Genomic DNA, 68846 nt, shown 5'->3' on the forward strand with positions numbered 1-68846 from the left:
ACTTCTACTTCCCCTCCGTCTCCTCTTTTACTTTAAGTGTAATTTAAAAGTCTCATTAGATGATTTACAAGTATTACAACTTAAAATTTGTTATTATCGATGTTAAGTTTGTAAAGCGGACTTAAATGTTTTGTTTAGAGCGAAGCTTAGGGTGACTTGGTACAAATTAATTTAAAAAAACTTTTAAGATTCCCAGAAGATAGCATAAAGCCTGAACTGTATTGCCTTCCCCAGTACTAAACATAGATGACTGAAACACCTTTCTATGCTAGATTATAACATTAAATGCTGACAATAATGGTAAACAGAATAGTAATTGTATTAATTAGTGACAGTACTAGTAATATATAATTGAATATATTTTTATTAATGATACAGTAATGGTGAGATAACAATAAAGCAGCAAATAATAGCAATTATAACTCAATAACAATGTTATAATAATAATTAGTAGTGTAGTATTATTAAAAATCTTTCATATTTTATCTATAAAGTTAGTGAGAGTTTACTCACTTTCGACCTACTTTGCAAAATAGTGTTCTGTAGAGTCTGTCTTGGTAAATTAAGCAGTTTGAGTTATTATACTCGTACCGGCTGTATCGTGCCCCAGTGCAATATAAAAAAATTAATAGCAAAGCGCTAAATTAATTTTGCAGTCTCCTTGAGTATTGGCAAAGATTTATTCAACAAGAACATTGCAAAACCGGGGCTAACTAAAGCGATATATACTTAAGAAAGCAAATCAGTTTTTAAGACTTAGTGTTTCGCTGTTATTAAAAAGTATGTAACACCCTTTTACCCCTTTTACTAACTAATTAAAAAATTTGACTCCAGGTAGGCTAGATAGCAGTTTAAGTTACTGCATTTGATACAAAATTATTGGAAGTACCGCCTACTTTAGATTTTCGCAAAGCTTTACCTAATAATAACTACATGATATAATTGTGTTAGTTAATAATAACTATAGGGTGCTTAACCTTTGTTTAATAGCAGAACTTAATAAAAATAGAACATAATTTATTTACAAAGTTAATGTAAGACGGTCATTGTTTAGACTAAAGCGCTTAATGTTTTTACCAACTTAAACTGTGACGGTAAGGTTATTCCTATAATGGCACTACCATAAGTACTGGCTGTAAAAAGAGTCAAACTCTATATTTTTCTTAGTGGGGAAAATATACTTTTATTCTACAACAAGCTTCGTTTGTATGAGTTGTGTTCAGGTTAATTATGACAGTAATGTTTGCTGCCTGAACCTATAACTTACCGGCAATATATATTTCGTATCAGCTAAGACAAAGCATGCTATTACACCTCATGACGGGTGCGCCGTGGTTCGAAATGGCGCCTTAATCAAGATCTTTAAGTTGAGCGTCTTGGCTATCGTTTTATAAAGCAATTACAGAAGAGCTCAGTTACAAAACCACAAGATGACCCATGCTATCGACATCGGCGCAACCGTCTTTGAATTTTTTGTGATTTCTCTTTGTTGTATTATTAATAGGGGTTAAAAGTGAAGGTTAATGATTGTATATATGAAATTGCTTAGATACAGGCTTTAAACTAATTTGTTTGCTATTATCCAGTTAAAAACTCGTAAGCGCTCTGTTTTTTGACCCGATCAGGCACTAAAAATTACCTTTTATAAATTATTAATGAAAAGGTATTGGTTTGGATAAGGTGCTACATGACTCCAAGGGAAAAAGCTTTCAGCTCTATACAGTCAGTCACCAATAGTACTTATAGTGTGCACAATAAACACTGTGTATATTGCTTATATTAATAAAACTTTTTATTTAAGGAGCAGAGCTAAATTGGTTTGCTTCCAGAGCGCTGGGTTCCACAGAGCCCATAAATATCATCCTGTTCTAACCTACAAAATGGTTTTACCTTCTATTAACTACGCTGAGCAACTTTATGCTACCCTAAGACTCTTTTTAGGCAAACAAAATGACTAACGAATGCAAAACAAAAACTTAAAATCATGCTGGGGAGCAATAGTTACAAATCAGGTTATTAAAATTCTCACTTTTAAGGAAGCAGAGAAGATAATTACTTGTTCCTGCCATCAATTTGATTTAGCACATACATCCTTCCTTCCTCCCCGCTCACAAACTTTTACTTTAAAATAAAAAGGGCATTATTATAAATATTTCCGACAATTATAAATTGCTATACATATGTATATTCATGCAAATAGTGAATTAATTTAATGAAAGCCGTTTTATTGACAGAATTACGTAGTGTTTGAGAGATAAAAACATAACATGTTAAATTATTATTGTTTATAAAAAAAAAACGAGTTAAGCTAAAATAAAGTTTTAAGAACTTTTGTTAACATAGAGCGATATTTAATTATAGTATGCTAAGCTTTAAATCAAAGGAAAAAAATGTAGAGTTAAGAACAAAAATTTAAAGACTTTCAACGTGATAATCGGTAACAAACAAAAAGTAAATGAATTTCTTTATTAACTTATTTGCTCAGCAAACCACATTTCTCTAGTCAACGACCTCCTTTCCTTCGTTGTAATTAGTTAATTAAAATCTCACTTGCATATACCTGAATTCCTAATTTACTGTTATAGCTTTACATAAAACTCCTCCCAGCCGTCTTATTCATTACAGTCTCCCCTGAAGTTTTAGTAATTTCTCTTTAGACTTCAAACGAATTACACTATGAGCGCCGGAAAAATTTAATTACGAAAGATTAAAAAAAACAAAAACGTTTTCTTAAACTTGGTAGGTGGGCGGTGAAAAAGCATGACTAGCAAGAATTATATAATATTTTTTCAGATCTTGAATGATTGGTCTTCCCCCGTAGTTTCTCTTAAGACATGTACCAAGACAAAAAAAATAAATTTATGCAACTAGAAAAAATTATATTCTAATTTTTCTAATTATCATATAATGTAACTCCGACGGTTATATAATTACATTAAAAAGTTATAGTAAAAGATAAAATTCCGCTTAAATTAAATATAAAAAGCCATAACTCCTAAATGTTACAAGCTTTCCTTCTAGATAAGTATCTGCTTAATAATAATTTACTTTCTTTTATTATAAACCAAACAATTGTTACTAAATTAGCAAAAATGAAGGGCCTTTAACAGACTTTTCATAGCAAGACTTAAATGTTTTCCTACAAATTAACTCTTTAAAATTATATAAGTTTCATAATAAGATCAATTCTAGCGGTGATGACTAACACAACTATAAAAAAAAACGCTTCAACCAAAAATCTATAAATTTCAAACAGAGAATTATGGGCACAACCAGACATTTAAATTCGATAAAAGAACTCAATCTTAATCTTTAGTAAAAATTAAAATAGTTTTTAATTAAAAACTTAAAAAAGTTAATTATACTTAATACAAAATTTAAAACAACGTAAAAAAAGTTTAATTAATTCAAAAATAAAATAATATAAGTTGCAAGTTCCCCATGCAAATAAAACTTTTATTAATAAAAGTATTATTTTTATAATCATTTTAAAAAATAATAAAAAATAATCTCCGTTGTGCTGTAATTAGTAGAGATAACGAGATTGCAACTGCGGAGTTTCAATGCAAACCTAAAAATAAATAAAAAAATTATTGTATTTCAAATTAAATTGCAGTAAAGATAGTCAATCTATAACAAATAAATAGTAAACTATAAGTTGGTACAGAAAATAAAAGCAACACAAAACATTTATAATTTAGTAATAAACTAAAAGGCAATTGTAATATTAATCTATAACTTGAATTCCTTTATAAAAAATTTAGAATATCATAAATCAAAAAAACGAAATTCAGGCTAATTGTTAACATATATTATATTTTAAAGTAAAAAATAATAAAAACATTATATTTAAAAAATTATGAAATAATATATAAATTTTAAAAATATAAAAAAATAAAGTATTACTGATAAAAGCAATCCAATAATTATGAATTTATAATAAATTATAACTACAAAGTAAATATTATGAACTATAACAATTTAAATTGATCTAAATTACTTTTATAAATTGAAAAACATATTTATTCGAAATTAAATAAGAACTAAATAAATGAATATTCTTTCGTAGTATAAACTTATAACTTTTGAAGACAACAGGATTCTTTTAAATTAATCTTATGATAATAAAATGAATTACAAAATCAAAGTTTTTAAATTTCAAGCTAAAAACTAACAAGCAAACTAAAAATAGATTTTTAAAAAAGAATACAAAAATATAGGTGAAAAATTTATTTAGTGAGTAGATATTTAAGAAAAGATTAATATACATATATATAATATATATAGTATCTAAACTTTAATAAATAAAATTAAAATTCCACAATCACACCGCTATGACGTAAAGCCATAACCCTTACTTTTAAGCAAAATTTAAAAAATCTCTTTAATATAATTAATAGCATGATAAAACAAAACGTAAATATACGTCAAGATAGTCGCCGATTCTAAAGCGAGTCTCCAAAAGCTTCAGATTATCGTCGGGAGTTCGCCGGCCGACTATAATAGTGCCAATTTCTTTCATCATCATGTGCCCTCTGGCCGTGGGATACACGCAAGAAAAGTTAATTCTAGTATGCTTCCTACGAGATTCAGGTTCAATGGATTTAATTAGAGTTCCAAGTTCTTTAAGTGACGCGTCCATCCTACGTTTAAAGTTATGAAAAAGGTTATTTAAACCTTAATGCAAACGCACCAAGTATGCATGTTCAATTCTAAATCTTCCGGGACTTTTCCATGCTGATATGACTCGATTCTATTTTTTTTTTAAAAAATTATTTAATTAAAAAAATTTTCAAAGTAAAATAAAATAACACACCTGTGATGGTTATTATACTTCGGAAATACTCTAAGAAGAAAAGGACATGTCTTTTAAATAAAAATTTATTAATAAAGTGTAACAAAAAAAATATGATAAATAAACTAAAGAAAAATTTAGGTATAAAGAATGTGGTTCCCGTTAAAAAATAAAAAGTACTTCATCTCTATTAACACGTAAGCTTGGCGCCTTAGATCTGTCCATCTTCTGAACTGTATATGGTGTAAGTCACAAAAGAATGAGATTAAACGGCGTTTACAAAAAAAAAAAAAAAAAAAAAAGGAAGTTAAATTTCAGTTAAAAAATCTCTACAACTAACTTTCTTCTGTGGGCAACGCTCCTGTTTCAGTAGTGTCAAGCACTTTTATTTCGTTTATTATCTCATTTACTGTGTTACTATCATCTGCGCGTTTCACACTCTCCTTAACGTTATGTGCTTTTGAATCTTGCCTAGATGTTTTATCTTCCTTGACTTTGGAAGAACGCTTTTCATCGTGGGTAGCACCGCCGTGTTTCTCATCCTTAGAGAATTTGGGTTTTTCTTCTTTTCTGTGTTTACTTTCTCTTAACTCTTTATCAGCTTTAGAATAACGAGAATCCTCTTTGTCACCAGTATTCCTTTTAACAGGTTGTGCTTCTTCAGACCTTGAGCTTATTCTTTCTTTTTTCGGTTCTCCCATCTTATAAAAAGCAAAAACAAATGTTAAACTCGAAACCCAAAGCCTCAGTGGAACAAAAAATCTGTGCTTGGCTACTTTGAGGCATAACGTTATTAGCACGTGCGATAATAACACTTTCCGTATCCTTAACGCTGCTGTTTACTGTAAAATGGGACTTTACATTAATGGTGTTATTAAAATCAACTAATGCTTAATTATAAAAAGTTAAGAAGCGCTATCCTTTTATCATAATAAATGCAGGAGAACAAGAATTTCTCTTCTAAGTAAACCAAAGTATCAAAGATTGTTAGTTTAGGTACTTTTGGTTCTACTTTTGTTTAAAAGAGTTGCAATTTTTTTTTTAAGCCGTGATAGTTTAAAACTATATATATATTAACAGAGCAAAAATGGAATTACTCTAATCTAAAAGGAAAAGGGTAGTAAAAAATATATATGCCTACTATATTTTTTTTCGTAGGTTTAAAATGTGGTTTTCATCAGCTGATATTTCACCGAACAAATTTTTTTAACTTCTATTTTTTTGCATTATGAGAAGAAAATTAGTTCGGCTCTTATAATTTATTTTACCTTTTGCAGTAGAGTTTGTGCTTCCAGGCCATTAAGGCCAGTTAAGGTCAAGGGAAACTCTCCAAGCAGGCCCAAGGACCCTCCCCGGGTAGGCATCTAAAAAACAGTTATGTTTTGCCCTAAATGGTTGTGCTGGATACCTCTAATAGAATTTGAGGACGAGATTAAATACGCAACTATCAGAGGCCTAAAAAGTAAGTCGTGTCGTTGGGAAATGAACCACCGAGCTTCGACCACAACTCTTCACGGAGCAATGGATATTGACTTCAATAATAACTCATTGGACTACTACCGCAGAATTCATTACGCTACACTGGCGGAGTTGGTCAATTCAAGGCGCATACTAGCAGGGAAGCATAAGCTGTGTAAGGTCGTACAATCATACAGAATAACGGAGCTTGTTGCGCAAGAACGTCACTCTCTTTGCGCACAATGGCGGTTAAGTACGTTGCCGCCATCACAATAACGCCGTGGTGTCGCCTCCGCAACCAATTATTAATGAGAGTATCAATTTTTTCGCTGACCTAAGTCCTTGCAGTGTTGGTTTTCATGCCCCATTTCGCCATAAGCTTGGAGTGTCTCAAGATAACGCAGCTTATGCAGTTGCGTAGATTGCTGTGTCATCGGCATAATGTGCGATGTGCGTGGTCTGACTCCCAGCTTGTGATAGCTAGTATATATAGCGCAAACAGATGACACAGTGCCCACACGAAAGCAAAACTACAACCGCATTATAACGACTAGAGGGATTGTAGATGTCTCAGTTACGCAGGTTGTGCGTAATACCGTGTCGGAGGCGATTTCAAATTTTTTCGTCTGAGCTCTTTGACCGTTATGCCACGAATTGTTTATTCAACGAGATTTAATAGCAGATGCATCGTAAAGTAGCTGTCATTCAAAATTTAAAACCTTAATACACACAACTATTCACTCTATAAAAGCGCAAGCAGTAGGCGCAGCACACGGTCTCGGGAATTTTGCCGTTTGCCGTTTGCCGAAGTGGAATGATCGGGTGACAGATGCTGGGGGGTAGGTGGGCTGGGCCGTCTTTGATGGTGCAATGGCCATTTAAATGACTTTAAGATCAAGTTAAATGGCTTAATCACTACCTTCAATAACCTTAATAAAATTCCTTTGATGGCATTAGAGCCTAATATCAATAGGTTCAAGACAAAGAAATATTTCTAGCTAGTTAACAATAGCTTGTATGCGGGTCAAGCCTTTTAAAGTTGAGATTATTACACGTGTATTCTCGTAATATAACGACTTTCGTTAGGGGAGACCTTTTCGGTTACTTTGTGCCTCACCTTCCTCTCGCAGCGATGGGTTTGAGCTTTCTTACCTTAAATTTATTATAATTTTATACCTGTATTTTTCTAAAAGTTAGTTATCAATGCTTATTTTATATTAAATATGATTAAATTCGTTTAATTTTTATTTTTATTCGTAGAGATTATAGTTTTCATACTATAACACCTTTAATTTTACAGTTGTCCTGTATACAGTTAGTTTTACTTTACTTATTTTAAAGGTAAACCCAGAGGTATTCGAACAGGCCGTAAGTTAAAAAATATTCGTCGTAAAAATCGTTGGCATGATAAGGACTATAAAAAAAGAAATCAGTTATCGACTTTAAAAGCCAACCCATTTGATGGTGCTTCCCATGCCAAAGGCATAGTTGTAGACAAAATGTTGTATATTTTATATGTACTTATTTCTTCAGTTTACGTATTTATTTAATACTTCAGAGGAGTTGAGGCTAAGCAGCCCAATTCAGCAATCAGGAAATGCGTCCGAGTCCACCTGATCAAAAATGGAAAGAAAATCACTGCCTTTGTGCCTAACGACGGTTGCTTAGAGTATCTGGATGATAACGATAACGTGTTAGTCGCGGGTTTCGGGCGTTCTGGTCACGCTGTGGGTGATCTTCCTGGCGTACGTTTTAAGGTCGTTAAAGTGGCTGGAGTCTCCTTAAAAGCGCTATACCTGGTATACCTTTACAAATTTATTTTTTTTTTTAATAATTTTTTTTTAGGGAAAGAAAGAAAAACCTCGGAACTAAGAGCTTTCTTTATAAATCATAAATAATAAACACTTATTTCAGAGGACTTTCAATTTTAAATATAACTTTTAGACTTTGCGCAGGTGATAACGTATTATGACTTTGTTATTTATAATTTAACCTGGCTAGAATTTTATATCTTACAAAATTTTCCTTTTTGTATATTTTTTAATTTTAGTTTAGTGTTTACATAAAATAGATAAAAAGTTTTTAAGGGTAAAAATTAGTTTAATAATATTTTATTTGTGGAGAATTCTGTTTTGTATGGAATTTTTTCCTATAATATTCAGCTTAATAACTTTGGCGTCTTTATCATATAAAGGGTGTAATTTGTATAGATGAAAATAAGCAGCCCCCAGACTATGTGGTTAGTCGCTGTCACTCAAGTTCAGGTCCGAGTCCAGAGCTATGATAATCCATTAAAAGTAAATTTATATTAAGTAAAGCATCAATTACATCCATCCGATTCGCCAGCTTCAGATGTTATTTGTTGAGTAACTTCCTATTATAAAGTGAAGTTAAGTTTTAAAAAAAATAATGCATCTCGTGTAAGATTTACTTTCTTGACTAGATTGTGGGCGTCGGGCTGTTCCGGTTCTTCCCCCGACCAAGAAAGATTATCAGAAGAAGATAAATCGAAATTATCCTCGTCATCTTTGGGCTGGCCTTCAAGATTTTTCTCTTTAAACAAAGCGACTTTGCTTTTACTAAGTTCAGAAGGATTAATTAAATCTACTCGCAGGTCGTTAGAAAATTTAAACAAAAATTGGAAAAGTGGTGACCCTCCTTTCGCTTCATAGCAACACGAGAACGCTTAGCCCCTTCTGACGACTTTTTAACTTCTATTGTTCTCTTTAACGGTTTTTGGGGCGTACTTAGATAAGATCCGCTCGTCCTGTACAAAAATTAAAAAAAAGAGTATTTATAAAAAAAAACGGAAAAGTCCAGGGAAAAAGTGGTCAACAACCTAAAGCTATTAAGACAGATATTTTACTATTAAAAAGTATAATAGTAAAGTAATGGACTTTCGTATTTATTATAAAAAATCCAAAACCTGCCCCCTCCAGCGGCCTTTACGATGTTCAAGGGGGAATCACCATAAGATACTAACTTACTCTCGACATCTACCTCAAGGGCAGAAGCTAATAAAGAATTAAACAATAGAACAGTGTGTATCACCTTCTCGGTGTCTTTTATGTTTTAAAAAAAATTTGGAAAGTGATCTTTCTAAAGTAAATATTTGTTTAACAGGGTCAAATATTAAAACACAATCTTTTTCGGAATTAGAAAGGTTCCCCGAATATATACTTGTTCCGACGGCGCCTTGCTATAGGTCAAATAATATTTAAGGAGAATTTAGTTCGAACAGGTAAAGTTAAAATAAAAAGAGTTAAACCTGAGAGTTTGGAATTTCTACCGTGACACTCTTTTCTCTTATTTTTACGGTTGAAGATTTTTCAAGAATGATTGAGGCAGGCTTAAAATCAACTAAATAATTAAATATTTATACCGATGTAGCCCATATAGAAAAACTAATAAAAAGATTACAGTGGAAACTGCAGTAGCTGAAGGCTTTATCTTTAAAACTTTTACCGAGTAAAATTCTATAAGGTTTATTCCGAGTAATACTAGAATCCATACCACAGAGAAGTGGTGTATATGAACCCCGCTATTAACCCCGTCGCTGTTATAGTTACAAGGTAAAAACATTTCTTTTTCACGAATTTTCCATGCATGTGTACTCCTACATAATACCAAAAACCAGCTTGTTACGCAGAACCAACTGCAGTGACTCAGAAGTGTCCAAAGCTTTTAAATACATGAGGGCAGCTACCCTCACTGTCTTAATCTTCCGTTGATTTGAGTGTACATACTCGTGAGCGTTGAACCTTAGAAGGCGCCACACCACCATTTCTAAAGTTTGAGGGTGCTGTGCTCCAAGCGTATTTAAATGCAAAGCATTTAATTAACATAACTTTATAATTTATTATACACAATATCCTAGTTCTGGAACCTACATAATAAAAGAGTCAAATAACCGTAAATAAGAATTACAGTTTTATTTTGCGTAAAGAAACTCTGTGGTTAACAAGTGGATATACTTCGTAAAACATGTTAACGCCATTGAACTTTACTGACTATGCAGTAATAGCATTTTAAAATGGTGCAAAGGGGGAGTAGTACAGCACTAAGTAATAGTTTGGTAGTTGCACATGCTAAATACTAATAAAGTTGCTAGTAGGCAAAGCGGTGCGTTTGTTCTCCTAAAAATGTGCGCATATGATCAAAGTTGGATTTAGAAGACCTGAAAATGGTGAGTTTCTGTTAAAAAACACGTAAGTTGTTTAGAAAAATTAGAAAATAAAACACCACATAGGCATAGAATTTTTGTCAACAACAATTACTTTAAGAAAAGTATTTGTGCGCACTAAAGATACGAATGAATCTGATCCAGTCGATGTGAGAAAAACGGTGGATTACTTAAGTACTTAAATATTGGCGCTCTTTCTTAAACTATTATAAATTTGTCAATCTCTTATTTTTACACTATGCCAAGGGCCTCATCGCGGCTGCCTTGGTCGAGTAGAGGCGAGAGAGAGAATTTGCGACTAGCAGAACCATAAAGAGTGCTTTCTTCTAAGAGTTTGAGAAGGGAAAAAGAAGCTTTCTCTGTTGTATTATCAGGTGAATTTTTCCACGGAACATAAGCCGAATAAAGAGTTAGAGACGTTTTCTTATAGAGATATGTGCTATTATAAGGCACCGCCCTAGGAGAATGTTAATTAACGCCAAATTCCATTTATTGTTAACAAAAGCTCGAAAGTTATTCCGGGATCTGAGAAAGAGTAGTTTAGAAAGATAGCACTTGAGGTTCCAATAAGCCTAAATGTTAATGTCGAGGTTAGCGAAGTTATCTAACTGGATACTTTAGCATTTGAAAGATGCATCTTATTTAAAAACCCATGGTAAACTATTATAAATGCAGACAAATGGGCCATTTAGCCAGGTTTCGAGACGACATGAAAGGATTCTCAAGTTGCGATTTTTGTGAATAATTGAATCAATTAGGGCTAGATCCGAAAGAACGATTAAAGTACAGTGTAGGAAGGTCGAAGCGGGTCAGTTTTTTTAAAAGTACCTTAAAAATAAAATACAAGCTATATAAATACATCATTAGAGACCTCAGAGCCTTCTTATACCATGTTCAAGTTTATAGACTTGGCGGGGATAACTCTATGTATGCCCAGCACAGATTTAAACCGGCACCAGATAATTGGCTAGTAGGTATCATGTTTTGGTCAAGATGACTGAAAAGCGAAAAATTATAAATAGCATAAGAAAGGAATGAAATACAATGTCAAATTAAAGATTGGGTTGCTCATAATAACGTGCTCGACACAATGACGCTACTTAAAAAGCCGTAGATTTATTATGCCAAGACTTATGGCAAAACGCGAGCTTCAACAGGAACAAGGCGGGAAAAATCACCGGTCATGCGTAGTTCCAACAGAAAAGCACATTGGTGACTCCGTGTTAGTTCGAGGTTGTTTGCCAGCGTCAGAGATTTCTCAAAATTTTCTGGGATCATGCTGTGCAAGAAAATTATCTTCAAAACTTGGTAACCAGTGCGGTGCCCCGGCGAGTGCGATTAATCGGTAACAGTTTTACCTTAACGCAGGACAGGGCCCTAAACACATCACTCGGGCGAGCAAAACGTTCTTGGCAAGCAAATAAAGAGGAAGGCACCATCCAAATAATGGCGTGACCTAAAGTCCGGACTTTAATTCAATCGAAAAATAATGGGATGAACTAGATAGGAATTTCAGGAAAAATGTGACATCAACGGAAATTTGGTATCCAGCAGGAAACGTTGAAAAAATTGGTAGAAAGGATGCCGAGATTAATGCGCGCAATTATTGCATGCATGGGGGGATTTTTTAAGGCGACTAAAATTTTATTTTTTGCTATTGTACGTAGTCTTGTAAATACGATTTTGCTGTAATATGTATAACTGTTTACTAGGGAATTCGCTACAAGTAATATTTTATCTGGCTTGATTAAATTGCACCAAGAAATACATCTTTTATCAACTTTTACAGTTGTTCATTCTTCCGTGAGCGATAGTGTATATATTAAGCTTCCCCCTATAGATGGGAGCGTTTAGTTAAGAAGGTTTGGCTGATGTTTTGTAGTAATAGTCGTCTCTTTTGGTGGTAACCTTTCTTGTTTTTTTTTCACACTAGGTTAAATGGCCTAGTCTCCTCTCCGGTCCCTAGGGATGGTCATAATATTCCTTTGAGAGAGTAATCCTGGAGGGCAATAAACCCCCAACCCTTCGAGAAGGAAAATACAGTTTAAATACACATATATATATATATAGAAATGAAATTATCCAAGGTAAAAACCTACAAGGTTTCATCTTTTTAAAGTTCTACTTAAATAGAACAAACTATTTACTTTTCCCTAGCTGGAGGTTATATACGCCAAATAGTATCTTAAGCTCAAATTTTTTAAGAACCGCGCTATCGTGAGAGTAAACATAGTCTACAAAACATATGGATGTACATTTTTCTTATAAAACAGAAATAAAGGAAGACTGGTCGGTCCCTAGGAGGCCCTTGAGTCTAGTTACTCGTGGCATCTCACTTGATGGTGGTATTTAGAGGTTTTCCACCACCTTAGACCTAATGAAAGGAGTGCGGTTTGGTATACACCTACGCTTCTCCATAGTCCTTCGGAGCAGTTATGAGGCCCCCTCGGAGCGATAAGGGCACCACTACCAACAGATCAGGACTGAGCTCTCTGTAACAGCTTAACTACGGAAGCCTTCGGGATCGGGAGTTCTCGTCGTTGCTCAGCGTTTAAGAGCATTAACGGACATACTCAAGGTCGTGGGTTCGAGTTATACCGACACAACCCTCCTTTTTCGTTTTCGAAAGTTGCGTGTATAACCTTGTCCTTATAAACCCTGATAACCTGCGCTCGACTTCATATTACCGACCAAATTTTTGGAAAAATAAAAAGAGTGAAGTCAGTCGCTCTTCTCGCGCGTCCGTGCCTTTTTCGTTTTTTGTTGGCTGTAGTCTCCAGTCCGTAGGTCTAATTTGATCTGTTTCGTAAAAAATTGGTAGCATTGCAGTTATAGATTTTATTTCACAGAGCTAGAGCTAATCTTCTAAAACGTTACCTTATAGCAATTAGTTTTCCAAAAGTGGTTTTTAGTAATTATCTAGTTAATAAAACATATTTTTGATTACCAAAGGTTTTATTTTAAAAGACTCAAGGCCACCCCTAGTTCTTCGCATTGCGAAGTAGACTTTTTAACTTTAAAGCCTGAGGGAAGATAGTTATTCAGATGGATTGGGTCTGAATCTGGATCTGTATAATAAGCGCTATACTCATATACCAATTTTAAAAGGGCAATTCTGATTTTTAAAGGTTCAGTATAAAAGGCAGAGAATGTGAAGGCTGCGACTGCTAAACAGTGTAATGAGAGGGTAACGCAAGGGGCTCAGGTTGTAAAAGGTTACAGCGCCAATTGAAATCGGTTGTAGTTGCAGTCGACAAAAAGTAAAAACCTAAAAGCTTAGTCATCGTCAACTCCCCTAATAAGTATTTTGGAGAAGAAAAAGGTTAACAGTTTAACAAGCACTGGGAATTTAAGAAAGGTGTGCTACGGTCGTGGAAAGCCTTTGCTGACTTGAAGTTAAAGCGAAAATACACAAATATTACTTAGATTTTGGTACACTTAGAAAAGTCGGTAACTACGACGAGCAAAGTCATATGTTATATATAATTTTCCTATAGTAGATGCTGGGAAAATATAGAAAGTACAAGTAAATCCTATCTCTTAAAGTGAACCAATTTTTATCAGTACTTGATTGTAAAGAACTATTGTTTCCGCCCAGTGAGGTTATGTCCCGCTTCTCTACACACAGTTAATACCGCTCATACTAAAACTAACTGGGGATTTAAAAAAACCGTGTACGCTAAGGCTCAGCAAAAAGCTTTTTTGACAGTCTAATAGTGCACAACATAAATAATTTTTTTAAAAAAATTAAATGATCAACATCAGTAAATTACAAAAGCTGTATGCAAAAAAACTGACAACTCTCAACGTGATAGTCATAAGAAATAACGAGCATCTATTAACTGTTATTTTATTATTGAATAGGGTTGGCAAAGAAGTAACTTTTTTTAGGTAAAATCACATCTAAATTATAGATGTTTCCCACGACGATGTTTTTTCCATCTTTTCAGGTATAATTCTTTGGCCCGTAGGCTCTAAAAAGTATATACTTAATAAAGAACACCAAACAAAAGCAAGACCAAACATTAGCAGAGAGTTTTTTCTTAACATTTTCTCGAACTTCCCTTAAGGTGGGCTGAAAGTAATAGAAGGGGTGAACAAATATTTTAGTATTAAAAAAAGTAGACTTAAAAATAAAAAATAAACTTTTGGTGCCAGCTTTATTAAGCCCAGCTTTTGAAATATTTTGGCTACGGACGGTATAATAGCAAGAGACAAGAAAATTCTTAGAGGGGAAAATAACTATATACGGAATATTAATTTCTTTATAAAAAAACAGATATAAGAATATGTAAACTCCTACCTTGTGGGCGGTAAGTGCTATCACGAATGTGCTACTACCTTCAGGAAGCCAAGAAATTTCTTTAACGTGAATTCCTTTCTACCGTGTTAGAAATAAAATACAACCAAAGAATTTTTTAAATATCCAATATGCTTTAGTATATATAGTTTTTCTTTTTTACGCACTGATTCTAAAAGTCCCTCCACATCAACACCTGATTTTACAAGCACGTAAAAGCCGGTCAAGGAAATAATGTCGAGTATTATATAGGTTCCAATAGCTAGAAACCCATAGTGCTTCATTAAAGCTTTAATTTTAGAACTCAAACTATTAGAGGATACAGAGTTTGCGACTTCTCCGGAAAGCGTTCTTTTTTCAACTTTTGAAGCAAAAGCATTCAGTAAATACCGATTGAGAATATTGTTGTTATGTTCTTTATTTAAAAAAAATATCAAGACATCGATAATAGGTCAGGGGAGTTAAAAAGAAGTTAAGTGAATGGATTATACCATATTGTAAGTAACTAAAAAGAGAATTTTCGAAGCACTTTTTTTCTTTACCAGGATAAATATAAAGGCGGGAGTGACAAAATTCTCTGCGTAAGGATTGATAAAAAGGATTATTACATAAACATATATTTCCTTGGGAAAACTTTAAGTAGGGAAAAACATGCCGGTAGTACGAAGTTAAAGGTTTTTTTGCCAGACGAAAAGTGTTTTGAAAAACTGCAATGGGATTAGCACAAAGTATCATAATGTGACAATGGGCTGCTTTTAGCCCTAAAATTTTTAGGTAGCGCGGCTTTGCCACTTATTACTATAAAGTTGTTTAAAATTAAGGGCTTTAAGAATACTTTAAATACGCTCTTGTGGAAACGTCGCTTCAATGCATAGTAGTGCTTATTACTACAAACTAAAGTAGAAAATATGGTAAATAATTAAGAGCTAGGAATCATTATTTTTATTTAAAGATTTGTAAAACAGTGTCGCCTAATCTTTTTGTGTAACAAAGAAAAGGACAAGGTTTTACACTTTTATTTAAGGTCAGCACATAATTTTGTTGCTACAACGAGTGTATGGTTCCTAAAGCGAATAGCTTGCTTAGGAAGAAAGCAAGGGGCAAACCCATCAAATTAATATAAGTGCAAGGTAAAATATATTTTAACACTATTTCTAACTAAACTTGCCCAGCACATAACCCAGGTGAGCACACATTTTGTTGTCTAAGCTTTTCTTTTTAATAGAATTATTGAGATCACACTTATAACAAAGCTATATATTAGCTTATTTCCGGTCTTTCATAACCATTTAGGAAATTAGTTTAGGGGATGAAGAAACGTAAGCAATATTTCTTACCGTTTTAAACCCACACTTTTCCTAAATTATCTCATCGAATTTGATATCACACTTGTATAGTGTAAACTGTCATCTACGGCTATATAGTAGTTATGGATACGCATGCTTATTATTGTCTTTCTGCTCGAAAATTAAAAGACGAATCATATATAAGGGGTGTAATATATATATCCTTTATATTTTTAATCGACTGCTTACAGGGTGCTACCTGCTTAAGTTCATTCATAGCAAAGTTTATATCCTTAGTTATCCTACTAAGCCAAGCGCTACTTAAGGGGGTAGAAAATCAATCTATCAAGTCTTAAATCACACCCTTTCTTACCTTACTAAATGATTTCACTTTAACTTTCGTTTCGCTGTATTCAGTTCATCATCTATTATTAGTAATAACCAATTGGATTCTTAATCTGTCGAGATTACCGCAACTTCTAAAGAGGACGCCTTGAGTTGGGCGCGGATTAACCGTTATAAAGTTACATGAGCTCAACACTCATCCTTACCCTTATGACGAATAAGTTGTTAAGAACTCCTTTATCACCAAATTGTAGTAGCTCAGGCCAAGGGCGGGGGACCCTGTTTAGGTCCCAGGTCTCCTTGAAGTTGGCTCCCAAGCGAGCTCAGAAATTAAGGGTTTATCTCTTGCCCGACCCCTCTTTGGTCCTGGAGACTCCATGAACTTCACTGCCTGAGTTCTGCCCATTTAAGGTAGGCGTCCACTTTTTGGAGGATCGGAAAGCCAAAAGATAAAGAAAACGCAATATTTTTGACTTTGAAAATATTTTAAGGGGTCAGACGACTATACAAAAGATGCTTTAAAAGGTGATTCTACTAGAATTTGTTCATAGGAAAGTTGCAGCGACGGGAAACGAACCCTCGAAATGAGGTTGCGCGACAACGCTCTTACTGAGCTACGGTGACATCTCACATTTTCGGTCGATTAATAAAGTATACAACTCTTGTTATATCCGAAAGTTTTTAATGTCTTACTGTCTTTAGTTTTAGTGCGAGCATGCTTATAACGTTTAAAAATTTGTAAGATTGAGGTTAAAGACGCGACCATCAAAACTGGAAAAGAGAGCCACGTCGGTGGATATCGAATTCAAGGCCTTGAGTTTGCTCAACGATGCTCTTAACTGCTGATTTACGACCACAATTCTCGATCCCGAATATGATGGTTTTACGTATTTAACCTGTTACATTCCTCGTGGTTAGTATATTTGTAGTAAATGGCCAGGTTTTACTATATGAAGTTGTGCTAATATTTGCCTAATGACATTTATGATATTTAGAGACTCCGCAACATTTTTTAAATAAGTATATGTAAATGACTGGCAGTCTAAGAAGTAACAAGTTTTTTATAAAGTACTATAAATAGGTAACTGAAAAGGAGAAGTTCGTTATGAAGAGGATCTGATACTACTCCATTCTATAAAACGTCATTATAATGTAACAGGTTAAATACGTAAAACCATTATCCCGGGATCGAGAATTGTGGTCGTAGCTCAGCGGTTAAATGCAGTGACCCGCAGAGACTCTCTTTCCGGTCTGTGATGACCGTGTATATAACCGCGTCCTCATATATTCTAATATATCACTTAATTGTTAGTCCTATTTAACTTGCGTCAATATTAAAGCTCTGTTTTTTTGTTTTTTAACCTCTTTCTTCCTAACATCTTGTGGCCAGTATATTATAAATTATCTTTACTTCTGTTAAGTCTTTTCTTCTGTTATTACCTTTCTTAATATTACTTAAATCTTACTTGTTCTTATTTTTTTATTATTATTTATCTCTACCTTACGTTACTTTTCCATCTTGGTAGAATATTACGATTCAAACTATAACACACATTACTGAGTAGTAAGAGGGTTGTAAGTACCCGGAGTGTTTCTTTTGATTATACTGGTGAATATATTTTTCAATAACTGATAGAACTTTTTTGGATATAACCCTTCGTCACTTAAGCGCCCTGTTTCATTTGTTTTGGAATGTTATAGTATTCAGGTTATTTGTTAGATCTGTCATTAGAAGATTAGTTACTGAAAAAAAAAAACCTTTTATAACCCAAGTTATAGAATATTATGAAGATATAAAGTGCAAAATTAACCAAAATTATCTTAATAAAAACTCAAAAGCTTTTTAACAATGATAAATAAGGCAAGCTAGAGACTAAAAATAATAGATAAGCAGATAATATTAAAAAACAACTGTTATTAAAAATAAGCTGTAAGAATAAATAAAGAACAAGTGAGAGTTAAAGCAATACAGTCAAGAACATAACCAACCGGCGCTATATTATGAATATAATATAACCTGAAGCCCTCCCAATAGTTGGGGGGCCTGTTATATACCCATCCTGGCGAAAAATAAGACCTCGTGCCTGCAAAATTAGGTACTAAACACAGATTCTCAGGACTATATTGTAACCCTGCCATGGTTAACAGTTGACTTGTCTTTGGAGATTATAAACTACTCTTTTTTATCTGCTTCCTGCATTGAATAAATATAGGTTAGTGGTGCAAAGCTCCATTCTAGTTAATACATACATTTCATTTCCGGGTCTTGAAGATGAGGTGATCTCGTGACGTTCTATCTTACGGCTACCTCCGTTGCGTTGTTAATGTCTTGTTTAACTTTTTTTTTTGGTGTTATTAAAGTATTATAATATCTCATTGCTTACGGTTAAAAAAAAATTAAAACCCCTAAGTAGTAGCACTCGTGTCTAGGAGAATTGATACAAAGAGCTAACGAGATCAGCTAATGAGCCCATTAACATATTTTTTTATGATAATAATAATCTAATACTCATAATATCCTTTCCGACTCCTATAATCATTTTTTTCAATTTTAATGTAATGAACGTTATCTTTTGCTGCGCCTTAAGGGTGTATTATTTTAGTTATAGGTGAATATTTATCTTCAGATATCAGTTTTTTTATCTGTTTTTTTGGGTGTTGAGTTCTATGTAGACTTGAATTGCCGCTGTTTCTGTCTTACTCCTGTTATAACAAGTTTATTTACACTTTATTTCTTATTTTGAGCAGGGCAGGGTAAGTCAGCTGTTTATTGTAAAGTCATTATATGGGTAAAGTACTGTCTTTTTTTGGTTATTATTAATTACCTTCTACCAGCATGCCCAGCTAAAAATTTAGGAACTGAAGGATTTAGTGGAATCGTATATACTCTTAATCACTGGAAAACTAGCAAAAATTCTTCATTGTAAGTAGCGAACTGTAGCATGAAGCCTGAAAAGTTATAAAAACCACAAAAACTTAGTAAAATCCCTAACAAGCTCGTTAACGTGGTCTTATATATTTTTGAATTTTACTTTCCTACCGGCATTTCATCCTTCACTTGTCTTGCTATATTTTAGTGAGCTAACTTTAAATGAAGACTTTTATGGCTAGGCAAAGGTGCAAACAAAAGTGATAAATGAATGTTTTTAAAAGGGTGTAGATCCAAGATTGGGGACGGAAATGATTTTATTATATACCAGCATCACTGGCTTAGAGAACAACTTTAGCACAATGCGTAAATCCAATGCTGATGTTTTCTTCCATGACGCTCATAACCATTTAACAAAAATTTGTGGTCCTCGGATAATAAATACATTTTCTAAAAAAAATAGCAGTTTGTTTTATATAACCCCTTTTAAATAATAAATACTAAAGAAAAATGTCGGTATTTTTCCATTTAAATTAATCAATATACCGCTATTCGCATAGGTGCTAATAAATTAAGTGGTGGTTAACAGATTCCGTTAATGCGCTATGGGAGGTTAAGTATTGTTTTTGATAAAAAAAATTAAAAAATTATTATTATATACCAATGGAAACAAGAGAGAATAAAAAATTTTTTTTTAAATATGAATTGTGTTTTGAATAATATCGGAGTTAATTGAGCCTTAGAGAGTGCATTATAATTTTTTTTTAAATTTTGGTGCACCTACCTAACAAATTTGGTAAGGTAAGTAAATCTTTAGCAAGACGTAAGTTTTGTTTAATGTTGTTTTAAGTTAATTCTTTTTCCAACTTTAATTTCTTTAAATTTTATTAGGGTCTACATATTATTTCTATTTTTTGTTATTAAAGTGTTTTACGCCTTCGAGGATTAAACATAACCAGGCCCCGGCAGTTATAAATGAAGACACCTAGCAGTTATGTGATTTCAACCTTTAGAACATGTAATTCCCCTTCAAGTTGGAATACGCAATCAAAGAAACCAAGATAAAAATAGAGTCTTTTAAACCTAGAAGACAACATTTAAATTAAAAGGCTTTAAAAGTTCGACTCCTATGGTAATAGTAATATGATTAATGTTATGATAAATTAACAAAATTAATGCAGCATAAAAATTGACATAAGTAAGATTATTTTTTAGTTTCTACGTAAATAAGTAAGGCAAAAAATTATATAGTTGTTCTAATATACATATTAAAAGAAGTACCTTGAGGTTAAATAAAACTACATTAAAACTTTTACTTACCAAAGATATTATTTTGTAAGCCAGAAGAGGCATTTCATTAAAAATAGACGTATTCATGTTAATGTCAATAAAGATCGCTTTGGCGAATATTTGCACGAAGAGACCGTTTACATTTTCTAGTTCATTTAATATTAATGGTAAAAAATATGAGTTTTATTAGTCATTCATATTATCCTGCTCTTTAGCTGCAACTTCCTAATTAAATATTTGAAGGCCTTGGGTGTGCTCTGAATACTAAACAATACTTGCTAAGGTTATCGTGTAACCTTTTTGTTGGCCCTTAAAATTCTTTTTCCCAACATTGCAGTGTATAAGTGTTACTTTCATTCTATTAACAGACCTACATTTTTTAATAAAACTGATAAGTGATTGATATTAGTAAAATGGATCCAAAGAACTTTGTTACCGAAAATGTAACAATTTTAAATGCGTAACTTACTAATTCTAAATATAAACTATAAAGGAATCAAGTCCATATTATTTGGACAGCCATTGGATAGCTCAACCTGAAAGGTTTTTTCCTATATAGTTGTGTTTTCGAGCGAGCTAGGCAATATTATGTAAGATTTGTTAAGTTATTTCTCATTTAATTTGGTTAGATTTTACAGCTGCTGCTTTAAAACTTCACACTTTATAACCTAATATTTCTATGAAGGGTAATCATTAATCCGTTACTTTTGGCTTATTGTTATAATAGTTTCCTTAACGTAAGCGAAACAAGATAATTTATGGGGTGAACTTGTAAGAAGAGTAGCTGTAAATAATTTGAAACCACATCCCATTCATTTGTGCAGGGGCCGTAGGCTAGCCCTATAATAACAGGGTTACTTATATTTTTTTACTAGTGCAGACTCATAAATAAGAATTTTTCAGTTAGAGTTTGTGACTTAGACTTAACGCTTTCGGTATTTAAATTTGTAAAACAGCTATACTTGTTTGCTTGTTCACTAAGAACTGGAAAAATGACAGTTTTCTTTTTTTTAAAGGGAGACTAATAGAAAGTCATTAAAAGATCACCTTTACAAAAGAAAGTGTAGTTATAAGGCTCTGATAAAAACTTAGATAAAATTGATTTAAACTGAATATAACTAAAATTACGGGATTATGTGCTATTTTTAATGAAATTACCAACTTATCTTTTATGGATGCAGCTCTAATCTTGATCCTGTTGCAAACTGCGTAGTAGAAGCTCGAATAATTCACTGTTTGAATGAGCTATTAGTGGCGGAGCAGATAATTAAATCTTTAATACTAATAAATTTTGAACTTTAAATAAATGAACTTAATTGTTAGTTTGTTTAAAAAAAAATTATTTTTTATACTCTTACTTTTAATCAAAACTTTTTTTTTGCTGAAAAGTTGCCCTCCGCTAAAGGTAAACATTTTAGTTGACAGCGCCTCACGAATATTATTACTTGTCATAAAGTTACTAAATATACCCATAATTTTTTCCAAACGAAATAAGAAATTTAAGAAGATATGGAGCTACACATAATCAAGCCCATTAATTTTGGCCTCCGTTGCGAACCAATAAATTTTTACAGCTGTACCCCATTTCCCAAGTGTTGATTTCACAAGCTATAAAAACTTTTCAATATAAACAAGCAAAAATATATAAAATAGGTATATTATAAACAGAAATAAGCACTTTAACATTTCGTTATAAAACTTAAGCTGTTTAAGGAGCACAATATGTACTGGCTATAAAACTAACAAAAGAAAAAAAAAGGGCGTATAGCGCACTAAAATTCTCCTTTGTATCGGTGTCCTTTATGAGTTAGCCCATATAACAGTTGATAATTTATTTTTTAGGTGGCTGCGCCTATATACTTGGCATTGAACAAGGCGACGTTATTCCCCCAAACAATAATAAATTAATAAAAAAAATTTTGCCCGAGGAAAGAACAAAATTAATATGCTACGGTTAGCAACAGCTCCCTTTAGGTAAGCGAGCTGTGCTGGACCTTCTCAGCAGCTTAAAGAAGAAGAGTGGGTTGGTACAATATTTTCAGTCAATACCTAAAGTGCAATTAAAACCCTGTCTACCTCTAAGTTAATGTTATAAAATATAAAAGTTTAATTGACTTACAGCTTATTTTCGGCTTTAAAGTTTTAAATTAGAAATTGAAGTTTTTCTAATCTTATAACTTATTGTAAAATTTATTGAAACAATGTTTAAGGCAACAATACAGTTTTGGCTTTGAAATCGTTAAAAAAAACAATTTAAATGTTGGTGAAACCTTTTAATGCAATAGGGGATTGTATGAGTTTTGAAAGACCAAAACTAAAGATGTTAAAAGTTTTAATATTGTTATATAGTAAAAACAGGGTTCTCGTCTCTTTTGGAATATATACCAGAAAAATAATTACTAAACTTTTAACTTCAGAAACTAGTAGGAAATAGGGTTGAAGTAGTTACAAATGGAATAACAATATAAAACACAAAACTAGGAACTGCGAACCAGAGCATAACGAACAACGCTAGAAAGGAATTTCATGTAAAGTTTGCAGTCTTTAGTAAATTCTATATAATATGAATAACTTTAAGTAAAATAAAATTATGTAAAAATTGCTCCTTAATTTTTCGTAGGGTTTAGCGCGGGTTTACAAAGAAAGATATTTGTTACTTATTCAAGTATTCAATTCAGTAAGACAGTTTTACCGAGGTAAATGTTATAGTAAATAGCGTTTAATTTTTAATTATTCTATAAAACCGAAATCTTTAACTATAATATACTCTTCATATAAAAAAATAAAAATAGGTCCCTATGTGCCTATATCTTTCCTCCTCTCTTCATTGTTTAAACCTACACAAAAGTTAACTTAAATATACAACGGAGCTATGTAAAGAGTGTAAGTTAAAAAAATTCTGATTTTGAGGTTTTCTTTGACTATTTATTAGGCTTTCAAGATCAATAATTTAGAAGAGTAAATTAAGAAAGCTTCTTTTACAGTAAACTTACAATATTTAAACTGTTTTAAACACTATTGAATATAATAATATTTAGTAGTCTTCGAATTCATCGTCAAAACGTTTCGAAAAAGTCTCCGACCCTTTTTGTGTAGACTTTTCCGTGAAAATTTCTGAGGAAACCCAGGGCCTTTGGTTTTTAATATCTTTTTGTAACAAAGTAATAAGGTTTGAAAACTAGTTTAAAAGAAGGCATATAAAAACCCGAAACTAGAGGAATTGCGTTACGAGAAATAAAAGTTTTAAGTAGAACTGAGGAGCCGTCACTGTACACAAAACGTGAATAATATGAAGTGGGATAGGTCGAGTCGCAATATTTTCGTGCTACTTTAATATCCGTGCTTTTGTATAAATACTTAATTATTACGAACTAAATAAAAAAAAAGTTTTACCTGTGCCTAACAAATGTCAGAGAAAAAAAATTTACCGAAAAAAGTTGCTTCCTCGCAGGTACGATCATGATTGTATATTTAAAAGCGAAGGTAGTAAGGTAACTTTATAAGTGGCAGCCGTCCTAAACTTAAAAGGAATTGGAGAGAGCGCACCGGTGAAAAGCATTTCATTTCGTACAATCTAAGAAGTCAAATTTTTAGAAGTCCAAGTACTGCGTTTGTGACCACGGAGACTCTCCCCTTGCAGAATTTGGAGAGACTACTCCTGACATAGGGCTTGAGTATTAGATGTTGTTAACTCAACTGAGCACCAGGAAGAGTCATTTATAAATTAATAAATTAATATCTCAAAGTGATTACTGCCCCTTTTAGAGTTTTTCTCGGTTTTAAAGCTATTACAACTTTCACGACTCTTATATATAATAGGCTTAGTAGTTATAAAGAAATTTGATATATTATGATACTTTTATTGACGGCTTTAACGAAGCGTTTTTTTGCGGAACTGATGGCAGAATTTTTTATTATTTTCAATATTGCAAGAATAAAAAGGTGATAAAAAGTATTTTTATAAATTTAAGTTTAGCTTAAAAGGGGGACCGCTTCTGAAATTCTTCTTTATTATAGAGGGAAGTTTAAGAAGTTTATAAATAATTGTATTATTTAAAGACTATGGCGAGTCAGAAAAAAAAAAGATATCAGTAATATCATGACCCTAGACTTAGTTTTGCCATAAAAATTATTAAAAAAAAAAACATGTATTGAAAGATAGCTAAAGTATTATGAAAATTAAAAAACTGTGAAAAGTTAATTTTTTTTTTTTAAGTGTACGCAATTCTATTGATTCACACAATTTCTTCTTACAATTCCTGTGCCGGTTTATGTTTTTTGTTCGCAAACTAAACTTGACTGCTCACTAAAAGAGGCGTTATTATCGATGATTGGCTCTGAGTTGGCATTTAAATTTAAGAAAACCTATTATTTATAATACAAATAATTTAGATTTTAAGTCAAGCTCTGTTGAAGAAGCTGCTAGCAGGCTAGTTATAATTATAAAGCGTCCTTCCATATATTTGGCAATATTTTGTTAATATTGAATAAAATAAACTTATTTTTTAATGAATATACTGATAAAAATATCGTAACTTATATATTACAATTTTATCTCTTGTGTATTATTTACGAATATCTACAAAACCCTGACGTTATTGACAGATGCATTTCCTGTAGAATTACTGGGGTTAGAAAAAGTAAAATATTAAAGTTTTTTCTCAATATAGTCTCTGTTTGTCAAGAAATTTTCCATTTAATAACGTTAAAAACCCTAAAAACGATAATTAGTTGGTGCCCAATATGCAGAGTATGTGGTAAAAAAAAAATTTCCTGAATTTCAACTTTTGTCGGGTGATATATAGGCAGGTTTGGATACGCTATATGTAAAAAATCTAGGTGCTCTCAACGTTTCCTTGAGAGGGCTACAGTAAGTTAATATATGGCAGTTTGTCGGTTTAAACTAGTCGCTACAGAAAAATATATATAGTTCATATTACAGGTCGCTATTAGCTTCTAGATAAGATAATAGGATATTTGCAAAATATTGTCAATGGAAGTGGAAACAACCATTAAATTTACTCAACTCCAATAAATTTTTATGGTAATAAATATTGACACAAAACGAATACCCAAATACCTGAAAATACGAAAGTAAAAAAAGACAACACTAGGGAAGCGGGGATGAACTAAAGTTGAACATTTGAGTTCTCGGTTTTGAATTAGAACGCCTAAAGAGGCAAAAGCCAAATTTTGAAATGTTCAGCAAAAATCAAAGAAACAATAAATTACGACTCTCTTCACTGTAGACATCGTATTTATAAATCCTTTCATTTTTTAAATTGTTTAGGACTCAGTATTCAATACAAATAATCATTCTTTGAGTAAATTAATACGCAACGCGTATCCAAAACTAAAGCTATTATAAATTAGTTGACAAAGATCTTGGTATATTATGTAAACAAAGCATACTAAATAAAATTTACAACTACTGAGGTTTTTAAAAAAGATAAAGCACAGCCTAATGATATTACAATAGGGTATTGCTATTAAACTAGTTTAAGACAACTTCAAATGAGAGCCTAGGCTAGTCACCGTTATTACTAACTTGACACTACTAAAGAGTACCTTCCGTATGATTGTATTTTAAATATCATATAATGCTGCTTAATTTAAGGAGAAACGAAAGGAGTAAAATATTTCCTTCTTTCTCCTTGGGTACGTACTAAAATAATCCGTTTCTTTTTTTTCGATATAAAAGCTTAAAAAATTCTCCTTTTAGCCCTATTTTTATGGGTAGTATATTTATACCGAAAAAAAAGAAAAAGTCGTTCCTTTAACTATACGTATAAAAGTTTAAGTAAAGATTCAGTATACGTGGTTACAACTTAGTACCCGTCAAGTTTTCTTTAGTATAACCTAAATTCCTCGCGAATATCAAAAGCTTTACATACAGTCTATATAATAGTCCAATGCGCTCGTAAACCTCTTTACTCTCCTTCAAAGCTAACAAAGCCCACTTGCTTCTTGCTTAAGTTCGTGAAATAAATACTTTACTCTTTTATGATTTCAGCTACTTTCTTAAGTTTTTAAAGAATAATATTCAATCATTCTTTCTTTAGATATAATATTGTGAAATTTTTGGAACCTTAAGGTATGCATGAAGAGAAAAACATATACCAGGAAAGGAACTCTTAAAAAGAAAGGCGTTCACTTTAAATATTTACTTTCGTGTAAAATGTTTAAAAAATAAAAATGAATAGTTTACTACGTTTTTTTATAATATTTAATTTAATTACCTTGTAAGATTATTCTCCTTTAATATAATATAATTTAGTGGGATATAACTAACGTTTTCAAGTTTTATTTGAGTTCATTGGAAACTAGTGCTTTTTTTTTTTTAACCACAAAATATATTAATTTTTGTTTCTTATGACCTACTTTGCTTGTTATTTAATTTACTATTATAACTTTTATTTTCAATAATTTTTATATTTTTTATGTTTTTTAGTAGACATTATTTTTTGTGAAAATAATTCTTATTGGTGTTATAAAGGGAGTTAGTCAAATTTAATTTAATAGTTAGAGTTAAATGAAAATTAAATAAAAAAGTTATTTAAAACTTTTTTTTAGTAGTTATTGTTAATATTTGCAAGAACAATACTGACGGCGACCTTATCATTAAACTATTGATCCAGGCGATGCTTTTCTAATATCTTCCGAGTCAAAACCCGAGGACTTTATATCTACTCTTTACTTTCGGAATCTTGTGTTAAACATAAATGAATATTTACTCCAACGCAACTTTACTGCCGCTTTAGATGTTTTGCAAGTGTTACTCCATTGTTATGATAAAGTTCCCGAAATTATTTGGAAAGTAAATTTTATATGTACATTCTTTCCATAATTTTTTAATAGTTCTTTCACTTTTTTTAAATTTAAATCAGTTAATTCATTATTATTTTCAATTCGTATTAATAAGTTTTTACTTAGGCAGGACTAGAAATACTAAATCGTTTTCAGAAAGAACGGCAGCAGTGTCTATTTTTCTTTCGGCGTCTTCTTTCTTTGCGTGTAGCTAACGCTGATGTATGTAAAGCTTTACTACCTATTCACTTTAAATTTTGCTTGCTTTGAAAGTTTTAAAATTTAAAATCCTCTAAATTTTATATAAGTCGAGTTATTACATATATTTGGGAAAATTATTCTTTAGACTCTTCCCTGTGGTTAGCTCTATGAGTTTTACACTAATGACTACTGTACTATTTTATATATTATAGTTATATTAAGCTAAAAAAAATTTATACTCTTTAAAATTTGTTAATTTAAGATTATATTCCGTACGAAGTTTTCCAAAATCGGTAGTACCATTTCTTAATTGTGATTCGCCAATTCTATTACTAATATATAATTATTTTTTACTATAAGCCACTTTGTAATCTTTTTTATTTAGAAGGAGACGATTATTCTAGAGATTTTCTTTTTTCATCTCTCCGAAGGTAAACCTACTATTCTCCAAAATCTGCTTTTGCTGGAGGGCTTTTCAGGAGAAATGGAAGAAGCATACGAGACGCTGCGGCCTTTTCTTACACTGGAGCCTTATTTTCAAAATCCCAAATTTCATGGTCCTTTTTTCTTTGCATTTATAGAATTGTTAGCAATTATTGTTTATTATTAAGTTCATCAACTAAAAGTTTTTAAGGGATGCTGTTAGGTCACTGCTTGTAGTTTTTTTGCTATTTTTTTTGTAAAGTCCAGCTAAAAAAGCGATAGTTTTACTTTTTGCATTCTATTTTTAAGAATTTGCTGTTAAGGAATATTTAATCTTATTTAAAGGCTATGCGGGAATGGCCTGCACATCGCTGTGGTTTACAGCTCTAAAGAAATCTTCGCAAAGTAATTACGCCAACGAAAATTCTATTTTCTCCATACTTTACAGCCTCTTCCTCTACAGAGTTACTAACTTTGCTTGGTAGGATCCAGCCTCGAGCCCTCCCCGTCTAGCACGTGGCCCTGCTCTTTCCCAGGCTGCTCCAGTCAGTCCAGTCTGGAAAGGTCGGCAGATTTGTACTTTCGCAGCGCTCTCGAGCACTTTGAAACGTGCTTTAAGTTGCCCAACGCCTACCAGAAATCTTTTGTTTTATATTATTTTCGCGTACGTTTACTTTTTTTATATTTTTAATTGTATTTTTTCCGTTATGTATTCTATACTAACTTGCATTTATTATGTGGAATTGTTTTTACTACAGAAAAAAAATTAACATAATTCCCAGAAGAAAATAACAACTAATTAAATAGTTTTTAAATTTTTTTTAAGCCGTTTTGAATGAATAAAGTACTCAATAGAGATTTTTAACAACAGTTACTTGAACACGAGAACAACAAGAATGGCATCGAAAACCTTTTGAACAAGCTCAGACGAGATGAACCGAAGGATATCTTTTGGCTGAAGTGCCTTTTTTTTATGCGTCATTGCTCTGAATACGTCAGAGATTAGATTTCTCGTAGATGCTCCATCGCGTTTCTTTTGGGGCAAGCAGGCATGGAGAGCGCCGCTGAGGCCTGCAAGATCGACTTCTTCGCATGCAACGGATCTGCCCGAGAAGACAGTCTACTAGAAGTTGTCTTCAGTTCACGTGTTCTGGAGTTGGTAGAGGAACTGCATCTTCTCAGTCCGACAGACTCTCTTTTATACTATTTCTTGGAAACAAACGCACGTTCGCTAAATTATTATTATAATTATTACTATTATTATTATTCTAATCATTATTATTATTAATATTATTATAATTATACCACCAGCACTGAGCCCCATGCTCCAGTTTGCTGTTGTTCTGAGCTTCCTTGACTACGAAAAGCACTCCTGTGGATTTTTATGGGGCAAACTAATTCAATTACTTTTGGATGCGGATCAAAAGTAATAACAGTATAACTTGTACCACTTCTCGCTTAAATATTTTTGTGGTTAAATCTATAAATGTACGCACGATCCAGACAAGTACTCAACCAGCCGGCCTGGAAAATGCGGAAAGACTGGTAACACTGGCCATTGTTAACTTTTTTTTTTCTAACTTATAAATTTGTCATTAATATCGAGGTGGCCGGAAATGAAATTTTCGTTGCCGATAGCGAACGACTTGCAAGAGTTGGCTTGTAGGGCAGCTTGTGCTTTTTACTTTTTGGGTTATTTACTTTTTGATCAAGGATTATTAAATGCAATTACGGATGATAATTATACCGTTAGGAAGCAATGACTACACGAACAAAGCATTCGAAATTTTTAAGAATTTCAAAGAAAGCCACTTTGCATTAGAAAATTGGTGCGATAAAATTCGCTTAACAAATAAAATCGACTTTTCCGTATAATAATAATATAATTAAGTTTTTATTAAGTCAACAGGTCGGTTTTTTTAAGTTCACTTGCAAGCACGACTCCGCAAATTGCAATTACTGTCACCCCCATTCACCGTAGCAAACCCTTTCGAATTTCTCTCCTTCGTATTACTGCTGTTATTGTCGTCGCTGGAGCCACTCGAAGGCGCAACTCGAGTTTTAAGCAAATTTCTAAGCAAGACATCAAGTTAGTATAAAGTAATAAATCTAACAAAGAACACCAATTATACTTAAATAAAGTTCTTTATATTATTAATGGAATCAAATTATAATTGTTCCAAACAATTATTTTCTGAATTAAATAACGTGCTACTCACAATAAAGGATTTTCGACTTTCCAAGGTCGTTTCAAAGATCCCACAGCCTCGAAACCAAACAAGTGAACTCTACATAGCTTGTTTCCGAGCACATTTGGCAAAGACATGACTGCTTGGAAAAATAAAGGTTGAATATAGCCATATTTGTCCAACAAAAAGCAAAGCATGGCCGAAATTAGCACCGACTCTACTACTAATTTGCGTAGTTCCATGTAGTCATGATCCCTAAAGTTGACCAACTTGGAACTAATTCAATAAATAAATTTTTTACACGTAACAGTAGATTGGAAATAATACTCTCCAGAAGGCTGCTCCACTTTTACCAGCTCTTTAGGATCATCTAGATGAAGATTAAAATACAAATAGGTAGTGATGACTATAACATTATACACTTCATGTTTGAAATTTTATGTCTCAGTATCAAAATAATAATTCCACAAAGAAATAATGATAGTCCATATGAGCAACGGACATAAAAGCAGTGGCGAGGTTCGTTAAAATTTAAAAACTTTAGCTACATATATACATAACAAAAGTTTTAAAAGTAGTTAACTTCAGATAAATATGTATAAGTACCAGCAATAAGCAACCTATAGAAGTAAAAAGATTGAAAGCGGCCATATCTCCCCGATCCACCTAATATAAAATTAATACTATAATCATTGACAACCACCCAACTTTCATAACCCCGAGAGATTAAGAAAAACGAAAGCTGACCAACACTTGCTCACCAAATGGTCGTGTTTCTCCTAATACTATATTTACATACCTTTCACCTTGGCGTTTCGCCACAAACTTTAAAAATAAAGTAATCCATGCCAGCCAACTACACAAGTGTGTACTCTTGCTTGTAGAAACAGCATACACCACATATAACTCTTGAGCATGACGAAATTATAAAGTTAACGTTTACCCGTCGACAAGCTTTTAAATGTGGCATTGCTACCTTCAAGCTTCAGTCCTCTACCAGCGTAAGGTATGTGGTACGCCCTCAATAATATTCTTAAACCTAAATTTTCTATATTGTTGATATTGTAGACTTATTAATTTGAAATTTAATTATTTTAACCAGTAAAATAATTAAATGAATATATAATGAACTTCTAAAGAATATAAATGAAAATTTATAAGGTATATAAAGTTCTGTATTAATTAATTTGATAGCTCTTGAGCCGCCTGAGTAGTACTATACTACCAACTCACCAACTGTAAAAAAAAGATAAAAAGCCTTTTGCAAACCACCCTTTATCATGTACAATTAGTGTTATGCCCCTCCAAAAAGCCGGGGAGGGAAGGGATTCATTTAGATAATACCCAGTGTTGTTTAACTGCTATAAAATCCACAACAGAAAAGCAGCTGGTTTAACCCTAGCCAATACCGTTTTATTAATGATTCGATTTATTTAAACCCGAACTAGTTTGGTAATAACACTTTTTGACTCCCAAAAGAAAACTGACTTAGTTAAAACTAATTTTGGTTAGTTCTTCGAATCGATTTTTTTTATTAGTGAGAGAAAACTACTATAAAAGGTAATTTGTTTTAACTAATTTTTTCGTTCTACTTTAGTAGAACATTGTAACGTTAGTTAATAGTTACCTTGATTTTGATTGACCCTTTAATTTCGTTTTTTTAGTGTAACTACCACAAAGCTTTTAAAATAAATCAGCCCTCAAGCTTTAGTTCTTTTTTTTTTTCTAATGCATATTTTTCCCCATCTTTAATTATATTCTTTTATTATTAATCTATTTCAATTTTTTCTTTCGTTATTATATTATCCATAAAATTTTTATTAAACTGCACTGTGGAGATAAAATTACCCCAATGGCTTCTTATGTTTTTCTAATATTAATATTGAAAATAGTTCTTAAACCTTGTTTTATTGGACTAAGTTCAACAGTAAAAAACTTTAAATGCATTCTTTAAATTTCAATGCTTGATACAATAAACAACAGCTCTGCACTTTCTTCGTCCCTTTTTTCCTGTTTTATTATACATTTTTATTTATTTCAATAAATCTTATAATCTTTCTCTATTTTTCTACTATACTTGGTTTCTTATAACTCTATAAATATTTAACAACTTGATGCTTTATTTTTCGTCAACTAACATATTTAAATCCATAAAGCTTCAAATTATAGTTTTAATTTAAAAAAAGTTAAAAATGGTAGAAAAAAGGGAAAAGCGGAACCACGTGGGCTCTTATGTGAAAAAGTTTTGTGAACGTTTATGCAAGTTTGCGCTTGTTATATACTTACTTGAAGTTACTGCGGTATGCAAGATAAAAATGATGTTAAGATCCAGTTCAATGAAAAAAATTATAATTTTATGCTGAAGAGTGTCTTGAATAATTCAACTTTTCGGCCTTGTCAAAAATCAGAATTTGGTGATAAATGCTTGAATTTACTTTCTAAAGATAACTTTCCGAGCACTATTACACTACTAGGAATTTTTGGCTTTTCACTTATAGGGGTTGGTTCTTATTTAAGCCGAAGAACTTTTTTACGTTTAAATCGGTTTAGATTTGACCAACCTTATAAAAGGACTTTTAAGGGAGAATCTCAAGTTCTATCTGAAGATATGTTGTTAGTTTTCAATTCTTTTGTAAATGCCAGTATGCTATGCTTTGGCATATTTGCGCTAAGTTCTTCACTAGTATTTAGAGCCATGAACGTTAACAGCGTTAAAGAATTTACTAAAAAGGTAGAGTTCAAGTTTAAAGGTGAAGTTTCAGACCGCTTCGACGAAATTCTATTTAACCCTATTGAAGAATAACCAGAAACTTTGAAAATAATTTATATAATCCTACGTCGAAGTCTCTAATATCTAATCTTTAAGTGTCGCTGTTTTTCTTGGTTCCATTATTGAAAAAAAATTATTTACGAGGTGAAGGCCACGGATTTCTATTCTTACTTGCGACAGCTTTGTATTCAGGTAACTTTCCAGTACAACACTACTTTTTACGGGCAATAAAGCTTATAGTTTCCTTTCCAAGTTTGGGTTATTTAAGTTAAAAAAGCCAATCGGTGTTTTTTGTAAAATTTAAAGAAAGATTACAAATTTTTCTATTTGAATTAAAAAAGGTGCTTAACTCATACACTCTGTTTTTTGTAAGTTAACATTTATTGTTCACGCAACTCTTCATAATTGTACAGACAGGTAAGCGTGATATACTTATTTATACGGTTGCTCTCTCCACTTAAAAATATTGTATAAATCCTATTAACTGACGCATTTTCGATGTTTTTTATTAAAAAGGGGTTTAACAGACTGAATAATTTTTATATGCATGAAATAAAAATAAGCCTTGCTCTTAGAATTTACTTCTTAAAAAAACTTATTAAAAAATCAGAGATTTTTTTGGTCACCTTGCGTTTTAAAATGTGGAGATAATGTGTACTTTAGCAAATATACTAAAAATAATTTATAAATTAATTTCAGAACACCGTTAGTTTAAATAGTTTTAAAGTAGGGTTAAGAACCAGGGAAAACTCGATGTCGGTTAAGTTGACAACGTAAGCCGGACCCGTATAGTGGTAAGGTAAATAAAAGACCTATTAAAACAAGAATTAAAGACTTATAATATGTAGCTATTTTACAGGTTTTTTTTTTAATAACTGTAAAAGGCAAAGTTTGTCTCTTTTAGGTGTTTATTATTTTTAAAGTATGATAACAAAAACATTCATTCAACTCAATGACTTTTAACAATTGTAAATTTTTACGTAAATTTTATATGACCTACAATAATGGAAAGAGAGCTTTGCCCACATATTTAACATCTGAATTTTGGCACGTAAAACATGATTGCAAGGGTCATAGAAATTAAAGCGGTATTAGTAACCTCCAGAAGTTTTATTGCCTATATATATAGGAAGGGAGAGAAAAACTAGCGAAAAACACTTTCTGTTAAAAAAAGAAACAGATCAAAAGAAAAAAGATAAATACCCTTGTTTATTATTATTATTTATTTACCTTCTTAATTCTACGCGCAACCAGTATATAAAATCTTTTTCACTGCTGCTTTCTTAGTTACCCAATCAGACTGGTTTCTAAATCGCTATAATACTAACAGGTTTCATACGTAAACCCAACAACACCGGCTGAAGGTTGCCTACACAACTCAGCGGTTTAAAAGCAAGTCAAAGTTGTTGCTTCAATTCTAGTCGCGCAGCTCGCAATTTCTGGTCTTGGCGATGCCGTTACTTCTTTAAGTCAAGGGGTCAAAACTATTGAGGGCTAAAAAGTTGTGTAAAGTGCAATGGGTGTAAGGACTCAGATTTATTTTTTAACCCTCCGCCTCTGTCAGTACCTTCGTTTGCACAACAGTGTTCCTGTCTTTTCATCTGAGTTAGTAGTAAACCCAAGTCAGCTTGATCTGCTGTAGAAGAACTTTAATATACTTTTTAATCACTTTCTACTCCTGTCGATCGTTAGAACGAAAAGGAACATACATAACTCACCTTAAACGAGAGATTTCTCGCTCCCTTGAAAGGAGCGGCCACTATTTTGCGTAATGGGAGATCTAAGGAAAAAAGTTCTTGTTACCTAATCTTAGAAAGGGGTTAGAATGGTTAACCTCCCTTTTAAAGTATTTATGGACAATGAATTAACGTACACTTTTATGGTTCGATGAAGTTAAACATGTTATAAACCCCGAAGGCAATAGTTAACGTGTGCAACAGCTCATTTTTGTAATTTTGTACCCACCCGATGTATTTAAAAGAGTAGTAACCATGTAAGAAATGTGTAGGTCAATATAAGACGAAATTATTGTTTTTATTATAAATTTACTCATCAGGGTAAGGCAAATATAGTGCGGCAGTCAACCTTTTCTCTTTGCTTAGTATGTAATCTATATTCGTTTATATCAGTTTGTTAATATAATCACTCCAAGATATTTTGCACCGGAACACCAGGGAAGGTCCCTTACCATGTAGCCACAAAAATTTCCTTTGGAGATGAATTTACATCTGCTTTTCTTTATGTTAATTTTTGAATTCCGCCTTTTCTTTCAAGCCTAGGTCTTATTGTCTGATATATAAAGGCGTGGGCAAAGCAATGAAGGAGAGTTACAAAGAAAAACAGGCCCTCTTCTTCTGCAGAAAAGTGCTATACTTGTGTCTTAGGTGGCAAAAAAGGATAGGGGAGAGGGCAAGAAGACCTATGGCGTCCTCTATTCTTTTTAGGCGCGCTATTATGCTTGTTTATTTTCGTTATTTGGCACTAGTATTTTAAGGCCAATCCTAAAAATAGCTAAAACCGCTCACCTTGTTTTTTAAGTAGCAGCATCACAATAGAAACAAAATATTTTAACAAAAGTTGTAAACGTAATATATTAACTGAAGATGTAAGTTATCACCTTAACTCAGTGATTAGAGCGTTGTCGCGCAACCCCAAGGTCGCAAGTTCAATTGCCGCCGGTGCCAACTCCCAATTTTCTGGTTTTGTGGTTACGTGTACAACTTCCCTACAAACAAAATTCTGAGGGCTGCTCGCATAGTGTAAAGTACTAATCCCTAGAACTACATAGTAACGACACTATTACTTACAGTACTGTTACTCACCAAAGACAGTTTAGATAGAAAGAATCCAAATTACCACCAGTGGTCCAGAAGCGAAGCGATAGTCCAAGGTAAACACCACTCCTCATGCAGTGCTTTCTGTAAACGCTTTCGGCCGCACCTAATTGCTATTAGAGAAAAGTTTCCTGTATAACTTAGCGACTTTCATCAACATGATTTAATAGTGTTTAAGTTGATTACGACCGCTCTTCATCCGCCACGCCTAAAAAATAATGGGTTCCGAAGGCAATGCGTAGTATTCAAAACGAAGATTTTACTTCCGCAAGGCTAATTAGCCTATAGGTTTCAAATCAATATAACCAACGTCGTTTCAAACAAGTCTAGTTAATGAATCCGAAGGCAAAATAATAACAATGATGTTCGTTCGAGTGTTACAGGGAAGTTTTCACCTGCCAGTGCACTGAGCCTACCGGGTGTTTTTTACCGTTATTAAGAGCAGTTGTTTCCAGCTGGCGTCATGCAACTCTAGATCTCTCCTAAGTAATGTACAACCCTCAGCCCAGAGCGATCTACAGGAAGGTACCATAATCACGTTCCGTCAAGTTTCATGGTTAATTAGCCAATCATGTCAAAATGATGTTAAAGTTGATGGTTTGTATTTTACAGTAGCACCCAACTTGCCTCCTTTGGAAAGTAGAGGGTGACATGACCGCAAATTGTCATGGCTTCTTTCGCACGATGTTACAACTTAAAATGGCCACCTTTCGGACCGTAGGCCAACCGATGCCCGCTAGGAACAACACCAAAGCGAGGGGCGAATTTTCTATATAGACCCGATCGTTTTCGTGCGCTTTTACGATGCACCCCAGGGACGGTACCTGAATCCTTGCTTGCGCAAAGAGCGTACATTCTAAAACGGAAAGCTACAAGATAAAGCTAACAGTTAGAGCCAAGACAAATTGCTCGATAAAGTCTACCCGCTAAGTAGGCGCCAAGTAAGGTTCACTGAAAGTCACGCATCTTTTTACCATATTTAAGAGCATGTTTTTTCAACACGAGGGCTATCGAGTCATGTTTTAGACGTCTGCTACTCTCCTAAGTGCAAGGTTAACCCTCAGAATAGTGCTGAACCCAAGAATTTATCATAATCATGACTCTAAGAATTTATATCATTAAGTTGAAAGGTAGTGAACCCTTCGTGTTACTTCACGTGGCGTCACGTGTAAAATTGTCATTAGTTTTAGTTTTAGTTTCGTATTACAACATCAAAGACGCCTTCGAATCATAGAGGACAAATAACCCAAGACAGGTACTCTTACATCAAATTGTAACCCCCCTCCGGATGGCACTCGCTTGTCAAACATCGATATTTCTACTACGGAAGCTGCCCGAAATAAGAGCGTCAAATGACGCGTATTACATATAGACCCGCTCTTGTTCGGACACTCAATGCAAATAATCTTTGGAGGTAACTATTAATGTAGAAAGACAAAGATAAAGCTAAAGGACCTCAGTTAACTTTATACAAGATCGCTGTCCAGATCTATCGACCAATCGTTAATGCTTGTAAAGAAACACGAGAGTACTACACAAAAACCCGATAAGATTCCTGAAGAAGTAGCAGAGATTCGGGTTTAACTATGGTAAAGTGATAAAACCAAGATTACTTCCTAGTTTAAGGTTACTAGTTTCTTCTTGATCGATTCAAAGGTAGTTTAGAAGTAAGGTTCTTTCACGTTGGTTTATAAACCCTTAGCACAAAAGAATATAAGACAATACAAAGATATTACAAAATTTCCAAATATTAATCCCCCAGGCTAGGGCAGCTACTAGCTTGTTCTGCCAGAGTGGAACCTTATTTTGTTCTACTTTAGTCGAACGAACTAATTAGTCTATAGAGAGTAAAATGTATCCGCAGAATACCTTTAACTGCTTGTAACATAGTTGGTGCTGGATTAGCTACCATCCTCATTTAACCTGGCTGCGGGCTAGGAGTTTTACTCGGAGCTTTCATATTAGGGATTTCAAGGCACCGTTTATTAAAGGGGCATCTTTTCATTTTCCTCCCTTATTGCTTTTGCTTGATAAAAGTCATCGCCTTGTTTTGTCTTATGATTGCTTTATTAGTTTATTTGGACTCTAAGTTAACAAGTGTATTTTTCATTTAACTCATTGTGCAATAGACAAACCATATAAGGTAACTTGTACCGTAAATCGATGATACTGCACGCTCAAAAGGCCATAAACCTAAAAACTGAAGCTGACTCTCTATCTTTGTAAAAATATCTCTCTTTGAAATAGCAAATTATTACTAAAGTAAAAAAAAACTTTTAATGTAAAGGAACGTCCTTGTACCTAATGTAACCAGATCTGAAAAATGATTGACGTAAATAAAAAATGTTACCTTTACCGAATCTTTGATACGGGTTAATCTAAATTCAAGTAGTTTGTCTCATTGACTAACAAAATTAAAAATGGGATCCTATCAGTTTTTAAGGGTTCTGTTAGACAAGCTCTAACGGTGGTTTTGGTATAATTTAGTAATTGGATTGAATGAAGCTCGCTGTATAAATCAACGAGTAATATCATATACGAGTACCCTATCTTTTAACAAGGTCCTTCTACTAGTAACAAAACAACTATTTTAATGGGGCCGCTCTAGCATCGAGTTTTACATCTTACGAGTAATTGTCCTTGTGTATCGACCAAGAACATGGCTGTTAGAAGTAAAACTAAAGGGAACAAAAGTCAAACATTTGTAATTAACCTTATTCATTAATAACCTTATTAGCTGCTATTCCTGAATGTTTAACAAGTCTAACAAAGAGACAATGTTTGAATTAACAGTTAATGAGGATACGTACTATTTATCTTTTTTTAGAAGGGTTTTTTTCCTAATAAGGTACTCAGAAAACGATTGAGTGACTTATTCACTAAACTAAACTAACTTTGCTCGGACAAAATAAAGAATAACGTTTAACTCTAAGTGGTTTAAGGTGATGTAGTATTTTTAAGTTAATAAACCAAACGAAACGAAATCACAATATTATAAACTCCGTAAGCTAAAGTACCAGCCTTATTTTAATTAACGTTATTGTCCTAAAGCAAAAATCTTTGTTATAAATAAGATTATCATATATAAAGTTGGCTTGATATCTACAACAAACTTTAAGCGAACTGCATGAACGGAAGCGTGGTGTATTGTGTATCCCTGGCTAAGCCTAATTTAACAAGTCTGATTAATGACAGAATAAATAATCAAGCTTACTGGCTACTGGAACTAATTTAACGCAGAAAATAACATAAATGGTCCGTATCCTCATTAGTAGGCAACTATAGCAAGGCTATAATACCCTCGACACATAGGGCTATAACTTCACCCCTTTCTTCTTTGAGGAATGTACCCTATTCACGAGTCATTCACAGGAAATTAGCATAATCAAGGTTTAGAGGAAAAATCTTTACCCTTGTTGAAGAAATAGTGTGCTTAACAAATAAAACTAAATAAAAATGCCTAAAAGTTTACTTGTCATAAATATTCTTTTGCACATTAGGGTATCGTTACATACTAATTAAAGTAGCTGCAAGGTAACGAAGAAATCAAAAAATCAAATAAATAACCCCTTTGAATAATTAAAATAACTGGGTAAAATTACTAATTAAATAAAACGGAGAATTTTATCGCATGGTCAAGCTTTTCAAAACAGCGTATAAAAGAGAAGAGCTCGTTAACCCTCTCTTGCTGCTCACTTTCTTCATGCGCTTAGCCTTCTTTTTTGGTGCACGAGCTTGTATAGCAGCCAAACATCGCGCCTTGATTACAGCGACCTAAGCTATTTCAAAGGACTTGATTTAAAGTTAGAAACATTATACCTCAGCTATGCAGGTTGACTCCTTGATGGGGAGACTATGTCGATTATTTTGACAGTTGACTGTTTCTCATACCTTAAGACATGCGTGTTGTGTTTCATTCTTCCTGGGCTCAAGGATTGCTTTTTGTCCCTAGACTCAGGTCGAAAAGCATCCGAACAAGATTGGGCCCTTTCTTTAGGCGTCTGCTGCGCTTATTACTCCTTTTTGTTTCCCGGTAATTGGAACAACCTGATAGACTTTAGGGTGCCATCCAAAGATGGGCTAACGGGTTGGTGTAAATCCCATAACGTCTAGCGGTGGTTTAGTAATCCTCTAGAATCGATGGCTTTCGTGACTTTAGTTGAAAACATACAGCAAACTAAAGCGATTTCCTATAGACTGGCACTCCATTTAATGTAAGTTGTCCTACTCAATCGAAGAAACGCTGAAGCTGGCACGTAACCTTTGGAGAGCCGTAGGTTTGTCGTGGCTGGAAAGAGCTGCTCTTAAAATTGGTGAAAACGGCGCAGCGGATAGGTTCTTGAAGCAGGTGAAATATTCACTATAGCTGAAAACCTATACTGATGTCAAGCTTAATTGCCGCAAGCTTCGTAACTTCGAGTAAATGGGGCTTATCAATCATGATTAACCTATTTGACTAACTTTACCGTTTTGCTGAATGCATACTAGTGTGCCTGTGGCAGTTGTCTATTCTTATAGGCAGTCAAACAGATCATATGAAATCTTGGGGGAAATGATAAGTTGCGTGAGTACTTCGGGCTACTAGCTGTGATAAGTCCGTCTGAGAGTGTTTGCTCGAAAAGGCTTGTGCAATGAGTGATTTTAATAGCACTAGCAGTCCATGGGTCGCTATTGAGGATGATTTCATTCTCTCCTCGCTGGTGATATAGTACTTGTATTATATATGCATGTATAAACGTATGTGTGTATGTATGGTATTGGTACTATATAAATAGTGCTATTTACTAGCATGCTTAAAAAGCCCATGAGGAGCCCTATACTTTATTCGCTTTAGATTGTATCTTAGCTTCGCAGACTTAATATGCATTCTTGCTCTCGTTACATTCCTACATATGCATTTAGAGTGAGTTGTAAACTCCGATATCAAATAAAGGCATGTGCGGATTCGAATTAAATAAGATTATTTTGTAAAAATGTGTATAACCCCTATCAAGGGTCAGAAACAGCCTCCATGTTTGGTCCTCAAGGTAACGTGAGAGGAGCTGTCCCGTCTCCAATAAAGCATCTCGTTTTATATCTTTATTAATCATCAAGGTTTAATTTATACCACAAGTTAGGGTAAACACGTCAAACATTACAAAGTTTATCCGATACAAAGATTTATACAGCACTACAATAGTTATTAATATTTTTCAAACCAGTTTAAAGTTGGCCAGAAAGTCCCTACAATCGAGGCGGACAACTTTCAAGCTTCTGTCTTGGCGGGTATACTCTTTAGCGGGGAGGTGAATAAACGAGTAATAGCTTCTATAATTATTTAACTTGTAGATTTGAATCCATTGCATCCTTATTTTCCTAAGGGTTTAATGATCTTGGTTTAAAAACTAGTCTTCCAGTGTACGCCCCTGAAAGAGATGAGCTATTATAGCCGTTTTATAAAATTGTAAAAAGCAAAAACTATTGGGTCCGAACTCCACCAACGGGGGAGGTGGTAGGGAGCTTGAAGTATCCAACTTTTGTTGACCAAATATGCATTAGGATAAAACTACAAATAAATAATGTTTGGAAAGTCTCATTAATGCATATAATAAAGTTGATTAATATTATTGTATGAACATACAGAGCAATAGTGTTAAAATTAACTTTTCTTTTTGGCGAGACACCTTATAAATCCATGTCTTCTGGAGTGGTAGTGACATAACTAAAAAATTCTGCAACTTTTTCCTATTAACAATTTTTTATATAGACACTACAGCCAACTAGGAAAACTACGCAGATGAGAGTTCTACTGAATATAGAAACATTATGGCCTGAAATATTATAAAATTATTTACAGTTATATAATATTCAAAAAAAATTTAGCAATTAATCATACTTAAACATTATTTTTTTCAAAATAATAAGAAAAATATTACAATTATGCTTTAAATATAGACCTTGAACCATTAATTTCTAACCAGTGCTACTTTTAAGAGGTCATCCTCTTTAATACTAAAAGGCAAGCCCCTATTTGACTTTAAAAACAAGGTGTACTTAAAAAGTTAAAGTAAATTAGGATTACTTAGAAATATTTGTCTAAATTAAAATTTAAGTAACTATAAAAAACACTAATTGGAAGTAAATAATGATCTCTATATCAAATTTATTAGGACGTTCTATGACTGCTTTCATTTTCACAAAATAAAATAAATTTGTTAACCTATATAGAGTATTATAAAAAAGATTTAAATGCATGTGTTAAGATTAATAATATATTTCCTACTCCAAACTGTTAAACAGTAAAGGGCACCCTTAATAAAAGTTGCAACAGTTCTATTGTAAGCTATTTTAGGCGTTGGTTTTACTTTTAGAGTTTTTGCATAAATTAACGCACGGATTTTGTTGGTTAACTCTGATCGATTCCGTGCTCAAACCACGTGGTACATGTTCTTTTTGAAAGGTAATAATACCCTTCTTCTACGGTTCAATAAGTCGATTGTTCCTCCTCTCTTCCTCCGACAGATTTTAATCAGAGTAAATTTGTAAAATAGCTAAAGTGTCCTTTTTGCTATCCACCTTACGAAAGACCATGAGCCGAACTCTGTGTTAAAACCTTTTGATATTCAAAAATTTTCCTTTTACTTTATTCTTCTAGATAAATTTGCTGTATTACATGTTTCATAAGGCGTATTAACTGTTGTGCGACACAGTGTTACTAATAAAATTTAATCTAAACTTTAAGATTCTATTTTAATTCTGTGGTATTGTTAAAACCGCTTTTGCTACCATTCTTCTGCAAATGGTAGAAGTAGTGGAGCTATATGTGTATCTGTCTTTGGTCAAAAGTTTTTTTTATAATAAACTTCAACGATTTAGTTTTGCAGATCAGTAACCAATAAGTTTGCTGTGTTAAACCGGCCACACTTGGTATGAAAGACTGTTCCAGTATCAAAGAAAACCCGTGTGGTACGTTTAATATGCATTTACTTGCGTCGTTTAAGAAGGGTGGTGAATAGTATATTAAAACGCTTTGATTCATAAAATTTGTACGCACTATTCTTCAGAGATGCTTCTTTCGACAATTTTTCACTTTTTTGGCCTTTTGTTGTCAAGTTTTTCATAGTCATACTTAAGAGAATACATCAGAATTATTGATGCTGGTCGGTGCAAAAATATATTTTAAATTTAGATTTCTAGAAAACACCCATTAGCTCACTTGAGGGCTCTATCTTATCAAAGTGCACTGTTATGTTAAGTACTTCTCGATACTAGTGTCCAACTAGTTGGGCTCTAAAGTCCATTAATGACCCATAAACGGGGAATACTGTTATTTATTATTACTCAATCGATGCCTCGACGTGACCTTTGCTTTCGAATTCGCTACTTGTATGGGAAGTCATCGTAGGCATAGAACCTAGCGATATAAATAAAACTTTCATTTAGGTTCGACAGGCTCTACTTGCTCACCTTTAAAGAGATAACTTTTACAGGTAATGCCAGTACACTGCGCGCAAGCGTTAGGATATATACTTTCAAAGTCAGAGCTACAGTCGATAGGGCCGTAGGAGACTAGTTTTTCTAACGGTATTCGATTTTGATATATTATTAACTCTTTCTGGTTCGTTTGCTAATCAAGCAGTTATAGTATGTACTCCATAAATTTGTGATACACGAAGAAACTGCCTTATAAACTGTAGTGTCAAATTTGTAGTTGTCATAATATGCAGCCATTTTATCCACTTAAACTGCTTCAAAAAAGCGCATTATACTCTACTTTCCATAATTTGTTATTATTGAGATTTTGCTTAATTTAACATATTTTAAATTCACTTTATACAACATCTTAGGGAGTTAATAAAAAAGGAGTTTTTTGACAAAACAAAGATAATTTGGGCATTACAATGAATTTCATTGATGGACGCACTCAACTAGAAAGAAGAAAATGTGTATTGTAATGTCATCTTTTATACTATTTCGCTATACTCTTAATTATTTATTATTTAGTTAAGCTACCTCACTTAAGTGAGCTTTGCAAGCAATATCGATGGCTGTATTAAGCGTAAACTTAGCAAATTGTTCTTAACTTATAATCCGTCCGAAAGTGAAACCTAAACTAGGAACTAGCAAATCAGCACGCTAACCCTTGCCTTTTGCCATGAATTGGAATAATCTGTAACACTTGCAGTAAAAAAGTTAAAAATATATCCCCTGTGGGCGTTTACAGCTTTGAAAATTTACCTCTTAACGCAAGAGGTTAGAACCGTCTTTACCTCGCAGCTTTAAACTTTAGTGAAAATTAAGCGAGAAAGCTACAAAAAAGTGCAAGCTTACTTCAATATACTAAAGTATTACGGGATAGAAACCTAATGTAGTGGGTTAGCACACATCATATATTATTGCGATTGGGTAACGCTAGTACAAATTTAAAGTTTGCTTTTTTTATTAGCATACGCTTGCTTCTATGGGGACACTAAAAATTAAATTCTTTTTTTTATTAAAACAATGGTATACTTTTTACTTAGGTGGTGTTCCGTTGCTAAGGTATTAAAAATATATATGGATTTGCTAGAAAAATATAACGATGGATGACCTTATTTGAGTTGATGTATAACCTTGCGCTATTATTTATTTGTTTACTGAATGTAAGGAGGGGCAAAAATTTCAATTAACTTCTTTTTCATGATCAAATGAAGGTTCGACGTAAAAAGGAGTTCCCCATCAATGTTCCAACAACTAAAAGCATAGAACTCTTGTATGTATACGTAAATTACTCTCAAATTGGTGAGTGCTCAACCTTGAAGTATCGCCAAGAGCATTATATTTCAATTCAGTAATCCTCTCGTGTTTAACAAATTTAAAATTAAAATGGTCTTCGTTTATGTCGGAAAGCTCTGCAAACCAAGTATCAAAAGAAAATTAAAACTTAAGGTGGTTGTTATAACGTTCGTTATGTTGCTTATTATCGAAATGAAAAAAAGTTGGTAACAACTGCACAGTTAATATACTTAGCAAGTGATGAATATAAGCCGTCCGAGAGCACTTCCCCACCAAAATTAGATCTGCAATGCCGTCATCGAGCTTATTTTGGGGAGCCATACCGCCCGGGCACTTGGCACACTAGTGAGGGGGAAGTTTAAGGATACTGACGGACCAAACGGCCCTCCTCGCGCACAAGCAGACCTGACAACGACAGACGGCGATATTTACGCAGAGGTGTTCGCCTTCCACATGTGTCCATCCCTCTCTGTCTGTCTCCGAGTCGTTCAAGGGCACCGCTCTCTTGAAACTAATTCTTCCATAGTAAAACTCGGGGGTCATCACCCTCTGAAAGCCTGAAATACAAATACACTCAGCAGCCTTGCGAGGGACAAAAAGTCTGCACACCCGCATAGTCGTATCGGCTGGGCCCCATCCATCTGTATTTCTCTGCTCGTTAACTGTTAACGATGATGATGGTCAAAGGAGGACTATAGTTACCTGAAGTCCTCATTACGTCGCCTAGAAAACCGTAGCTCATCATTGTCACCACGTGTTTTACCTCGTTAATACATGCACTAAATAAGTTAAAGGTGAAAGAAGTCGACGTGAAATTCCATTACAAGTGCTCCCTGATTAAAGACTTGCGCGCAGTCGAGTGGTCGGTGGTTTCCAAGAACGATGTGAAGGGCGGACGTCACAGGCGTGGCCACTCCGCATGTAGTATAGGCTTAAAAAATCTGTGTTGGACGCAGAGGGTAAAGCTAAACAAACAAACGAATGAGGAACCAAGACAATTGGTTGAGCCCCCTGGGAGCGGGCTGAGGCAGATGTCGGAATCTACAGAAATAACCGCATCCAAAACCTGTCAAATATTTATTAAGTAGTCAGTAATTCCGACAGACTTCCCAAACTACTACGCTACTTCGCCACCACAAACTTAAACCTATAGAACTGTTCTTAGCTTTCATTTGTGCATACAATCTAATAAAAATATTAACAAACCTCGTTAAACGTTCCGTCGCCTCCGATGCACACGAGGCCTATAACCATATAAAACAATGAGCGGCGAGGATACAAGGGGGATGGAAGGGACAAGTCGCACCGTCATAATTCTTTAAATTAGACTTATAAACAATATCCTTAGCATGCCCACTGTACTCGGTCACTGGATGACTAGAGAATAGCACAAGCAAACAGTTGTAAGTGAGTATGTTTTTACCACAAACTTCAAAGAAAATGCGAGCCAATGAAAAAATGGGTGCCACATGTTTTCTCCATATGCGCAACGCCGCTTTCTTTCCGCCATAGGGGTTAACAATCACCAATAACGATCTGGGCCGCTTTTGCTTGACCGCCTCTAAGGAAACAAGAGGGTTTAGTCAGCCTGTTCCTTAAGCTTTGGGGTTGTGCTGCTGCTAGTAAGAGTTCACGCATCATATTGAAGAGCTATTTAAGAAACCACACGAAACAAGAGTATTTAGCGCATTCACTGTTGCTCGGCAATCGGATACAGATTCAGCGATGAACAGATGGAATTTCAGCACAAGTCCATAAGACCCTATATAATTTTATTAGCCATCTAGTAAGCGGTCAGTAATAATGGACCTTCGAGGGACGCGGCCTCAGAAACTAAAAACGAGAAGGAATGCTTCCTTGGAGGAACCACAGATTTTAACTTTTTGAAAGAATTTATGAGAAAAGTCAGCTTGATATACCGCTCTACTCATAATGCAATCTATATTATAATGTTTTTCTTTAAAGACAAATAAGGATCCATGTTGATAACTGGATGCCAAATAACAATAAAAGAATTACATAGTCTTAACCCACCAAAGAGATAAGTTAAATGTACCGAGTAGTTCTCATCTTCCCTTTTTATCATTTTTGCTATACAAACAATTGAAAGTACGTATTAATTATTAAAATTATAACTACAAAAAGTAGCTGGGTTTATATTATGGAATTTTATTATTGCATATATCTTTTTTTACAGCCAAAGACAATTTTTAAATTTGTCTGTGTGTACTCCCTTGCATTCTTTTTTATTATTTTGGTATAGAAGAAGATCCCCCTGCCTGCTGTTCGTAGTTTCCTTGACTTATTGTATATAAAGTAATCAAAAAACTGCTAATTCCGCCCTCCTTGGCTCCCACTAAGAACCTTAAAGGCCCGATTCTTGATTCATTATAGAGAATACCTTTTTTAAAGGTTTCGTAACGAAAATGTTATTAACTGAAAGATTTAGAGGACTTTTATTTTTGCTTCGCTCATCTAATATTTATATAAAGATTATATTGTGCTATCAAGAGTATTACGCTCAGTACCTATCAATTCCAAGCCCCCTTCTTTGCCTTTTAAAGCTTTTGTATTTTTTGGTTGTAAGTTTCCTTCACTAAGTATAAGATAAGAAAAGTATATTATATAGCTTTTATAGTTTCCAGCGCTGCCTCTTTGTTACCAACAGCAGAATTTGAACCTTACTTCCGTGAAATCATTCGATTGAGAGGCAAAATAGGGTTGAAAGTGAAGTTGAGGTAAAGCCGTAGACTCAGCAGTTCTTTCCTCTACACATAAATACTATTTTATCAGAGGACGCTAAATTAATATACTATTATTTAGGGGATATGATCGCCTTCTGTACGTTTATTATTCTCAACTAGTTAGTAAACTTAGAACTTTAACAAATAAAATTTTGCTGTTTCTAATAAATTTTTTTTATAGATCTGTTAAAAGGCTTGAATTATGAGCTGCTGGTGAAGAACTTTAAATTATAGAAACTAAACCACTCAGCTAACTTAAAAAATAGAGTGCCTAATTTTTAACTCAAAAAATTTATTAAACAAAACAGTGAAAACATTGAAATTATAACGGAATACGCAGCATCTTTAAAGCCTAACTAAACTCTTGCACTTAACGGTGTATACTATTCAGGCCCTAAGCTTCCGTGAAAAAAGATCCGGAAACTTGATTAAACTATACATATGCTCCCATCACTGAAAGATGAACAATTGCAACCTGTAATTACTAAGTGCGCAGTGCTAACTGGATTGTTGGTAAAAGACTTTTTCTTTCAAAAGCAGTTTGACGAAAAAATACCTCTAATAATCCGCATATTTTTATTAGCGAATCTTTCTTCAAAGTTATAAGGATCGTCTAAAGAGAGCGCCCTATTCATTCATGGTACAACATTGTGTTTATTTTTATAAAACTTGAAAACAAGAACCTCAGCTCCTTCCTTAAATCTTTTGACGGTGCTAGATCCACAGCTAGAAAAAATAAGTATACCACAATAAGAAAAGATTTATCAAACTTCCGCTTAGCTATAACGTTAAGAACAACTCCCATAAATAAAATTATATAAATCGTAATCTATTATTAACGTGCGAGCTGGTTATACGCCAAGTTTGGAACTCAATGATGTTATGGAGTTCTCTAATTTAATTATAGTTTGTATTTTTTGGAATGTGAGTCAAACAAGACTTCTTAGAATATATCACTTTATGAATCAAACTGTTAGTTTTTACAATATTTTGTTTAGGTTGCCCTTTGGTACTTGTGTGGGCAGTAAAAATTAATTTTAAGTATTTACCACTCTCCCTACAAAATGTTTCAATACTCGGTGCCGAATGCTCTCGCTTAATAGAAAAAGTCTTCTCAATTTTGCCTAATAAAATTAGTATATATAATAGTTGGTCAGTAAAAAAGGACAGTTTTTTAGCAATAATACGAGGCGTAAAGGCACTGGAGGACGAAGTGCGGTCGAGTATAGCGCCTGATCCTTTATAAATTTCGGGTTTAACATCACTTTCTTTCTCTTCGCAAAGTCTTGTAACGCTGACTATATTCTTCACGTTGATTTTATACTTCTTTTCTAATTTTCTAATTAAAAAAATTTATAAGTTTATACATGAGGCGCTTACTTGATTTCCAAAAATAATTTGGGTGAAAAAACTCTAATGATTTGTTGTCCAACGTTACGAGTGTTTTTAGACCATTTACGACCATTAACGTTTTTATAATATGCGGTGTTTCTGGTTCCATAAAATTTTTAGGGGCTAAATCATTTGTCTCATTCTGTATGCAGCATATTGATTAATAAATATTTAAAATTTGAAAAATAATATAAAGTATAATTTAACTAAGTTTAAGCTTGTCCTAAGGGCCTCAAACCAATTAAATTAATAATTTACTCAGTTTTAAATTGGAATTACAACCTTAACCGAGAAAAAAGGAGATTTAAAGCCTTTACTCTCTCTTTTTTGAATCGTCGAAGAAGTTGAATTCATGCCCAAATGATCTACTTTGCCGGTCATTAAGAAAGAATACTAATGCTACTGTAAACCGTAGCTACGAATTGAACCATTTAGTTTGCAACACACTTTAAGTTGGTAAGGAAATAAGCTTACAAAGTATAAACGACTTAGTATTATATAAAACCACAGAAGTTTTAGGGCCACTAATCCACAAAATTAGTAAACCCCCATCCTTACCTTTAAGAGTTTTAATAAAAACTTGCTTTACTTTATAATTGACCAAAAAATTTCCTATAATTAAGGTATTTAGGTATTAACTTATAAGTGCTCTTCATTGTCAAAGTAATTTATTAACGGCTGAAACTAATATATACTAAGGGAGAAAAAAAATAATGATAAAGATTTAGCTATATGTGTTGTTTTAAAATATGGAGACGAAATATGAAAACTTCGTGTAAAATATACCTATTTTTATGCACATTATTATCCAAAAAATGAGTACAGATATAGCAACACAGTTAAAGCTATTTTGTTTTGGCAAAAGTTTAAGGCCTAACAATATTCCTTATTATAACTAATACACTAAAATCACACCTTTTGGAGAAAAGTACAATATATAAGCTTGAAAACCCAAAATACTACAATTGAATTATTTTAAATTTTTATTTTTACCAGCCTGGAAATAGTTTTTTCGAGTTTATAGGCTTACTGTAGGTATATTTTTAAGTTTAAAAGTAATTTTCATGAAACTATTTACATTACTTATCTCCCATTACTGGACCACCAGCTTTTAAGCTAACAATCGGAAACTAGTAGGTTTCATTGCTGAAAGGGTACTATCAAGACTCTCTAGAAGTAAGCAATTGAGAGTCAACCTGCAAGAATCCACCCCAACCCTCATTTTTTTCAATAATTGCCAGTCTTAAAAAAAACTGGACTTGGAAAGGGAAGACATATTCCTTTATTGTGTTTTAGCGGGCGAGTGAATCAGCAATCCTAGAGGGTTTACTTAGTTTTGTTCTGCCATAATAGAGCCTATACATATCTTCCTTTTAATGCTTATTTATACTTTTAACAGTTATTTGCTGACTGAAAAGGAACATTACAACTTTAACTAAGGAGTTGCTCTTTCATGATAAGACTTTAAAAAGTTACTATAATAACTTGTCCTCCTAAAGTAAAGCAAGGCTTTATTCCCGAAGCGTGAACAAGCTTGGATTTTACCACCTTCAGTAAAGTAAGAAAAAGCAGTCTTATCCAACAAATGACATTTTTTCAACGCTTACTTTCTATTATTCCAAAAGCGGCAGGGTGTTCTTTTTGTTTAGAAGTGGACCTCTTGCTTTGACCCTTTAAGCCAAGTTAATTTATTAAGTTAATCAGCTGGGTTACTGTGAGAGAGATTGCTCAGATGAGAGCTGGGGGTATAAAATACTTGTATACCCCAAAGCCTATAGATAATGAAGGCAGCTTAGTACTCCTTCAAAGCTATTTGGTTAAGTACGAATAAAAGGTATCTCACTTAGAGCTTTCTTATTTAATTGGGCTTTTGGATGCAACAAAGCTTGCATTAGTTTATGATTGAGTAAACTCTGTGATTAAGGCTCTTAAGTTTGTAGTACCTTATCCCTCGAATGAGTCAGAAATTTTTATCTCTAACGGAACCCAGGTATTTACTTTCCATCGGTTATAGAGTAGATGTTAGCGTTGTATAAGAAACTTGGTAATTGAGCTAGTCCTACCTGCCCTGTGTACTTATTGACTTGCCCTCCCTTTAAGCATGAAATTAGTACTAGAAGTAAAATTACAGGCTCGGTTTAAACAGTAGACTCTAAAGGTGCAAGAGAGTAGTAATAAACCACTACGTGCTTTAAGCGGAGAAACTACGACTCTGGTACTAATGGCTCTAGCTTACTCTGAGTAGTTAATTCAGTTAAAGTACAGTAGTACTGATTTTGATATTTAAGTACGCTGACTTCATTTCCGAGCTGTTCACTTTAACTAAGCGATGCAAGGAGTGTTTGAGTGTTACAATACCTTTTTGTCCTATAATGCATACCAAGATGAAATTTCTGTTCTTCTTGTTTATGTAGGGGTCTATTTTTTATATTTTAAGAATGCTTGGCCCAAATTTTAGGGTTATACATCTTTCAGTGACGGCCTTTGCGTTTTTGTTTATGATATATATTACCAATATATCCCTGTTTATGGTGCTATTACTTTAGGAAATTCAAGCTACAGTAGTGTTATCAGTCGTCTTCAATAAATGTTAAAACGACGAAGCAGTATATTAGCTTAGAAATTACAGTAGCAATCCTAGAATTAAGCAAGAAAAACAACCCAACTTAATAAAGGACAATTAAAGCATTTACTAACACTGAGTGATCTATTATTACATAGTTTAAATTTATATGAAGTGGGACTGCTCTCACCGACCTGCCCTCGAAGAATGAAGCTCGCCGAAAATCATATATAAGAGGGTACCTAACGCTCCTCTGCCATCTTGCTCTGACAAAGCCATGTGGACTTAAACGTCATCATGTAAAGCAACCAAAGGTTCAGCGTTGTAGCAAACCTACTTCTATGCGTTTATGAACTTTACTAAACTGATGTTGCCCTGTTCTTTCCAAAAGAACAGGCTTTCGTTTTATAGGGATTTTTATCTAGTAAGTACTGACCTGGGCTGCCATTTAGGCCTAAAAAAACATAGAATTCGATTTTGCGGACTTTCTCAAGCTATAAACCCATCGAAAACTTTATAGTTGAATTACCTGACTTTTGGTTTAGGTATTATCTTACTAGGTACTCGGGCTCATTGTGAAATACTGTCTCTTGAATAAGTAATGGCGTACTAAATTCATGTTTGAAATACCTTGTTGTATGCTTACATGTAAAAAAATAAATACAATAATACTCTTTACTAATATCTACTATATTAAAAGCCTCCTGACTAGTTTTTTGGGTGATGTCAACCTTAGCGAACAACCTTAATAGTAAATTATACTTTTTTTTGCCCACAATAAGATTGTCTTCAAAAAAACTTTGTATAAGGAAGGGTTTTTGACGTCCACTCAATGCTTGAGCCTGTACCAGCATATTTGCCTTTGTCGTTATTTTTTTTTTTGTATCTTAAAGCTTGTCTGGGCTTGGGCTTCCTTGGCTTTGAACTGAGCTCACAGCGATCTTGACTAACTTCATTACTCTAAGTTAGGTTTCCCCTCAGCAGTGTAGGTAGGCCTAAGTGGTAGGGCTATGCAGCTTTCAGGGTTGTATTTGACTGTGAGCTTTTAGCTTAAACTTTAACTTCCAAGCTTTCGTTCGAGTCAACTATACCTCTTAAGCAGAACAAGGAGTGTTCCTTGTCCTTTGGCTCCTTCGTAATGCGTTCGAGAATGCTCGGTCCTATATTTCAATGCACTTCAACTTCTAAATATTGTATACCAACTATTCGTTTAAAGAATAATTATATACCTATTTATCCTTTAAACAATGCCGTCACAAAACGTATACCCCCGAAAATTATAAAAATAATGGAAAACAACTATTCATAATCAACCTTATTTAACAGTATATCAGAAAACTATATACAATCATATAATTATTTAATTTCCATTTTAGTTAGACTAATTAATTATTTTTACTTATAGTTCGATGAGAGCAATTCAAAACATGTTGCCGTTAGTTATCTACCAAATTTTTTTTTGGCGAATATAAGTGTTTTTGGGCCTTTGGAAAAGTATTTGGCAAGGAAACAGAGTTTTAACCCCGTATGTTGCCATTTCTATGTAATATATTTATTCTACTCAAAAAAAGAATATATATCTGCAACTTAAAGTTTTATACTATCCTCGACGATAAGCAAAAAGCTTAATATATAGTGTCCATTCCAACACAGATATTACTTTATGGCAATTTATAAGAAAGTTCTGTGTCACAGTAGTCATAAAGATTCTCAGTTCATAAACTTAATTCTTTACAAGATTATGAAAAATAAAAAGAGTACAAGCTACTAATTACTACTACTGTATTTTATTATCTTTAAGGGGACCAAAAAAATTGGAATGATTCGTTATTTTGAGGATGACGGCAACTTAGGTAGGATTAATAATAAAAAACATGTGGGTTGCATATATACACGAAGCGAGAGAATACCGCGAAATAGGCCTCATTGTTACAACTTTAAAAATTGAATTTCCGTTCTAAATAACTCAAAAAGACAGGTCCTTAAAAAAATTAAATAAGTCGTAAATGATAACCAATTATACCTAAATATAGCTCCTACTAGATACAGACTATTTACACCTCATGTGCTCTTAGCAGTTCTAACAAGGATGTCATATCAACCAGAATATGACCATAGTTTATGACTAGTTACCCTAAAAATAGCCCAGGGAGGGTTATAATCCCACCTAGTTCTTTTTTGCGTATCTCTCTCTCATAGTTATTAATTTCCTCTAAAATATTGCTCTATATAAAACCTTAGTAAATTAGTTTTCTTAACCAGACTAAAATATCTAGTAAAACTAGACAGAACTGGGCACTGGTCAAATGACTATTCATAGAGGATTTTAACATGTACAGGTAAACGTATAATTTATAAAAGGGCTAACTCAGTAACCCACCGAGCCTCGAGTTGGTAGATGTTTTAGGTCTAAAAGAACCTAAAATACTAAGACGTCATCCCCTCCTACTAAGGATTCTAGTATTACAATTAGAATTATCGTTTCTGCTGCTCCATGATGGATGAAAACAGTTTAACTCTCCACAAACAATGATTGAATGGGCATCGTCCAACAACTTATATATCTTTAACATTCAGATTCTTATCGGATGCTTATATGTAGATAAAATGTTTACAGACCAGCATTTCTAAGTTTACCGCGGATGCCAGTTGATTTTATACTCTGCAGCCCAAAATATCCAAAAAGGAGTGTCTAATGTTCTTTATTAAAAAGTGTCTACACCTTTACCCCCTATTACAACGGTCTTTCTAATAAGCCGTGTAATTTGGGTACAAAACCCATCACCACTCTCATGTGAGTTTCAGATATTAGCGCAAACAAGTCTAGTTAATGAATGCGAAGTCATCAAAAAAAAGCGCAAGGCAAAATAATAACAGTAATGTTTATTTAAATGTTACCGGGAAGATTTCACTTGCCAATGGACTAAACCTGCGGAAGTTTTACCATTTTTAAGAGCGACTGGTTCCAGCCGTGCGTTACGCAACTCTCGAGCTCTTCTAAGCAACGTGCAATCCATTCATTCTTTTTAATGGCTCTTATAGTTCTTTTTTTGGTCCTAAACCCCTTTTGCGTTCCGAATAAGTAATTTAAAAAGTTTTACATTATTTTTTTTCAATTATTGCCGATTGTTTAATTTTAAAATAAGTCGCTCATCGATCTATAGATGTGTGTGCTGATGGCTTCCGTTAAAGGCTAACAATTTGTTTTAAAGTAAACTCATCCAAATTAGTGAAAAATTGCGCAGTTTTAGTCTACAGTCTCCTGGGCGTAAGTTTTGTTTGGTGAAAGTATATTGTCCGGTGATTAAAGTGACCACCCCACATTTAATTGGTTTTCCCTAAGGGGCGTATTTCAGGATCCGGCAACCTGGATAACTAGCAGGGTTATATAAAAACTTCAACAAAATAATTTCTTACCAACCAATCATAAAATTAATTTACGTAAAACAACATTAAAAACAAACTTAAGAAAAACGTAGTGATTAGTTAAACTTCAAAAAAAAAAAAATTGCTTTGTTATTTTTTGTTATGTTTGGTTAAGTATATGTAGAAAGTTAATAGTAATGAAGGGGTACCCTGATGGCATCACTTTTGAGATGCTGAAGAAATCGCCATTAACAAGGATGCATTATCTGCACCTCCTAGTAAAAGCTGCGATGGTCCTTAGCGCCTTTTCAGTTCTATGGAAGACGGCGACCGTTGTGATGTTGCCAAAGACACTTAAACCTGAATCAGTAACTAGCAAGTACCGACCCATCAGTCTCTTGTCAGCGGTCAGCGAAGTGGGTGAGGTCGTTTTACTGCGCCGCCTAAAAGAGGTCGTTAACACACGGGAACGCCTTGCCGAAACTTCAGTTTGGATTTTCGGCAAAGGCACTCAACAACTCAGCAGCTCCTCCGCTTAACTGTATATGAAACACTCGTGCTTTTAACTTTAAGAAGGCAACAGGCGCTGTCTTCCTGGATGTATAACAAAGCACTTGATCATGTTTGGCATGAAGTCTGCTGCACAAACTGCGCTCGTTATCCGTGCCTCATGCTCTTTACAACGTGCTGAAGTCATATCTAAATGACCGCGTCTTCAGCGTGCGCGTGGGGAATGCATAGTCGCCGCTGCGATCTCTGACAGCAGATGTTCTTCAGGTACCCCTTTTTTCGCACCTTTTATTTGCAATTTATAGGACCGACGTGCTATTGCCGTTAAATCCACTTTCACGAATGACCCTCTACGCTGATGATACGGCCATTTACTCATCATCGAGGTCTCCCGTCTTGCTATGCAAGCATTTACAGCGCTATCTTGACGCCCTTGCTGACTAGTGCCGAATTTGGAAAGTTTGTATAAATGCGAGGAAGAGCAAAGCGTTTTTAGCCCTAAGAAATGCGTCCCTGTGTTAGCGCCCTTAACCTTTGATGGCGTGAAGATCCCGTGGTGTTCTCAAGCGAAATACTTGGGGGTCATCAGCAACATACTTTCCTGGCACACCCACGTGGGCTACCTGGTGGCGAAGGTCGAGGCAGCAACTAAGGTGCTTTACCCTTTACTATGCAACAAGGGCAAACTTTCTCTGCGAAACAAACAGCAATTGTATATGTCTTACATCCCCAAAAATGACATACGCCTCTGCTGCTTGGACCTATGCCTCGAGTGCAATAGCGTCAGCACTTCAAGTGCAACAGAACGTCTTAATGCACGTGCTGACAAACACGCTGTGGTTTGTGCAATATGAAACTCTTCACCGGGGCCTGCAGCTGGGCCCCCTTAAGACGCCATCTTCCAACATAACGCCAACGCCCTTTACGACAGGCTAGCCAGGCACACTAATCGCCCGCTGGGGAGTGAACTTATTTACAAGCCATGGGACGGGGCACGCTATCATCGCCTACCTGACGCGCGCTAGCGCTAGTTTTGTATGTTTGTCAAGAAAATGATGATACCTTTTCGATTGAAAGCTACTTTGTAATAAGTCTGCGATCACTCCTGACTGAGAGCTGGAGTATTCGAAGTTTCTTTGACACCATCGAGCACCAGGAACTGCCGCTAATAAATAAATAACCTAAAAACTCACTTTACTAGGCACCGAAACAGCAAAGTTTTCTTTTTAATAACTAGAGATATAGATTCTTTCCCCCCTCCCACTCATCAGAGCCACCTTATTTCCAGAACTTCTTTTCAAAAGGAAACAGTTTCTTATAGATTTTTTGAAAATAATTACTTTATATTAATTTTTATTATCTGTCCATTCCAATATCTTACATTGCCCTATTAAATGTATCAGTACCAAAAACTACAGCTTAAGTACCGGAATTGTCAAAAATAACACTTTTTTATATATTGACTATCTATGTACATGAAGCGAGTGCATTTTATATGTATCAACGTAATAGAATTGAAGTTGTATACTAATAAATTTAGCACAGTGTATTCCCAAAACATCCAAGGAACTGTCGCTAATAAATAAATATATAAAGGGATAACTGGTTTTTCCCTCATTCAATTTCTTATTTTTATTCTTTTTATGCTTTTTTTACCTTATGTTAACTGTGTATTTTTAGTTAAATGAACTCTAATGAGGAGTCACGAATTAAAGCGCACTTTGTTAAAAGTTTGATTTAAAGATTGCGTATACTTAACGCGCAAGAGCCAATTATATTAGTTACAAACATGTTTATAACGTACGCGTGTGAGTAACGTATGATAAAACCTTAAAACGACGTATTCACTCGAGAAGTTTTATCTGTCGGATTTAATGCGAAGTAATTATATAAAAGATTCTACTCCTCCCTCCCTTTTATTATATAATAAAAATAATGCTCTATAGTTAAATCGTGAGAACTACGCGAAGGGGAGGTTGAGATTAACAATTTAACTCGTTGCTACACCTGTAAATTGTGTATTTGCGTCTGACATGGATGTTCAAGAGTTAAACTGTTCGGAAGAAGGAGTTAAAGCACTACTTTTTCTTGAAACACAAATGGGGTGGCTATTCAGAGAAGGGGAAAAAGATTGAAAATTTACAAAACAAGAAAAATGAAGCTTTAAAAGAGTCAGTGCAAGTTAAGCTTATATTCAGGTCTAAAGATTTAAAAGAAGGAGTAGTGGCAACAACGTTGGCGCAAGGATTTACACCTAATTTTAAAAAAATACGTTGTGTAGACGTTAATTATTAGAGGTAACACAATTTATAATAAAAGCAGTGCAGTAGTAAGCGATTTGAGGATCATAGTTATAATAAACTGAATAATAGTGGTAACAGTAATACTGGTATAATTATAGTAAGAGAGTTTATGATAGACGCCAATAAATGTTGTTTAAAAGAAAGAGCATAGATTCCAGCTTGAGTGGTGGAAGGTTAAATAGAAGAGGTCAAATGCAATAGCTTGTTAGATTCTGGTCCCAGTTTTAGTTTTATTTCTAAAAACTACCTTCACAAATATGGCCTTATAAGTTAACATTTATCAAAATTATTTGGAGGGGGACCTGTATTACCTCAGGTGTCGTTACGGTTAATTTGTCACTAAATGGCGTTTTTATTTAAGATGTTATGTTAAACATTATGGATCATTCACTAGGAACAAGACTGGACGTACTACTCGGAAAAAACCATTTTAATAGTTTTTTGTTTCGGATAGTGGGTCTTAAATGATATAAACCTTAATGGAAAACAGTGTATAGAGGAACAAAGCAAGCAATAGATTTTTTCGATAAAAAGGCAGAGGGGTCTAGGGTCGCCAATTTTGATGATGTAAAGAGATTAACTGCCAAATGGGCTTAGAAGATGTAGGGCGAGAGCTAATGAGCTTGAGATCCGAAAGAATTAAAATAAAAGATGTTAAAATTTTCGCTCAAAGGATATACAATTCAAGGTGGAACCCCGAAGTTAAAAATGTTACGGAACTGGCACCGTTGAAAGTTAAAATTAAGAAAACTCTTAGCGAGTATAGTCTTAATACGAAATTAAGGAAAAACATAGGTCAGGGTTATCATGCGGGAGTGCGAGGAGCTATTAAAAGCGGGATATTTAGAGGAAACATCCTACATGGCAATGGAATCATGTGCAAGTTGTGGTGGAAAAGCCAACTGTTAAAGATGCTTATGCATAAGGAATTAGGTTATCAACAGAGAAGTTCATGAGTATGTGTGCTGCGTTACATAAGTTAAATGACAGGTGTGTAGTGGAAAGATACCGGCACCGACTAAGGAGAATATTAATATTTCGGTTAAAGGTAACCAGTTGGAAAAATATATTATATGAGCCACAAAGCTTCCTGGTAAAAAAAAACTCAATTAAACCAGAAATTGTACTTTTATACAAATAATCCTAACGAGAAAATAACAAAGTGGTGTGCACGTAAAAATTTTCATGTAAAAAGTTGTTACTCATTTCCTCGAGCGCCACTTGTTACCGCCTCCGGTGGCTAGGCTTTCACCTATTGGCATGTTGGAAAAATCTAACATTATTTATGAGTTAAAAAAGGGAAAGTTTTTAAATAAAATATTTTAAATAGCAGATTCTTTTTTTTTCTAAAGAACGTATTATTATTATACAGTAGGGAGAGTAAAAAATGAGCAAAGAACTTCCTTTTTTTACAGTACAAGTCTTATTATTTTATATGGTTAGTATATCTCAAGAACTGTACTTACCTTCAGGTTTAAAATTTTATCTTTTCCTTTGAATTTTTTTAAAAAAAAAATAAGAATCCCACTTAATATGAACGCACTAACTATAGTAATTAGTGAAAACCCATTTCCTCTAGACTCCTTTGGGTTAAGGTATAAGCGAATAAGCAGTTTTACACTTGAGGTTGCACAGTTTCTACCCTTAGCACACTCGAAGTCCCGGAGTTCTACGCTGGTTAACTTAAAAGCTTCCCTTTATTTTTATAGCAATGTCTAAGAGCCGAGGTTTCTATTACGTTTTAATTCCCGCTGATCCCGACTTAACTTTGATGGAACATTATTTAAGCTACAGTGATGAAACTGAAACTAGTTGTCTTACCGATAGGTTAAAGGTGCAGTTCACTTTTTTTGTAATATCGCATCTTATATAATAACTGAATATTTTGCTTACGTAACTATTAATTTTTATTACTATTACTTATACTATAAAAACTAACATTAAATTTTTAAGTCATTATCACCGTCTTAACTCTCATTGTTACTTTACAATTTTTACTTTATATTGAAAGAGTTATTTTCAAAATTGTAAAGGTCTACATTCTTCTGTAATACAATCAGAAATTCTTAGGTCACAACTTGAGGAAGGATTAAAGAAAGAAAATTGTAATACTTTTTGATAATTTTTTGAGCCTTGTTTTAATTATAATCACTTATAGGTCATAGAGAGATAGATGAGAACATGATGAACCTGCTCCATGAAATGCAGGTAGTAGATATTATAGCTTTAAAACCCAATGCACCGGTTCACCAATTTGGTATGGCTCTTATTGTATATACCATCGTATATTTATAATCCGAACCATTTCCTCCCTTTACCTTTAATCACTTATTTATTTTTGGTCAAAAAAGATTGGTCTCCTTTTTATTTTATTAGTAACTCTATTATAGTACTGGATAGATAGATTAGTACAATAATGTCGCCACCTAGTATATAATATAAGAAGCTCGCGGCTCATAATCCTAACCGTACAATCGTTTACCTTTAACCTCTAATAAAACTTCTTCAAACTCTTCTATAGTGGGCGTCAACATGTATGTCGACGACAAGGCTGTTTCGAAGGGTCTACCCGTCAACTCCAGGGCAACTTCGTTAGCGCAACTATGCGGCTTGACCACTGAAGTTAGAGGAGATGCCTTCGTTGCAAAGGTTTTTGAGAATACAAAAGAAGAGTTCAAACGTTTAGACTTCAGATTGTCAGAGTGCAGGTGTCCAACCTCTCTTCTACTTTGTTTCTGTTTTAATTACTACTCTTGGTAGATCGGAGGCGGCATGGATTTCTGAGGCTAAACTCTTTAATACTAAGAAAGCTCAAGGGCTTGTTAGAGATGGCGTCTTTATAACACCACCCATTCTGTGTGCCAACTTGGGTTGCTACGAGAAGGGAACAAAAACATGCTCTGCTTGCTTAAAAACGAAATACTGCTCTTTTCGGTGTCAGAAAGAAGATTGGCAGCGCCATAAGCTGGATTGTAAAGAAAACAAAAATTAAATTTTTCTTGTTTATAAGATTAAAAACGGCACTCTTGAATCTAAGCAAGCTGTTAACCTTAATCTTTGACTTCGTTACCGGTCTGAGGAAAGAACATTTATTACTCTGCAAGATACCCTTTTTTGTAAAAAGACTACTTGTAAACTGCTGTTACGCCTTTCAAAAGTGAGACTTAGAAGTAGAACAAGTATCAAAACTCCAAAGTTTTCGCTTACATAATAATTCGCCCATAAAATTAAAAGCGCACTTATATAACGTATGAGTAGCTGCTGGGAATAGGTTTAAGCACTACTGCCTCAGACAATTTAGATCAAAAAAAAAGTAACAGAGCCATTAAATTGAAATGGGGGGTTGCAAATGCTGTTAAAACTTAAATAAAAAGCAATACTGTAAAAAAAATCTTTATTTAGAAAATCAATTTAGTAAAGAGGCAGAAGAACGCCCTAAGCAGAAAGCAACTACAGTTCATATTGGTCCTCAAAATCTTTAATAAATTACTAAAAGTTTAACAGTTAAACATAGGTACAATAGTATAGTATACCAGTCCATTAAATATTTACATAAACTAACCTTCAAAGTAACAAATAGACATATAAAACATCACTTCTAAAGGTCAATATTGTTACTGTACAAAAAATAACCTAAAGAAGGGCAATGGATCCAAAAAAGGTGCAAATTCACAAGTATTGCTATTAATAAAAAATTATAAACAACAACTACCATTAATTACATATATATATATATATATAAAGGATGGCCGCCTCAAAAAATAAGGTAGTTTCACGCGCCGAGCAAAAATTTATAGGTAGGCACACCCAATTTGCGGTACGCTCAAACGCAAATTACCAAAACGATCATCATTGGCAGCAGCAAAGTGATTATAACTTTAAGTGTATATATATACCCGCATAACTGAACTAACGGAAATTGTTTAGGTTGAGCTCGATGCCGTTACGTGATACTTATTAGTAGCAAAAGACAGGTGCTCAAAGCAATAATGCTGTTCAATGACTTGTTATCTGTAGACGATTCCTCAGTTCATAAATAGTTGCTGCAGGGCGCAAATAAGTAAATCCACGTGATCAAGTGAGAAGTCGGGAAAAAATAAAAATTAGCACCAGAAAAAAGTCAGCGATAAAAATTTTTATTATAGTATTTCTTTATTTATATATAAAAAGTGCCCAATCAAAGCACTATAAGTGTATGCCAGCAGGCGTGCCTTCTGCTTTCTATGCAAAACCATTTCTTTCGACTTTAAAGAGTCGCCGTGAGTCACTTTCATGCGCAAATTTTTGCAAAACGTTAATTTTTAATACCCGGAAATACGTTTATATAATATAATTAATTATATTATAGACTTTAACGTAACATAATTATGAAGTCGAAGGATTATAAGCACTGTAGAGATTTATTTGAAGTAATAATGGGCCCTCTAGGAGCACCAAACAACCTAACAGAAAACAAGAACAAGAGAAAAAATACCCTAGCATGCATGGGCCATATTTATATATAAACATGCAGCCCCTGATAACTTCAAGCACTAATATATTATTTACAGCATGAAAGTATTATGCTCAATAATATAACAAGGAAAATAACATAGAGTTAAAAATTTAAAAGAGCTGTACAATTTATTAGATCCTTTAGCCGCCTGAGTAGCACAACGCCTACCACCCTACAAACACTAACTACAACAACAACGACAAAAAAAAAATTAAAAGCACAACGCTCATGACATCCCTTAATCATTAATTAGGGTGTGGGCCCGCAGACGGCAACCCTCAATTAAATAAAACACTAGTAAAATAAAACGTATTTGGCTGTTGTTCCTTCTTCTCTCTTTATTCCTTTCTATATTACGTTATAAGTACGTATTCTCATGAGCATACGAAATACTACGTTCTTTGTTACCTTTTATATATGTAATTGATTAATTACTTTTTTTATATTATAAACTTTTATTAGCATTTATTTTTTTTAATTTTAATTTGAACCACTATATCTATTTCACTTTAACTACGTCTTATATTATTACACTCTTTTACGCTTTCGCTTATTACTTTTTTTTATTAAAAACTTTTATTAGTATTTCTTAATTTTTTTTATTTTATTTTAAACTATTATTAATTTATTAACTTTAATTACGTCTTGTATTATTACTTTCTTTCCCACCTGCAGAATACCTTTGATAAGTGCACCCAAAAAGCTTGGTAAGGACATCCGTTAAAGAATATCTTTCAGCTTCGTCTATGACTTATTGACGTTAAACTAGCTTTACTTACTCAAGGCGTCCATGATCTCTTTTTTAATGAAGAAAAAGTAGGTGGACCGGAGATAAGTTCTTCAAAGAGGCTGAAGAAGTCAGCACTGGGCAATTTAATTATGAACAGCCTCCAGCACGATGTAGAAAATAAAATTAAAGAACTTAAAGTTACAGAACAAGAGAGTAGGAAGAAAGTCACTTGTTACCTTCATGAGCAAAGCGCAAGAGGTCTGTAACACCATGAAACACCGTGTTGAAACAGTTCAATAATTCGCTAATCAACTTAGTTACCTCTCTGATGAAGTTAAAGAATAGTGCACAATTAATTCCTCACATGAAGGAATTATTGCATTTTTTCATCGGACCAGAGATTAATTTATATACAATGTTCTATCTCTTGAATGATATTATAGCAACAACCTAATGACCTCTACTATAAATACGCTCTTAACGCGCTTCTTCAAGCAGAGAGCAAAGATTGAAACTGAGTAAAAATGTTCCTTTGATACATTCTAAGTAAATAGGCCTAAGAGCAAATATTTTGTTACAAAATAACATTGTAGCACAGGGAAATAAAAGAGATGGTCTGTACATTCTTAACACTAAAATGCAAATAAAAGTTTTTCCATGTCGGCAACGACTAGTAATTCTGTAGTGACGAGTGTTCCAAATAACACTACAGGTTCGGTTACAGCAGCCATAACTACTTTATCCGAACAAGCTTTATTTTAAAAAGTAAGATTTGTGATATATGCTTAACATGTAAAATAAAGAAAAATAAAATTAGCAAGTTTAGAGAAACGCAGAGTTTTCGAAAACCCGGTCAGTTAATGTATATAGACACTATAACCTGCGGGTATTACTTCGTACGAGGGGTACAAATATATAATTGTTTGCACTAACGCAAAATCGAAACGTGTTCACTTCAAGGAACATCCTAAGTTTGAATCAAACTCAATCAAGTACGATGAAAAAAGGACTCTTTTGAATTATCTAGTAAAATCTTAGCGTTCGGATCACCAAATAACTAACCTAAAAAAGGGGTTATTCGTTAAAATGCAAAATAAACCTTAAAAGAAACGGTCAGATAAAATTAAAATTTTATGATTATTTAAATACAAATATCTTAGCAGATGTGAAATGCTCTGAAGATGGGGAAGAAATTGACTGCGAAGAAGAACAGCTACTGAAGGATATAGACATGCACTATGGTGAGTATAAAGAACCGGAAACTGCAAGCAAGGGACCCTCTGAAAGTGTTGCGGACAATACGCTAAAGAAACCTAGGTTATCAGGTGCTTTATTAACTCAAATACTTTAACATATTCTAAAGCAGTGTAATCAGCAGACAAAGACTTGTATAAATTAGCAGCTAAAACCGAACTCCCTTCATTATAAGATCATATTGGTTTCTAGATAATTACTATGGATTATATTCCTAACGAAAAAAACAGTATAAACTACGTGGAGGTTACATAATAAATCAGATAATCGATACGAAGCCAGATTAGTTGCCAGAGGCTTTTTCCATATAACAGATATAGCAACGGCATTTTTACATACAAAATTACGAAAACCTGTATATGTCACATATCACAATGAATGTATTTAATTAAATAAATTACCCTACCTTTAAAAAAGACTGCTTACGGAACATTACTTGAATGACAAAATTTGTGCATTAAAAATTGTTGTGCTTTATGGCTTTAAAGAATCAGCAAGGCATTTATATCGTAATTTGCCTACAAGGCGTAAAAAGTATGGTTACAGTCAAATTAAGGTATATGAATGCAAATTTCACACGAATAACTCTGAAACAATTGTAGGCATTAAGGCTGGTATTATAATTGGTGACCACACCTCCTTTATAAATAATACGAGGAAAGAGTATAATTTTAAGGAATGTGTAAAAACTTAAAGAATTTTGTGAATTAACATTGATGACAAGGGCAACGCCATCTTGTTAAATCAAAGTCATGACATTAACCAACTTTTACAGAAACAGGATATTGATAAGAAAAACATTTCGAAATTACCTTTTCAGTTAACACAGCTTAGGTAACCCTCGGATGCGGGTGCTAATGCACTCTTTTACAGCCGGCCGGGTCACTACGGGATATCGCTGATAGTACCAGCCTGATATTTCATATGCCACTTCTATGCTTAGCCGCTTCCTCCAATGCAACGGTGATGAACACATGAAGTGCGCGTTTTCGGACGTTAACGTACTTAATTGTACTAAAGAACTTTCTCTGGTAGATTACCATGAAAATAGTGTCAGTAGAATGAATGCTACTGTGAAGCTTCATGGCAGACAAATATTACTATAAGACTACCATGGGATATACCATACTTGCTAATCGCTGCCCTGCTTCATGGTCTTCTAACTTAAACAAAACAAATATCAATAAGTCTTCCTGTGAAGCTGTATGTATCACCATAATTTACCATAATCATAAGCAAGGCATTATCTAGCACGTTTGCTATTAGAAGTATATTAACAGAAATACTTCTTGCTTGCGGAATTGATATAAAGACCTATACAGACAACGAAGCGGTTAAGAATATAATTATAGGCGATGCATCTGATAAAAGAATTAGATATATTGATATAGCATATCATTACGTGAGGGATGCCATGCAAAGGAAAGCGTATGTTATACAACACGTGTACTCGATTTATTTACTAAACCCTTATCCCTACAAAAACATTACGTCATTACGAAATATTTATTTAACTGACGTAATACCATTTTTTTGTTATAATTATTCACGTGATCAAGTGAAAAGTTGTGAACAATAATAATTTTTGCAAAAGGTAAAATATAAATCTAAACTAGTAAAAATAAAACACAAGTGTAATTGTTGTTCCTTCTCTTTTCTTTTCTTCTTTCTTATCCCTCTCTGTCTATCAGAATGTCCCTAAGTCAAAAAAATAAAGGAAAGCAACGAGGGTCTCCCAGTTTATAAAAAAAAACATAACAATTGTCGCGTGTGAGCTACAAGCCTAAACGTATCCAAAAACCTTCCCCGCTAAAAATGCAAATTTTTGCACATTGGGCAGAAATGTCTTGTACTTCTGTTAGTCTTAATAAATTCTAAGCGAGTTGGTAACAACAACCCAGCGCCGTTTTATTAAGGTGGTAGCTATTTGCAGTGCTTTGTCTTTTGCAATGGATAGAATCGTTGTGCTAGCTAAGCCTTAAATAATAATTTATAACTACCTTCTATATCGAATTTATTTGTTTTAAATGGCGTTTTTTGTGCTCGATCTACTTAACAACTTCGAATACTCTACTTGTTAAACAGGTTTAGTCACCCACAAGTACAGTTGAGTTTTAATCTTAGATTATCCGTGTTTTTCACGTTTTAAACTCACAAGTTAGCATCTACCCATTACACCAAGAGTTGAGTTATTCGGACGGTATTATGCGCCCGCCCACGAGTCGTAAGTGAGTTCTCTTGGAAAAAGACGATAAGCCCGTCCAGCTATCTGATTTAAAGAAAGTAAACATTGCTTGAGAAGACCGTAGTCAACGACTCAACCTGTAGTTTGCAATGTAGTGGATAATTACGCACATACTACGGCGTGTAGGAGAGCAGTACGTTACTATCGCTCCATATAAAGGATTAGAGCTTAATTCGCTAAGTCGACCTTTGCTACCACTTAATTAAGTACTTACTCCACGACAGCTAAGAATTTATGATTACCCCAGGTATTTCACCTGAGAGTACAATGGTATTTTCACGCCGTTGGAGATCCACTGCGCCGGCAGCGCAGTGTATTTCTTAGTTACCAAAAGCGTCTTACTTTTTTCTCCGTTAACCGGGGGTTTTTGATAACTAAACAGTTAATGGTGCGTCGGAATAAAGCTGTAGGTGTTAAAGTAGTAAAAAGGATGACTTTGACGACGAATAGACCATCATATAAGTAGCGTAAAAAGCGACCCGTATATGAGAGTAAACTGGTAGAGACATGTCACATTTAAAAAGCGAATATCAGCGGTGCTAGAAGTCCTTGCAAGGCTACCAACTCAAAAATAGTGGTGTCAACAGGGCAGTACCCAATTGCACGCTGAAGATCCGTCCTTAGGTACGACCTGAGCACCTCTCAAAGGTTTCGCAAGCTTACCAGGGTGCGTGGCCTCATTTTCATTGCTTAACACCAACCTTTTTTGCTAATGTCGTAAAGCGTTTGATCTAGCTGGCTCAAGGGCTTGCTTCACAAATGGCGCGCCACATATCCCCTCCCATCTTTTCGTACTCAAATCTTACCTTGAAGGCCGCTTCTTTAAGGAACGTATAAGTGATGCCCCGCGCCCCCAAAACTAATACAGTGGAGTCCATAACGATGTCCTCTGTTACTCCTGCTTTTTGCGCTATATGTACACGATGTGCCATAGCTCGAGAATCCCACAGGCGAATCACCTTAAACGCGGATTTTACAGCCATTTACTTCTCGTCAAAACCGCTAGCCTAAAAGGAACAGCAGCTGCAGTGCAATTTACGGGTAGTCACGCTCACGAACTGGCGTCGTCGTTGGAGAGTCACTATCAGTTTTGAAAGAACAAGGCTCTTTTTTACATGAAGAAGCGCCCGCACAGTACTGTCACTGCGGTGCTCCCAAGCGAAAATGTTTAAGGACTCTTCTTGATAAAAAGCTGTCATAGCAATCGCACGTAAATTATGTTGTTGTGAAGGTCAGCACAAACTCCGTACCTTTTACTTTGTGCCAAAAGCAAACTCTCGTCGATCACCAAGCGTCACTAATGTTTGTTGTTTTATCGGCTATATAAGACATACTCGTCCGCAGCTTGGGCTTACAGGACTTGTTGGCAATAGAGTGTCCGCTTTAAACTGTATAAAACAAGTTGCTGCGCGTCATGAGGGGGGCACCGTGATTGTTTGTTATTTTATGCAATGCTGCCACCTATAAACGGCTTACCAAGCTCGTATTCGATTATCGGCAAAAGAGGCTTAGTTATGAACCAAGGGAGCACACGCCATCGTCGTCAGTGCAGTATAATATAAATTTTTATTGTATCTATAAAAGGTGTTAGGCCTGAAGTAATACTTTAAATGGAATGAATTGTTAAAGGTTGAGCCTTATTACTACGCTGTCGCCCTATTGAGCTCAAAAATTTGGTGTTTCCTAACCGGACTGAGCACTAGGGAATATCGATAAAAGTTATAAAAAAGCAAATTTATTCATATTAATATTTGCCTTTCCTTCCGAGTCACGTGGCATTTAACAACACTATATATATACATATATTGTTAGATTTCTCACCACGTTAAAAAGCGGGCGCCCGCCTCAAGGGGGAAGAAATCATTTATTGAGGTATCGAGTCTTTACTTTCCCCGTTCACCTTTTAGCGTGGTGGAAATCTACAACGACTGTGAATTATGTATATACTTAAGAGTAATGTCTCAAGTTAACTAGAGGTACCCGTTTTAGTTTGGTACAAGTGTTTCATTTTTTGATACCAATTTTGTCTTAAACGGAAAAAATGCTCGTGAATGTAACAGGTAAGAAAAATTATAGGCAACTAAAATGATGTCCAGAAAAGGGTGCTTTAATAAGTATAAGATGCGGGGCACCATGAACGAACGTTGCCCCTTAAAAAGTTGGCCATCATTGCAGCTTACGACCATTATACAACATTCAAGGCACAATCGACTGAAAGTTAGCGTAAGCGTAATGTTTAACTCTATGGAATTAATAGTAACAATAAACCTATGAATTATGGCGCAGAAGGAATAAAAGACAGTGTAAAAAATTCTCTACAAAAGTTAATGCGCTTCCTGTTTTTAGCAGATTAGTGCATTATAGCACATGTGTTTAGGGAGGACTAATTGGTTTTTTTTTAAAGCAAAATTCTCATTTTTTACTTTTAGGCTAACTCTTTGCCCTCGGCACGAGTTGTTTAATATAGATTGACTGTAGCGCCTACGCGATGTGGAGGTAGGAAAGAAGCAGAAAAGATTTACTAATTTGCTTAAAAGTGAGGTAGAAGGCGTGTTATATATTCAAATACTCATTAATCTGAATAAACATTAAAAATGGGTATTTGGTTTTTAGAATAGCCGAATTGGCTATATTTATCACAAGACGCGCGTGCGTCTTGTAAATTTATACTTGACCCGAAAAAAAAAATTAGCATTTGAAGAAGGTTTTCTTAAAATGTAATCTTTAGAAAGGTGAGGAG

General features: G+C 33.9%; 7 protein-coding genes and 5 long non-coding RNA genes across 16 annotated transcripts; 4 read left to right on the forward strand and 8 right to left on the reverse strand.

Annotated features, from left to right (window-relative positions):
• Positions 1 to 3435: 3435 nt before the first annotated feature.
• On the reverse strand, positions 3436 to 5520 carry LOC135143587 (uncharacterized). The gene is made up of 6 exons (XM_064075482.1): positions 5136 to 5520; positions 4976 to 5028; positions 4817 to 4866; positions 4694 to 4753; positions 4427 to 4643; positions 3436 to 3571 (listed from the first exon to the last, which is right to left on the reverse strand). Exons 1-6 carry the CDS (start codon positions 5494 to 5496, stop codon positions 3527 to 3529), a joined length of 786 nt encoding a protein of 261 aa, XP_063931552.1. The 5' UTR covers positions 5497 to 5520; the 3' UTR covers positions 3436 to 3526.
• Positions 5521 to 7371: 1851 nt separating this feature from the next.
• LOC135143560 (small ribosomal subunit protein uS12-like) lies at positions 7372 to 8168 on the forward strand. The gene is made up of 4 exons (XM_064075436.1): positions 7372 to 7389; positions 7595 to 7754; positions 7812 to 8052; positions 8099 to 8168. Exons 1-4 carry the CDS (start codon positions 7386 to 7388, stop codon positions 8123 to 8125), a joined length of 432 nt encoding a protein of 143 aa, XP_063931506.1. The 5' UTR covers positions 7372 to 7385; the 3' UTR covers positions 8126 to 8168.
• Positions 8169 to 9313: 1145 nt separating this feature from the next.
• LOC135143591 (uncharacterized) lies at positions 9314 to 9776 on the reverse strand. Its single transcript, XR_010282845.1, has 3 exons — positions 9674 to 9776; positions 9522 to 9613; positions 9314 to 9452 (listed from the first exon to the last, which is right to left on the reverse strand). It is a non-coding gene; the product is annotated as an uncharacterized LOC135143591 (long non-coding RNA).
• Positions 9777 to 14270: 4494 nt separating this feature from the next.
• Positions 14271 to 15279, reverse strand: LOC135143592 (protein FAM210B, mitochondrial-like). The gene is made up of 6 exons (XM_064075483.1): positions 15228 to 15279; positions 14904 to 15151; positions 14740 to 14817; positions 14583 to 14678; positions 14461 to 14511; positions 14271 to 14410 (listed from the first exon to the last, which is right to left on the reverse strand). Exons 2-6 carry the CDS (start codon positions 15018 to 15020, stop codon positions 14345 to 14347), a joined length of 408 nt encoding a protein of 135 aa, XP_063931553.1. The 5' UTR covers positions 15021 to 15151; positions 15228 to 15279; the 3' UTR covers positions 14271 to 14344.
• An 8312-nt stretch (positions 15280 to 23591) lies between these two features.
• Positions 23592 to 24018, reverse strand: LOC135143538 (uncharacterized). The gene is made up of 3 exons (XR_010282828.1): positions 23920 to 24018; positions 23732 to 23868; positions 23592 to 23673 (listed from the first exon to the last, which is right to left on the reverse strand). It is a non-coding gene; the product is annotated as an uncharacterized LOC135143538 (long non-coding RNA).
• A 2443-nt stretch (positions 24019 to 26461) lies between these two features.
• Positions 26462 to 30032, forward strand: LOC135143570 (uncharacterized). 4 transcript variants are annotated; one of them, XM_064075452.1, is made up of 15 exons: positions 26462 to 26501; positions 26589 to 26699; positions 27165 to 27343; positions 27460 to 27555; positions 27920 to 27965; positions 28014 to 28091; positions 28303 to 28362; positions 28443 to 28621; positions 28829 to 28917; positions 28975 to 29183; positions 29269 to 29383; positions 29461 to 29502; positions 29564 to 29649; positions 29711 to 29786; positions 29860 to 30032. In XM_064075452.1, the coding sequence occupies exons 2-15, from the start codon at positions 26627 to 26629 to the stop codon at positions 29936 to 29938; spliced, it is 1407 nt and encodes a 468-aa protein (XP_063931522.1). In that variant the 5' UTR covers positions 26462 to 26501; positions 26589 to 26626; the 3' UTR covers positions 29939 to 30032. The 4 variants fall into 4 exon arrangements, with proteins under 4 accessions (XP_063931522.1, XP_063931520.1, XP_063931521.1 ...); XM_064075450.1 differs by having other exon boundaries at positions 27920 to 28091; XM_064075451.1 differs by having other exon boundaries at positions 26589 to 26672; positions 27920 to 28091.
• Positions 30033 to 40753: 10721 nt separating this feature from the next.
• On the reverse strand, positions 40754 to 41289 carry LOC135143542 (uncharacterized). The gene is made up of 4 exons (XR_010282832.1): positions 41209 to 41289; positions 41073 to 41155; positions 40949 to 41022; positions 40754 to 40827 (listed from the first exon to the last, which is right to left on the reverse strand). It is a non-coding gene; the product is annotated as an uncharacterized LOC135143542 (long non-coding RNA).
• Positions 41290 to 44362: 3073 nt separating this feature from the next.
• Positions 44363 to 46590, reverse strand: LOC135143551 (ceramide kinase-like). Its single transcript, XM_064075427.1, has 14 exons — positions 46539 to 46590; positions 46314 to 46427; positions 46168 to 46266; positions 45928 to 46065; positions 45811 to 45873; positions 45711 to 45748; positions 45495 to 45570; positions 45329 to 45435; positions 45207 to 45267; positions 45114 to 45155; positions 44910 to 45061; positions 44735 to 44846; positions 44524 to 44620; positions 44363 to 44462 (listed from the first exon to the last, which is right to left on the reverse strand). The coding sequence occupies exons 1-14, from the start codon at positions 46588 to 46590 to the stop codon at positions 44363 to 44365; spliced, it is 1251 nt and encodes a 416-aa protein (XP_063931497.1).
• A 138-nt stretch (positions 46591 to 46728) lies between these two features.
• On the reverse strand, positions 46729 to 49098 carry LOC135143563 (uncharacterized). Of its 2 annotated transcripts, XM_064075441.1 has the most exons (10): positions 48923 to 49098; positions 48629 to 48782; positions 48436 to 48579; positions 48298 to 48372; positions 47932 to 47974; positions 47805 to 47875; positions 47724 to 47750; positions 47185 to 47272; positions 47033 to 47100; positions 46729 to 46979 (listed from the first exon to the last, which is right to left on the reverse strand). In XM_064075441.1, the coding sequence occupies exons 1-10, from the start codon at positions 49019 to 49021 to the stop codon at positions 46870 to 46872; spliced, it is 879 nt and encodes a 292-aa protein (XP_063931511.1). In that variant the 5' UTR covers positions 49022 to 49098; the 3' UTR covers positions 46729 to 46869. The 2 variants fall into 2 exon arrangements, with proteins under 2 accessions (XP_063931511.1, XP_063931512.1); XM_064075442.1 differs by lacking the exon at positions 47724 to 47750 and having other exon boundaries at positions 47167 to 47272.
• On the forward strand, positions 46861 to 48045 carry LOC135143564 (uncharacterized). Its single transcript, XR_010282834.1, has 6 exons — positions 46861 to 46932; positions 46997 to 47086; positions 47143 to 47242; positions 47298 to 47345; positions 47430 to 47761; positions 47832 to 48045. It is a non-coding gene; the product is annotated as an uncharacterized LOC135143564 (long non-coding RNA).
• Positions 49099 to 59093: 9995 nt separating the features above from the next.
• LOC135143552 (uncharacterized) lies at positions 59094 to 60374 on the forward strand. The gene is made up of 5 exons (XM_064075428.1): positions 59094 to 59216; positions 59394 to 59487; positions 59541 to 59639; positions 59904 to 60090; positions 60143 to 60374. Exons 1-5 carry the CDS (start codon positions 59094 to 59096, stop codon positions 60372 to 60374), a joined length of 735 nt encoding a protein of 244 aa, XP_063931498.1.
• A 442-nt stretch (positions 60375 to 60816) lies between these two features.
• Positions 60817 to 61370, reverse strand: LOC135143540 (uncharacterized). Its single transcript, XR_010282830.1, has 3 exons — positions 61279 to 61370; positions 61016 to 61063; positions 60817 to 60871 (listed from the first exon to the last, which is right to left on the reverse strand). It is a non-coding gene; the product is annotated as an uncharacterized LOC135143540 (long non-coding RNA).
• Between the last annotated feature and the right edge of the window lie 7476 nt (positions 61371 to 68846).

This window comes from Zophobas morio, unplaced genomic scaffold (genome assembly GCF_036711695.1).
Source record: "Zophobas morio isolate AGI-343-1 ecotype UQ-CSIRO unplaced genomic scaffold, CSIRO_AGI_Zmor_V1 ptg000064l, whole genome shotgun sequence".
Lineage (NCBI taxonomy): Eukaryota > Metazoa > Arthropoda > Insecta > Coleoptera > Tenebrionidae > Zophobas > Zophobas morio.

Excerpts from the sequence above, each read along its gene's own strand:
- LOC135143587 (XM_064075482.1), bottom strand. The coding sequence starts at position 5,496 with ATGGGAGAACCGAAAAAAGAAAGAATAAGCTCAAGGTCTGAAGAAGCA. Across the intron at positions 5,029-5,135 it reads AGCGTTGCCCACAGAAGAAA|TTCAGAAGATGGACAGATCT; the intron begins GTTAGTTGTAGA and ends CACCATATACAG. Across the intron at positions 3,572-4,426 it reads GAATCGGCGACTATCTTGAC|GTTTGCATTGAAACTCCGCA; the intron begins GTATATTTACGT and ends ATTTATTTTTAG.
- LOC135143560 (XM_064075436.1), top strand. Across the intron at positions 7,755-7,811 it reads GGCATAGTTGTAGACAAAAT|AGGAGTTGAGGCTAAGCAGC; the intron begins GTTGTATATTTT and ends TTAATACTTCAG. Across the intron at positions 8,053-8,098 it reads CCTTAAAAGCGCTATACCTG|GGAAAGAAAGAAAAACCTCG; the intron begins GTATACCTTTAC and ends ATTTTTTTTTAG.
- LOC135143592 (XM_064075483.1), bottom strand. The coding sequence starts at position 15,020 with ATGAAGCACTATGGGTTTCTAGCTATTGGAACCTATATAATACTCGAC. Across the intron at positions 14,818-14,903 it reads TGGAGGGACTTTTAGAATCA|AAAGGAATTCACGTTAAAGA; the intron begins GTGCGTAAAAAA and ends CTAACACGGTAG. Across the intron at positions 14,411-14,460 it reads AGAAAAAACTCTCTGCTAAT|AGCCTACGGGCCAAAGAATT; the intron begins GTTTGGTCTTGC and ends TATACTTTTTAG.
- LOC135143570 (XM_064075450.1), top strand. The coding sequence starts at position 26,627 with ATGAAGAGAAAAACATATACCAGGAAAGGAACTCTTAAAAAGAAAGGC. Across the intron at positions 27,556-27,919 it reads TGCGTGTAGCTAACGCTGAT|AAGGAGACGATTATTCTAGA; the intron begins GTATGTAAAGCT and ends TTTTTTATTTAG. Across the intron at positions 29,650-29,710 it reads TTGTGCTTTTTACTTTTTGG|GAAGCAATGACTACACGAAC; the intron begins GTTATTTACTTT and ends TTATACCGTTAG.
- LOC135143551 (XM_064075427.1), bottom strand. The coding sequence starts at position 46,590 with ATGATAAAAAGGGAAGATGAGAACTACTCGGTACATTTAACTTATCTC. Across the intron at positions 45,749-45,810 it reads TAATTTAAAGAATTATGACG|GCCTCGTGTGCATCGGAGGC; the intron begins GTGCGACTTGTC and ends ATATGGTTATAG. Across the intron at positions 45,062-45,113 it reads CAGCCGATACGACTATGCGG|GCTTTCAGAGGGTGATGACC; the intron begins GTGTGCAGACTT and ends TTTGTATTTCAG.
- LOC135143563 (XM_064075441.1), bottom strand. The coding sequence starts at position 49,021 with ATGACCGGCAAAGTAGATCATTTGGGCATGAATTCAACTTCTTCGACG. Across the intron at positions 47,975-48,297 it reads AACATTTTGTAGGGAGAGTG|CTGTGGATCTAGCACCGTCA; the intron begins GTAAATACTTAA and ends TATTTTTTCTAG. Across the intron at positions 47,751-47,804 it reads AAATATGCGGATTATTAGAG|TTAGCACTGCGCACTTAGTA; the intron begins GTATTTTTTCGT and ends CCAACAATCCAG.
- LOC135143552 (XM_064075428.1), top strand. The coding sequence starts at position 59,094 with ATGTCTAAGAGCCGAGGTTTCTATTACGTTTTAATTCCCGCTGATCCC. Across the intron at positions 59,217-59,393 it reads GTCTTACCGATAGGTTAAAG|AGTTATTTTCAAAATTGTAA; the intron begins GTGCAGTTCACT and ends TTATATTGAAAG. Across the intron at positions 60,091-60,142 it reads TTCAGATTGTCAGAGTGCAG|ATCGGAGGCGGCATGGATTT; the intron begins GTGTCCAACCTC and ends TACTCTTGGTAG.